At 38.5% G+C, this 72089-nt stretch overlaps 2 protein-coding genes and 2 pseudogenes across 2 annotated transcripts; 3 read left to right on the top strand and 1 right to left on the bottom strand.

The window, feature by feature from the left end:
* Positions 1 to 15955: 15955 nt before the first annotated feature.
* On the top strand, positions 15956 to 19453 carry LOC119819762 (olfactory receptor 1N1-like). The gene is given in 5 exon segments (XM_038338077.1): positions 15956 to 16134; positions 16136 to 16206; positions 16209 to 16500; positions 18295 to 18308; positions 19179 to 19453. Coding segments are annotated over 5 exon segments (831 nt in total).
* Positions 19454 to 33901: 14448 nt separating this feature from the next.
* LOC119819761 lies at positions 33902 to 37911 on the bottom strand (annotated as a pseudogene).
* Positions 37912 to 42579: 4668 nt separating this feature from the next.
* LOC119819760 (olfactory receptor 1N1-like) lies at positions 42580 to 43515 on the top strand. Its single transcript, XM_038338076.1, is given in 1 exon segment — positions 42580 to 43515. A coding segment is annotated over 1 exon segment (936 nt).
* Positions 43516 to 49192: 5677 nt separating this feature from the next.
* Positions 49193 to 52579, top strand: LOC119819759 (annotated as a pseudogene).
* Positions 52580 to 72089: the final 19510 nt, after the last annotated feature.

The following is a 72089-nucleotide window of genomic DNA, read 5'->3' as shown; positions in this document are numbered from 1 at the left end:
TTTTAATGCAGAGGAAAGATATTATTTTATAGTTGATCATTTTACTACAAAAATCAAGTAAAAAATTAAAAACTTATATAGAAAAGGTTTCTGAATTAATTATAAAAGGTAAACTGAGACTTTGTCAACTAGCAGGTATAGATCTAGCAGAAATTATAGGGCCTTTCACTACTGATGAAATAAAAAAGTAATGGGATGACAATGAACCATGGCAAAGGGCTTGTGCTAATTTTTTGGGAGAAATTATTAGCAACTATCTCAAAAGTGGTAGACTTAACCTTATAAAGAAAACTTCTTGGATTCTTCCTCGAATTATACATGATGCTCCAATAACCAGAGCCCGTACATTTTATACTGATGCTAATAAATCAGGGAAGGCAGGTTACAAATCAGAAGACTTGAGTAAGGTGGAACAAAGTCCTTATGATACTGTCCAGAAGGAAGAATTATATGCCATTCTTATGGTGCTAAGGGATTTTAAAGAATCTCTTAATGTAGTTACTGACTCGCAATATGCAGAAAGAGTTATCTTACATATTGAAACTGCTGAATTTATATCTGATGATACAGAACTGACCTCATTGTTTCTCCAGGTACAAGACATAATCAGGAATAGGCTTTGTCTTATGTACATAACACACATCCAATCCCAAATGGGTCTGCCGGGTCCTCTAGCACAAGGTAATGCAAAAATTGAACAATTATTGATTGGAAGCATATTGCAGGCCCCAGAATTCATTAAAAAACATCATGTCAATAGCAAAGGGTTAAAGAAAAAGTTTTCCATTACATGGCAACAAGCTAAGGAGATTATAAAAAGATGCCCTACTTGCTCTTTATATAACACTGCTACCTGCAGGGACTAACCCGAAGGGTACTCAAAGAAATCAAATCTGGAAGATGGATGTGTTCCACTTTGCAGAATTTGGCAAATTAAAATATGTACACCACACCATTGACACTTATTCAGGCTTCAATGGGCAACTTCTTTAAGCTCAGAAAAAGCTGATTCAGTAATCATACATTAGAATTTATGTCCATCATGGGTATACCTGCACAAATAAAAACAGATAATGGTCCAGCTTATGTCTCTAGGAAAATGAAACTTTTTTGCTTATTATAATATTAAGCATGTTACAGGTATACCATACAATTCTACGGGTCAAGCAGTCATAGAAAGATCAAATTGAACTATAAAGGATATGTTAAATAAGCAGGAAAGGGTGGAAAATGCCCCCCAAAATAGATTACATAATGCTTTATTAACCATGAATTTTCTTAATGCTAATGAGAAAGGAACAACAGCAGCAGAAAGACATTGGATAATGGAAAAGTTTGCTGAACTAAATCAACCAGTTTATTTCAAGGATGTGCTGACCTCTCAGTGGAAGCCAGGAGGTGTGCTGCATTGGGGAAGGGGTTTTTCTCTTGTTTCCACAGGAGAAGAAATATTGTGGATACTGTCAAAATTAATAAAGGTTCTATTTGAAGAAGAGAAACCTTTTGGAAAGGAGAAATGACAGCTTATCCACAATGATGATAATCATACAGGTGGTAAGAAAAACATATAGAATGGGGGCAAGGTTCTGTTCTTATCCTTGCAGGACAACTCTCATCTTCAAAAAATTCAAGGGACCTGGATATTTGAATACTGACAGATGGAAAAAATCACTACCCAATATGGATCACCAAGTAAATCGAATAGGTTCTGTAAGTAATAATGTTTACAAATATTTTTTGTTTATTTATATTCATAAGTATATAAAGCGGGTTTTGGAGTTGGGCTCTGGCTCAGTCCCTCTCTAATTCTGATGGGGGACTTCAGCCAATTATGTGCTGTATAAGGTGTGTCCCCGGGGCCCCAAATAGCCTATAAAACCATTGATGTGCGCCTGTTTTTCTTCTTTGGTTCCCTGCACTCCTGGTGTTCGTGGGATCTTTGGTCGTGTAAGTTTTCCCTTTTTCCCCAATTATTAAAAACTAAATCTTTTGTATTGAGCTGGTCTGGTTATTTATCAATTGACCATGCCCCTACAGATTGGCACTCCTAACGTGGGGCTAGCTGCCTTCTCCCCATCCTCCCTTGCCGGAGGTCTCCCCTCAGGGCAACTTCTGCGCCACGGAGATTCGGAGATTCGGAGTTGAGCTTTTGTTTGTTTGTTTGTTTGTTTGTTTGCTTTTTTTGTTTTGTTTTTTTTTGTTTGTTTGTTTTGTTTTTCGAGACAGGGTTTCTCTGCAGCTTTTTTAGAGCCTGTCCTGGAACTAGCTCTTGTAGACCAGGCTGGCCTCGAACTCAGAGATTGAGAGTATCCTGGTTAGTTTACACTTGAATTCAACGGGTCGCCTTGCCTACAGCTTTCCGGGCCCAACAGAGACAAGCGGTTACTGCCTACGTATTGGCCATTAAGGCACACACTGCGCTCACTTCCTGGAACCTGTGCTGCTGCATTGAGCTTGATTTTCCTGGCGTTTGTGCTGCCACCACTACCTCTGCTGCGGACTCGACCTGGTGCTCGTGCCTTCAAAGGCTGAGCAGCCCACCCGCAACACTGTGGCTTATGAACAGTTACTGCCCACACTGCAATCATGGAAGTAAGGTGTGAGCAACCAAGCGGGAGCGAGCCAGCAAAGGGATCACAGGGCACATGACTCGACCTGAGCATGCCCCCATGGCCACTCTATACCCTCAGGAGGGGCACTCCCCGCCCACCTGTAGCTATAACCCACACAGCACATGGTCTGTGAGCTTATATTTTTCAGATTTTTTTTTCTGGTTCTGGCTTCCGGGCCACGTGGATTCAGGTGCTCCCCGCCACCTACTGGCAGGCAACAGTCATTACAGGTAAAATTTCTTCTGATTAATAAATAAATAAATAGATATATAAAAATAAATAAAAATAAATACAGATTTGATTGAAAATGTCTGACAACATCACCGTGCAAGGCTTCGACAGCTTCTTTAATTACACTATGGCTGAGATGTTGCAAGATACATATGAGGTTCCCCTTGCTTGGATATATTTTTATTTTGGTTTTTTCGAGACAGGGTTTCCCTGTAGTTTCTAGAGCCTGTCCTGGAACTACCTCTTGTAGACCAGGCTGGCCTTGAACTCAGAGATTCGCCTGCCTCTGCCTCCCGAGTGCTGGAATTAAAGGCGTGCACTACCACCGCCCGGCTCCTTGCTTGGATATTTATAGGGTTTATCATTGTTCTTGTTTTTGGTTTCTTCTTTATAATCTGGTTTGATAATAGGAAAATGATACAGTCTTTACAGACTGAATCCAGGATTCTTAGCAAAGAAGTTAAAAAATTAAGAAAGGGCACAACTGTTTTGAGTGACAACTTCTAGACGGTTGAGGTAATTTCAAAAACAATTCAGATTGACACTAACTTCCTCAAGGAAGAGATTGGATTTCTCAAGGAGGAGGCTAGATCTTTGTCTAATGTGACTTAATCAACTGAGCAGAATTTAGAAAAGGTACACTCTAATATTAAGGAGAGATTCATTGCTGTGGAGGAGGTAACAGCTGATTTGGATCGTCAACTTCAGTCCCTGTCTGTAGGTGCTGAGACATTATCTGAGAGAATTAAAACTGCTGAATGTGTCAATCGGACTTTGTCAAAAGGATATGACAGATTGGCTGGCAGATTGTCAATACAAGAAGGCACAATTCATGCCATGAAATTTCTATCCAAGGATGAGATTTTATCTCTATTGGACAAACTTCATACCTTAGAATCCTCCATGAAGGCCTTGGAGCATAATTCTGGACAGGAGATAATGTTTAATTTTTCCGTAACGAACAACAAATTTTCCTACAGTAATCTTTGACATTTTCAGGATAAAGATGGGGCCCGACAACATAAACTCCACCTGGTTACTATGACATCATGATATTGATAACGCTAATATTAGACCTGTTTTTTTGGTACCAACTGCACAAGACAGTTTCGAATGGTGCACATTTTTGACAACACTCTGGCCGGACCTCCTCAAAACAGAGACTATTTGCAATTTTCTCAGACCAAATGTTAATCTGGGAATTTTACCATTATTTGCTTTCACAGAACTCCCTAAGAAGAACGTCACCCCCATGTCAGCTGGAAGCAATCTTAGAGGACGATGTCCCCTCTCCCAACAGAGTTTTCCCTCAGGTTTCAGGACATCATTTAGTGGTTGGTATAGGGTTGAGGGGATGGGGGAGGTATTTTATGGACTCAGGAGTGTTTATTGATAAAAAAGGGGATTAACTGATTTGATGGGATTATTGGTATTTGTGAGTTATTGTTTTTAGAAAATTGTGTTGGTGTTGATTCTTGTATATTGATATATTGAATATTGTATGTGAGTATGCTTCTACCTCTATTTATTGTATGACAGTATGCTTCTACCTCTGTTTAAAACAATTGTATATATATATATATATATATATAATTGATATATTTACCATATTGCAATGTACATTTCTACCTCTGCTATTATTTATGTAATGACATTGTTTACATTTGGAGATCATTGTCCTCATTTATTGCACAGTTGTTTATTCTCTTTGTCTTCAAGTTAGATAGGTATTGATATATGTTTGTCGTATTTATATTTAGGATAATCAGTTTCTTTAGATACATAGAGATTATATTTAGTATAGATAGTATAATCTTCAACCTCTTCGAAGACCTGTAGAAAATGGCCTTTAATCTAACCTAGAGTTTCATACTAATGAGACACAATCACTCCTGGCAACACACTCTACTCCTGAGAGAACATTGAGCTCCAAAGACACTCCACTAGGAGCTTGTCTTCTTCTTGGCAGAACTGGCCTTTGGGCAAAGAAAAGCCCATACCTCTGACAGAGATACAGAGTATCTGTAAATGGATAACAACAGGATAATCTTATCTTGCCAAGACAGGGTAGGATTGTTCTAAAAAAAGTTCTTTGCCTTTGAAAATGGTATGTCAGTTATGTTAGGCCTTGGCCAAAGTTGGTTGCCTCAATATTGCAAACAAGACTTTGGGTGATTGCCCAGGTAGTCAGTTGTTTCTGTCATTTGTTGCACATTTTAGAAGTTTCTCATTTGTACTTCATGGTTGCTTACATAATATTACTTCCCTTCTCAGATCTCTGATGGAGTTGAAGATTAGATAATTGTAGTTACCCTCTACATTATTTAGACTCCTTGAAATAGAATGCTTAGCAAAACTTTTGTTATATGTTTGTTGCTTAATATTGTTTGTTGTTTGTAATTTTATATTTGTTATCTGTTCCTACTGTATGTAGTTGTATTGGGTTTAGTTTGACCTTGTTTAGAGAAAGGGGGAGATGATGGGGGACTCAACCAATCGCATGCTGTATAAGGTGTGTCCCCCCCCTCCGGGGCCCCAAATAGCCTATAAAACCATCCATGTGCACTTGTTTATCCTCTTTGGTTCCCTGTGCTCCTGGTGTTTGCAGGATCTTTGGTCATGTAAGTTTTCCCTGTTTCCTCAATTATTAAAAACTAAATCTTTTGTATTGAACTGGTCTGGTTATTTATCAATCGACCACGCCCCTACATAATTTTAAGCCTGTTGTTAAGAGAAAACCCCACAGTTTCTGTCTCATGTCAAGAGCCATGATATGGGACAGAAGGAAAAAAGGAATTTAGAAAACATCTTTGCTTTTCTTCATATCTATCATATTTTTCATTGAATATATCTATCATATCTTTCATTGAATGTATGCATGTCTGTATATGTTTATATAAATAATGTTTAAGTCTTCCACAATAAACAATGAATTTTCCTGCAGTAATCTTTGTAGTTTCCAGGAAGAAGATGGGGCCCCATAACAAAAACTCCACCTGGTTGATATGACAACATGATACTGATAGTGCTAATACAAGGCCTGTTTTGAGTGCCAGCTGCACAAGACAGTTCCAACTTGGTTAGCTGAAATGGTGCACATCTTTTACAACATTCTGGCCAGACCTGCACAAAATACTCAGAAACTATTTGCAATCTTACCAGACATTAATTTTGAAATTTAACCATCATTTTACTTTCATAAGATTCCCCCAGAAAGAACATTGCCCCCATGACAGCTGGAAGTAATTCTAGAGGACAATGTCCCCTCTCCCAGTAAAGTTTGTCCTTGGGTTTATGGACATCATTTAGGGGTTGATTATAATTATTATACTGTTGAGGGTTGGGGAAGGAATTTTATAAGATCAGGGATCTTATTGAAAAAAAAGGAAAATTGGATGATGGGATAATAGATTTGTATTTGTGAGTTATTGTTTATAGATAATTACATTGACATAGATTTTTGTATAAGGATACAAAATTAAATTATATTGAATATTGTATGCAAGCATGCTTCTACCTCTGTTTAAAACATTTTTATGTATTGATATATATACATATATATCATATATATACATATATATATATATATATTTACCATATTGCAGTGTACATTCTACCTCTGATTAGGATACTTATATATTTTTTATGTATTGATATATATATATTTACCATATTGCAATGTATACTTGTACATTGTTTTCATTTGGAGGTCATTGTCTTTATTTATTGAGTATTGTTTATTCTCTTAGTCTTTATGTTGGATAGATATTAAGAATTGTAGATCAATAGTCATCTATGTTTGTTATATTTATACTTAGACTAATCAGATTTTTTAGATACATAGAGATTATATTCTGTATAAAAAATCTTCAGCCTCTTCAAAGAGCTGTAGATAATGGCATTTAATTTAATCTTAGAGTTCCGTGGTAATGAGACACAATCGCTCCTGACAACACCAATCTATTCCCGAGAGATTGTTGAGCACCAAAGACACTCCACTTGGAGCTTGTCTTCTTGGCAAAACTGGCCTCTGGGCAAGAAATTGCCCATACCTCAACTACTGACAAAATACATAGTATCTGGAAATGGATAAACAGAACTGTCAACTCTTGCCAAGACAGGGTAAGACGGTTTTGAAATATTTCTTGCCTGTTAAAAATAATCTGTTAGTTATTCTAGGCCTTAGCCAAAGTTGGTTGTTTCAACACTGCAAATATGATTTTGGATGATTGCCCAGGTAGCCAGTTGTCTCTGTGATTTGTTGCATGTTTTGGAAGTTGTTTGATTGTACTTCATAATTACTCAGGTAGCATTATTTCCCTTCTCAGATCTTCGATGAGGTTGAAGACTATATAAATGTAGTTACTTTCCTCTCATGACTTGGCCAAGTTATTTATTATACAAGACTTAAGCTAGTTAGAATAGAATATTTGTTCTTATTGTATATAATTTCATAGTAGGTTTAGAACTCTCTTACTTAAACAAAAGGGGGAGGTGCTGTGGGAGCTCTTTCTGCTCCTTCAGCCAATAACCACTGATATACCAGCCCACTGGGGTATGCTCTCTCTCTCTCCCTTAAAAAAACAGGGGCAGCCCTCTGCTCACCCTCTTGTTCCAGGGACTAGACTCCTTTCCTGGCTGTCATGTAGGACAGTGTTCTATATGTTTTTCCCCGCAAATAAATAACCCTTTGAATCAAAACTCATGTGGGATTGCTTCACACATTAAATTAGTATGTCAGTTTTTCAGAAAAGTGGGAATCAATTTAAGTCAAGACCCAGCAATACCAGTTCTGGACATATACCCAAACAATGCACAATAATACCACAAGGTCATCTGCTCAACTGTGTTTATAACAGTTTTACTTGTAATAGTCAGAAACTGAAAACAACCTAGATGTCCCTCCACTAAAGAATAGATAAAGAGCCGGGCGGTGGTGGCGCACGCCTTTAATCCCAGCACTCGGGAGGCAGAGGCAGGTGGATCTCTGAGTTCGAGGCCAGCCTGGTCTACAAGAGCTAGTTCCAGGACAGGCTCTAGAAACTACAGGGAAACCCTGTCTCGAAAAACAAAAACAACAACAACAAAAAATTAAGAAGAATAGATAAAGAAAATATGCACATTGGGTTATTATTTGGTGGTAAAAAATCAATTACATCTTCATATTTGAAGGCTAAGGCATGGAACTAGAAAAGACATCCTGAGTGATACTACATTAGCATATTCATGAATACATCATTTTGCATCAATGGAAATATATGAGCTCTAAACTTCGGCTATGGTTTGTTAATGCTAGTGTAAGCATGCCTTTAAGGTCATAGCTGTGCATGAAATTTCTAATGTAGAGAGAGGGCATATGAGAGACATCAAAAGGACATGAACATGAAAGATATGGGGTCATGTTGCAAGTAAAGAGAATGAACATAAATACAGATGTAAATATTGGAAATATCAGAAGCCAGTGCCTACAGCATAATTATCCCTACTTTTTGACTATTTTTTTCTTTTTTTTCCTTTTTTTTCTTTTTTTTTGTTTGTTTTTGTTTTTGTTTTTTTTCTTTTTTTCTTTTTTTTTCCAGTTTATTTATTTTTTATTAAAAATTGCCATCTCCTCTCCTCCTCCTCCCCCTTCCCTCCCCTCCCCTCCACCCCCACCCCCACTCCCTCCCTCTTGAGGCCAAACAGCCATCAGGGTTCTCTACACTATGTTGAGTCCAAGGTCCTCCCAACTTCCCCCAGGTCCAGGAAGGTGAGCAACCAAACTGACAAGGCTCACACAGAGCCCATCCATGTCGTAGAGACCAAGCCGATCGAAATTGTCCTTGGCTCCTCGGTCAGCCTCCACCATCAGCCACCCTCAGACAGTCCGATTTGGTCGCATGTTCCATCAGTCCCATTCCAAGTGGACTTAGTGGTCTTCCATTAGTTCTGTCCTGCCGTCTCAGTGGGTGAACGCATCCCTCATGGTTCTGACTTTCTTTCTCATGATTTCTCTCCATCCGCTCCTCATCTGGAGAGATGGCTCAGTGGTTAAGAGCATTGCCTGCTCCTCCAAAGGTCCTGAGTTCAATTCCCAGCAACCACATGGTGGCTCACACCATCTGTAATGAGGTCTGGTGCCCTCTTCTGGCCTGCAGACACACAGAACTTTGGGAGCTCAGTCCGGTGCTCCTATGTGGGGCTCTGTCATTTTCTCCATCCAATGCCCGGTGCAGGTTCTATGGTGATATGCAAGATATTCATGAGTATGGCAATAGGATCTGGACATTTCTGGCACCTTCTCCTCAGCTGCCCAAGGACCTAGCTGGGGGCGTCTTCCTGGACACCTGGGAACCCCTCTAGAGTCAAGCCTCTGCCAACCCTAGAATGGCTCCCTTAATTAAGATATATAATTCCTTGTTCCCATATCCACCCTTCCTATATCCCAACCATCCTATTCCCCCAAGCTCTTCCCATCCTCCACTTCACACTTTTTTCGCCCCATCCCCCCTTCCCCCATCCAACCCCACCCCTATGTTCCCATTTTTTGTCCGGCAATCTTGTCTACTTCCAGTATCCAGGAGGATAACTATATGTTTTTCTTTGGGTTCACCTTCTTATATATCTTCTCTAGGATTTTTATGAATTATAGGCTCGATGTCCTTTATTTATGGCTAGAACCCAATTATGAGTGAGTACATCCCATGTTCATCTTTTGGGGCCTGGGTTACCTCACTCAGGATGGTGTTTTCTATTTCCCTCCATTTGCATGCAAAATTCAAGATGTCATTGTTTTTTACCGCTGAGTAGTATTCTAGCATGTATATATTCCACACTTTCTTCAGCCATTCTTCCACTGAAGGGCATCTAGGTTGTTTCCAGGTTCTGGCTATTACAAATAATGCTGCTATAAACATAGTTGAACAGATGCTTTTGTAATATGATTGGGCATCTCTTGGGTAAATTCCCAAGAGTGGGATTGCTGGGTCCTGGGGTAGGTGGATCCCAAATTTCCTGAGAAACCTCCACACTGCTTTCCAAAGTGGTTGCACATGTTTGCATTCCCACCAGCAATGGATGAGTGTTCCCCTTACTCCACATCCTCTCCAGCAAAGGCTATCATTGGTGTTTTTGATTTTGGCCATTCTGACAGGTGTAAGATGGTATCTTAACGATGTTTTGATTTGCATTTCCCTGATTGCTAAGGAGGTTGAGCATGCCCTTAAGTGTCTTTTGGCCATTCGAACTTCTTCTGTTGAGAATTCTCTGTTCAGTTCAGTGCCCCATTTTTTAATTGGGTTCATTAGCATTTTAAAGTCTAGTCCCTTGAGTTCCTTATATATTTTGGAGATCAGACCTTTGTCTGTTGTGGGGTTGGTGAAGATCTTTTCCCAGTCAGTAGGCTGCCTTTTTGTCTTAGTGACAGTGTCCTTTGCTTTACAGAAGCTGCTCAGCTTCAGGAGGTCCCATTTATTCAATGTTGCCCTTAATGTCTGTGCTGCTGGGGCTATACGTAGGAAGCGGTCTCCTGTGCCCAAATGTTGTAGAGTACTTCCCACTTTCTCCTCTAACAGGTTCAGTGTGTTCAGATTGATATTGAGGTCTTTAATCCATTTGGACTTGAGTTTTGTGCATGGTGATAGACACGGATCTACTTTCATTCTTCTACAGGTTGACATCCAGTTATTCCAGCACCATTTGTTGAAGATGCTTTCTTTCTTCCATTGTGTGCTTTTAGCTCCTTTATCAAAAATCAGGTGTTCATAGGTTTGTGGGTTAAGATCTGGGTCTTCTATTCGATTCCATTGGTCGACTTCTCTATTTTTATGCCAATACCAAGCTGTTTTCAATACTGTAGCTCTGTAATAGAGTTTGAAGTCAGGGATGGTAATGCCTCCAGAAGTTTCTTTATTGTATAAGATTGTTTTGGCTATCCTGGGTTTCTTGTTCTTCCATATAAAGTTGATTATTGTCCTCTCAAGATCTGTGAAGAATTTTGATGGGATCTTTAAGGGGATTGCATTAAATCTATAGATTGCCTTTGGTAGTATTGCCATTTTTACTATGTTGATCCTCCCAATCCAAGAGCAAGGGAGATCCTTCCATTTTCTGGTATCCTCTTCAATTTCTTTCTTCAAAGACTTAAAGTTCTTGTCAAATAGGTCTTTCACTTCCTTGGTTAGAGTTACCCCAAGATATTTTATGCTATTTGTGGCTATCGTGAAAGGTGAAGCTTCTCTGATTTCTTTCTCTGCTTTCTTATCCTTTGTATATAGGAGGGCGACTGATTTTTTGGAGTTGATCTTGTAACCTGCCACGATACTAAAGGAGTTTATCAGCTGTAGGAGTTCTTTGGTGGAGTTTTTCGGGTCGCTTATGTACACTATCATATCATCTGCAAATAATGAAAGTTTAACTTCTTCCTTTCCAATTCGAATCCCCTTGATCCCCTTGTTTTGTCTTATTGCTATTGCTAGAACTTCAAGTACTATATTGAAGAGATAAGGAGAGAGTGGACAGCCTTGTTGCGTTCCTGAATTTAGTGGGATGGCCTTGAGTTTCTCTCCATTTAATTTGATGTTAGCTGTCAGCTTGCTGTAAATAGCCTTTATTATATTTAGGAATGACCCCTGTATCCGTAATCTCTCCAAGACCTTTATCATAAAGGGGTGCTGAATTTTGTCAAATGCTTTTTCTGCATCTAATGAGATGATCATATGGTTTTTATCCTTCAGTTTATTTATATGATGGATTACATTGATAGATTTTCATATGTTGAACCAGCCCTGCATCTCTGGGATGAAGCCTACTTGATCATAGTGGATAATTTTTCTAATGTGTTCTTGGATTCTGTTTGCCAGTATTTTATTGAGAATTTTTGCATCGATGTTCATGAGTGAGATTGGCCTGTAATTCTCTTTCTTGGTTAAGTCTTTGTGTGGTTTAGGTATCAGGGTAATTGTAGCTCCATAAAAGGAATTTGGCAATGACTGTTCTGTTTCTATATTATGAAATACCTTAAGGAGTATAGGTATTAGGTCTTCTTGGAAGTTCTGGTAGAATTCTGCATTGAACCCATCAGGTCCTGGGCTCTTTTTGGTAGGGAGGTTTCTGATAACAGTTTCCAATTCTTCACGACTAACAGGACTATTTAGAGCATTTACCTGGTCCTGGTTTAACTTTGGCACATGGTATTTATCTTAAAAAGTGTCCATTTCTTTTACATTTTCCAATTTTGTGGCATACAGGCTGTTGTAGTAAGATCTAATGATTCTTTGGATTTCCTCTGTGTCTGTGGTTATGTCCCCCTTTTCATTTCTGATCTTATTAATTTGTGTGTTCTCTCTCTGCCGTTTGATTAGTTTGGCTAGGGGTTTGTCAATCTTGTTGATTTTCTCCAAGAACCAACTTTTTGTTTCATTGATTCTTTGGATTGTTTTCTGTGTTTCTATTTTGTTGATTTCTGCCCTCAGTTTCATAATTTCCAGTCTTCTACTCCTCCTAGGTGAGTCTGCTTCTTTCTTTTCTAAAGCTTTCAGGTGTGCTGTTAAGTCTCCAATGTGATCTTTCTCCGTTTTTTTTAAGTGGGCACTTAGTGCTATGAATTTTCCTCTTAGCACTGCTTTCATAGTGTCCCATAAGTTTGAGTATGTTGTGTCTTTATTTTCATTAAATTCAAGAAAGACTTTAATTTCTTTCTTTATTTCTTCCTTGACCCAGCTGTGGATCAGTAGTTGACTGTTCAGTTTCCATGAATTTGTAGGCTTTCTGGGGGTAGCACTGTTGTTGAATTCTAATTTTAATCCATGGTGATCCGATAAGATGCAGGTGGTTACTAATATGTTTATGTAACTGTGGAAGCTTGCTTTGTTACCGAGTATGTGGTCAGTTTTCAAAAAGGTTCCATGAGCCGCAGAGAAGAAGGTATATTCTTTCCTGTTTGGGTGGAATGTTCTATAGATGTCTGTTAAGTCCATTTGGTTCATTACCTCTATTAAGTCTCTTAATTCTCTGTTAGGTTTCTGTCGAATTGACCTGTCCATTGGTGAAAGAGGAGTGTTGAAGTCTCCCACTATCAGAGTGTTTGGTTTGATGGCTGTCTTGAGTTCTAGTAATGTTTCTTTTTTATAAGTGGGTGCTTTTGTATTAGGGGCATAGATATTCAGGATTGAGACTTCATTCTGAAGGATTTTTCCTGTTATGAGTATAAAGTGTCCCTTTCCATCTCTTCTGATTGATTTTAGTTTGAAGTCAACTTTGTTAGAAATTAGTATGGCCACACCAGCTCGTTTCTTAGGTCCATTTGCTTGATAAACCTTTTCCCAACCCTTTACTCTGAGTAGATGTCTGTCTTTGTGGTTGAGGTGTGTTTCTTGTAAACAGCAGAATGTTGGATCCTGTTTTCGTATCCAATCTCTTAGCCTGTGCCTTTTTATAGGTGAATTGAGTCCATTGATATTAAGTGATATTAATGACCAGTGGATGTTAACTCCGGTTGTCATTTTTTATTTGGTAGTAGAGATTGTGTGTTTCCTTTCTTTGCGATGTGCTGGTGAAGGGTCGCTAGATGTCTGAGTTATTTTGGGCAATGCTGGACTCCTTTGTTTGTGAATTTCCTTCTATTACTTTCTGTAAGGCTGGATTTGTGGCTATGTATTGTTTAAATTTGTTTTTATCCTGGAATATTTTGTTTTCTCCATTTATAGTGAATGAAAGCTTGGCTGGGTATAGTAATCTTGGCTTGCATCCATGGTCTCTTAGTTTCTGCAAAACATCTATCCAGGACCTTCTGGCTTTCATAGTTTCCATAGAGAAGTCAGGTGTTAGTCTGATAGGTTTACCTTTATATGTTACTTGACCTTTTTGCTTTGCAGCTCTTAATATTCTTTCTTTATTCTGTATGTTTTTTTTTTTGGTTTTTTCGAGACAGGGTTTCCCTGTAGTTTTTAGAGCCTGTCCTGGAACTAGCTCTTGTAGACCAGGCTGGCCTCGAACTCAGAGATCCGCCTGCCTCTGCCTCCCGAGTGCTGGGATTAAAGGCATGCGCCACCACCGCCCGGCTATTCTGTATGTTTTGTGTTTTGATTATAATATGGCGAGGGGATGTTTTTTTTTTGATCCAGTCTATTTGGTGTTCTGTAAGCTTCTTGAACCTTAATAGGAATATCTTTCTTTAGCTTTGGGAAGTTTTCTTCTATAATTTTATTAAATATATTTTCTGAACCATTGAGCTGTATTTCTTCTCCTTCTTCTACGCCTATTATTCTTAGGTTTGGTCTTTTTATTGTGTCCCAGATTTCCTGAATGTTTTGTGATGAGGATTTGTTGGATTTGCTGTTTTCTTTGGTCAGTGCATTTATTTTCTCTATGGTATCTTCAGAATCTGAGATTCTTTCTTCTATCTCTTGTATTCTGTTGGTTATGCTTGTTTCTGTAGTCTCTGTTCATTTACATAGATTTTCCATATCCAGCTGGCCCTCAGGTTGTGTTTTCTTCCTTGCCTCCATTTCAGTTTTCAAGTCTTGCACTGTTTCCATTATCTGTTTGATTGTTTTTTCTTGGTTTCCTAGGATATCGTTTACGGATTTACTCAATTCTTCAAACTTTTTGTTATTCTTCTTGTCCATTTCCTTAAGGGAGTTTTTCACCTCCTGTTTAAGGGACTCTATTACTTTCATAAAGTCAATTTTTTCTACTTCTTCTTGATTAGTGTGTTCAAGTCCTCCTGTTATAAGTTCGCTGGGTTCTGGTGCTTTCATGTTGTTTTTCAAATTGTTGGAGGAATTCTTGCATTGGCGCCTGCCCATTTCTTCCTCTGAATAATCCCCTTTGTGTCTTCTTTTAGAAGTTCAATTCACCCCAGTGAATTCAATTCACTCACCCCAATGAATGATGGATCCTCTGGCAGACTGTCAGGTCCTCTTGCAGGCCAAACAGCACACTGACAAAGGGCCTACCTTGCTGCAGGCAGTCTAATGAAGGAGGGGACCTCCCACCGGCCTGGGTGCACTCAATTCCAGGTCCCCAGCGCCCAAACAGGCTGAGCTGTGGGATTTTGTGGCCCCAAAGACGGGAGGATGAGGCAGGGGGAGGGGGGAAGGATTCTGGGTGCAAGCTGGGAAGGGACAGGAAGAGAGAGGCAGTATCGGGGGAGAATAACCCCTGCAGGAAGAGCAGGAAGTGTGCGGGTGCAGGGGGAGTTGTGGAATGTCGGTGGTCCCTCTCCGGGCAGCTGCCGTGGTTCGGGCACTCACTCCTCACTCACCCCAAAGAATGATGGATCCTCTGGCAGACTGTCAGGTACCCTTGCAGGCCAAGCAGCTCTCAGACAAAGGCCTACCTTGCCCCAGGCAGTCAAATGAAGGAGGGGACCTCCCACCGGCCTGGGTGCACTCAATTCCAGGTCCCCAGAGCCCAAGCAGGGTGAGCTGTGGGATTTTGTGGCTCCAAAGACGGGAGGATGAGGGGGGGGGGAAAGGGGGAGGATTCTGGGTGCAAGCTGGGAAGGGACAGGAAGAGAGAGGCAGTATCCGGGGAGAATAACCCCTGCAGGAAGAGCAGGAAGTGTGCGGGTGGCAGGGGGATTTGTGGAATGTCGGTGGTCCCTCTCCGGGCAGCTGCCGCAGTTCGGGCACTCACTCCTCACTCACCCCAAAGAATGATGGATCCTCTGGCAGACTGTCAGGTCCCCTTGCAGGCCAAGCAGCTCTCAGACAAAGGCTTACCTTGCCCCAGGCAGGCCAATGTAGGAGGGGACCTCCCACGGTCCTGGGTGCACTCAATTCCAGGTCCCCAGAGCCCAAACAGGCTGAGCTGTGGGATTTTGTGGCCCCAAAGATGGGAGGATGAGGCGGGGCGGGCTTGACTATTTTTTTCTGACCTCCAGGTTCTGTAGGTTCACGGACAACCAATCCATGGAAAATATAGAATTTTTTATAGAGATGGAAAATATAGAATTCCTCAGAAAGAAAGAATAAAAGGAAGTAAGACCTGGTGGCAGGAACCATCAGGACTGGGGAGTAGCTTATTTAAATATAGACATGGGTATGTGAAGGTTGAGAGCCAGTGCCTGAAGCTTAAGTATCAACCCTACATTCTGACTATCTTTTCTGACCTCCAGGTTCTGTAGGCTCATGGACAACCAATCCAGCATCTCAGAGTTTTATCTACAAGGAATATCAAGGTTTCCAGAACAACTGTGGCTACTCTATGGGATTTTCCTGTGTATGTATCTTGTCACCTTGACTGGAAATGTGCTCACCATCCTGGCCATTGGCTCTGACCCACACCTCCACACTCCTATGTACTTTTTTGGCCAACCTGTCCTTTCCTGACATTGGTTTAGTACAATCTGCAGTGACCAAGCTGCTGTTTAATGTTCAGACTCAATGCCATATGACTGCTATATGGCTATCTACTGCCCTCTCCATAATTCCAAAATCATGAATACTAGATTATGTGCCCTGATGCTTGCCCTGTGCTGTGTCCTCACCAACACAATTGCTCTGACTCACACTCTCCTCATGGCTCGACTGTCCTTCTGTGTTGTTGGGGAAATAGCTCATTTTTTCTGTCACATTAATTCTGTTCTGAAGCTATCATGCTCTGACACACATGTCAATGAGTTAGTGTATTTTGGCTTTGGAGATACAGTAGTCTCCATAGTCTTCCTTTGTAAGTATTGTTGTAGTGAAGAGGTACGGGCCGGCTTCCCGCCGCCCAACTCCCAGCCACCGGCTAGCTTATACCCCGAAATAACAACACACAAATTGTATTCTTTTAAATACTGCCTGGCCCATTATTTTCAGCCTCTTACTCACATCTTGTCTAACCCATATCTAATAAACTGTGTAGCACCACAAAGTGGTGCCTTACCAGGTAGATTCTAGCGTACGTCCATCTTGGGCTGGAGCTTCATCGCGTCTGGCTTCTCTCTGAGGAGAGGCACAGCGGTCTGCTTAACTTAAGAGAGGTATGGCATCTGACTGATCCTTCTACCTCACTTCCTCTTCCTGTTCTGTCTACTCCACCCACCTAAGGGGCGGTCTATCAAATGGGCCAGGCAGTTTCTTTATTAGCCAATGAAATCAACTCAAACAGAAGACTCTCCCACATCATTTCCCCTTTTTCTGTTTAAACAATAAAAGAAAGGCTTTAACTTTAACATAGTAAAATTACATATAACAAAATAGTTATCAAGTAAGAATTAGTTACAATACTTATATCCATTTTATCTTTTATCATAACAAAGGAAAACTTTAACTATCTATCCATTCTTCAACTCCATCAAAGACTCCAGAAGGATATAATATTACCTAAGTAAATAAGAAGTAAGCAACTTACAAAATTCTAGAAATGAAGAGACATCTCGCTGCCTGGACAGTCACCCAAAGTTCCTCTGTACCGTTGGGGCTTCCATCTTCGGCCTTCAGGCCCATAGTTTCCAGCAGACATTTCCATGAAGCAGGAAATTTCAAAGTCAGTTCAGTCAGTATCTGCTGTGTCCTGCAGAGTGTCTCGCAGACTCTTTCATGAATCAGGAATCCCAAAGAATCATCTCACCTTTAGGCAAGTTCAGCAGTCCTCTCTCTGCTGGTTCTTTGTGTTCAGTTTATGCAACAGTCCAGGCAAGAGCAGTTTCTTGCCCAAATGGCTGTCAAACTCCATAAGGATCCTCTTTGATGCCCATCTTCCTCTTGAAGTAGATTGGTGCTGCCAGGAGCTGATGTGTCTCATTGTCATGAAAAGCCTTAAGTTATTAAAACATTTAAGTGGAATATTCTATAGTCTTTGAAAAAATATTAGGAATGCCTATCTAACTGAAATATATCTCTATATCTAGAAAATCTAACTAACATGACTACAAGCTTTACTATTATTGATGACTATCCATTAACAACCTATATACATTACATTTTTAAAATGAACTACAGAATCACAGTACCTTAATCAGTATCAGAAATATACATATACATATAACAAAATTGACCTTAAATTTATATCAATAGAGTAAAATTTATACCAATGTAAATTATTCATATCTATATCATTTCCCCCTTTAAATGTAAAAGAACATTTATAAACAATATCTGGGAATATGGACGTAGTTATTTCTCTCCAAACTGCTTCCTGCTGAATGGGGACGCTGTTAATCAGATCTTTCATGGTGTAACCTGTGTGCCAGGTTCATCTCAGTCATCAGTTGGGTGAAGTAATTTTCTGAAGTTGCTCACAGCAACCTTTCAGGAGGGCGTGGTCTATCATACCACATTGGGATAGAAGCAATCCGCAGGGTTTCATTTTCTGTAAAAACAAAAGAAACTCCTTTCCAAAGCATTATGTCCTTAGATCCAAATTTTAAAGTCAAAGCATTTTCAAGATATCTTTCTTGGATTAGATCAGCAGCATTTATAAACAAATATCTTTTAGCATCTGTTGCTCCTTCCTCAGCATTCAAACAATCCAAAGAGAGCATAATAGCATACAGTATCAAGGTTCTCCATATATTTTCCATCTTTGTGCAGCTTTGTTTTAGCCTCTATTTCGTTTATTTTTACTTTTACTTTTTGAGACAGGTTCTCTGTATATCTTTGACCTGGAATAACTCAGTAGACCAGGCTGTCCTTGAACTCTGAGAACCTTCTGCTTCTGCCTCCCCAGTGCTGGGATTAAAGGTGTATGCTACCACACCTTGAACTCACAGAGATCTGTCTGTCTCTGCCTCCCAGGCATTGGGATTAAAGGTGTCTTATGCCACACCTTGAAGTCACAGAGGTCAATGTACCTCTGCCTCCCACGTGTTGGGATTAAAGGTGTGTACCATCACACCCAAATTACTCTTTCTCTCTTTTTCTTTTTTACTTTTAAGAACTTTAACCTTTAGCCTACATATATTTTCAACACATTGTAAACCATTTTGATGTTTTCTTCGACTTTGAATCTTTCTTTTACTGTATATCTCTCTTTTTGTGACCACATAAGTCTTTAATTTACCCACCAAAATCGGTAGAACTAAAGCTGTAACTTTGGCGGCTGGATCCAGCCCATGCCTTAGCTTTCTAGCCTCATGGTGGAGGTACCGGCGGTAGCCATGTTTATCGCCACAACTCTACAGCATTTCAAGGTCCCTGCCAGCAAGCAAGCTGCGACAGTGTCAAACAACAGTCAGGACCGCCTGCTTGAAAGAGTCAGAGTTTGTCCTGGCAGTACAGACCAGAACGCCAGCATTTTAAAACAGCACAACTTTTTTCCTGCTATGGCTGAAAACAAACAAGCATGCAGTCAGCTTTTATCAATGCCATTTAAGTGTTTCGTAGCAGGACCTCTTAAAAGAGCTGCATATTGTCATCTCTTAAGTCAACATTTTAATTGCTGACCTTAGGGCTAAGACTTCTGGTGGGAGTTCAAATGTCATTTCTACCTGTAGCTCCCACCTGTGTGGTCTATTTTTTTATGGAATGCTCTACCTGTTTCCCTCCTCTGTAGAGTCCAAAGAAAAGAATGTTGTATCTGCCGCAATGTATACATTGATGATTTCTATGTTGAACCCCTTAATATATAACCTAAATATCAAGGGCAGGAAGGAAAAACTTCAGAGGCTTCTCTGTCATAGGAGAATGTTCTTCTTTTAGATATAGCAAGAGCAATGCTTATGAAAGACAGGGCTGAAATTTGTGAAGTGGCTTTTAGTTTGGGAATAATCACTTGCTAGCCAAGAAGGTTATTGTCCAATTTATCAAGCTTCACTGAACTTTAATCTTCTTTTTTTCATTTTTTATTAAAATTTTTATCTCCTCCCCTCCTCCCACTTCCCTCCCCTCTCCTCCACCCATACCCCCACTCCCTCCCTCTCCAGGCCAAAAAGCCCTCAGGGTTCCCTACACTATGGGAAGTCCAAGGTCCTCCCAACTCCCCCAGGAACAGGAAGGTGAGCATCCAAACTGACAAGGCTCACACAGAGCTTTAGAATCAAAGCCCATTGCCATTGTCCTTGGCTTCTCAGTCAACCTCCACTGTCAGCCACATTCAAAGAGTCTGGTTTGATCGCAAGTGCCATCAGTCCCATTCCAACTGGTCTTGGTGATCTCCCGTTAGATCTGTCCCACCATCTCAGTGGGTGAACACATCCCTCACGGTCCTGACTTTCTTGCTCATGTTCTCCCTTCTTCTGCTCCTCATCAGGACCTTTTAATCTTCTTATACATTATATTAAGACTATGAATAATGTAAAATTCATTCAGAATTTCTTCAGTTTTTATTCATTCGTTTCCTTTGTTTATGTGAGATAGTCTTTCCTATAAATCCTAGGAGGTTCTGTACACTATGTACTTCACAGTTTAATACCCTGAAACTCACAATCTCCTGCCTTACTCTTCTGAGTTTTAGATTACAAGTGTGTACCTCTCCAGCAAGATTTTCTCTTTTTTTTTGCATATGAAGGAAGGAGAACTTTTTTCTATTGATTTTTATTGTGCTCTACATTTTTCTCTGCTCCTCTCCCTGCCTCTCCCCTCCCACTTCAATCCTCCCCCAAGGTCCCCATGCTCCCAATTTACTTAGGAGATCTTGTGTTTTTCTACTTGCCATGTAGATTAGATCTAAGTAAATCTCTCTTAGTGTCCTCATTGTTGTCTATGTTCTCTGGGATTGAGGTTTGTAGGTGTGTTTTCTTTGCTTTATGTTTAAAACCCACTTATGAGTGAATAAATATGATAATTGTCTTTCTGGCTAAGGGTTACCTCACACAAAATTATATTTTCTAACTCCATCCATTTGCCTGCAAAATTCAAGATACATTATTTTTTCTGCTGTGTAGTACTCCATTGTGTAAATGTACCACATTTTCCTTATCTATTCTTTGGTTGAGAGGCATTTGGGTTGTTTCCAGGTTCTAGCTATGACAAGCAATGCTGCTATGAACATAGCTGAGCACATGTCCTTGTGGCACAATTGAGCATCCTTTGGATATATACCCAAAAATTGGTATTACTGGGTCTTGAGGAAGGTTGTTTCCTAATTTTTGGAGAAATTGCCACACTGATCCAAAGGGGTTTTACCGGCTTGCATTCCCACCAACAATGCAGAAGTGTTCCCTTTTCCCCACAGCCTCTCCAGCATAAGCTTTCATCAGTGTTTTGGATCTTGGCCATTCTTATAGGTGCGAGATGGAATCTCAGAGTTGTTTTGATTTGCATTTCTCTGATGAGTAAGGATGTTGAACATTTCCTTCACTGTCTTTCAGCCATTTTAGATTCCTCTGTTGAGAGTTCTCTGTTTGAATCTGCACTCTAATTTTTTATTGGATTATGTGATCTTTTGGTATCCAATTTCTTGAGTTCTTTGTATATTTTGGAGATCAGACCTCTGTCTGATGTGGGGTTAGTGAAGATCTTTATCCGTTCTGTATGGTCTTGTTGACCATGTCATTTGCTTTACAGAAGTATTTCAGTTTCAGGAGGTCCCATTTATTAATTGGTTCTATTTAATGAGTTGGAAGATTAAATAAAACACAACATAAAATGTATTTATTAGTAATACAGTCACAATTAGTAAATAGTAGGTATTCAAAAAAGATGGCTGCTGCTATTTTCCCTTCTCATGACTCTCTCTGTCAGGGACCATTGTCCTAAAAAAAGATAGCAGGGGTCATTGCCCTAAGGATGTTTGCAGAGAACCTGCCCCACATCCCAACTATCTTGAGAACTATTTGTTTACAGAACCCGCCCCATATTCCAACTATCTTGAAAAATGTTAATGGAATCACATGTTTTGACTTACACCATGGGTGCTGACTGATGACTTTCGCTACCCTGGCAAAGTTCCTTTCTACCCCCACCCCATTCAAGGGCTATATAAGCTGTAACCTTCACCCTAATAGACAGAGACCTTGACAATAGAACCTTGCTTGGTCTCGTTTCTTTCTCCAGCCCATGTTCTTTCAGGTAGTGCCCCTTCAGAGGACCCTGAATAGCTGACCCACCCGTGGGGTATATCTCTCAACTCAGAAGTAACACCTTTGTATTAAATTCATTTATTCAGCAGGAATTCAGACTATTACTATATTCGTGGGTCAAGATCTAGCTTTTACATAGCACTGAATAGGTAAAAATCTTTGCTTTCCTGACATTTTATTCTACATCAGTTGTTTTCAACCTTCCTAATGCTCTGACCCTTTAATACAGTTGCTCAAGTTGTGGTAACCCACAACTATAATTTTTTTTCCTATTTTATAACTGTAATTTGCAACTGTTATGAACCATAATATAAAAATCTGATATGTCATCACCAAAGGGGTTGCAAACCATGACTTGCAAACCATTGTTCTAGGCTATAGGTTCATAGATGAGTCAAAAATAAGAAGTATGTATTGTATTTTTAGGAGTAAGTACAGGTTAGGAGCGAAGAAGTAAATAATATTAGTTACAATTTAGGAGACACAGACTAGAGGACAGAACGCTCAACAAAAGAAATTCAATGTTTAGGTTTCTATGATGATTGCTCTGCTTCCCATCATCTACCAAGTGCTCATGGAAATCTGTGTTGGGACTTCTCCACTGCTGGTGAAAACTGCAACTTCCTGGGATCATCAGGTGAAAATCACGGAAGAAATTCCTGTATTTGTTTGTAAATTTGTCTTTGTATCTAAAATATATTCCCGAAGTGTAAAATAATTTGAGAAATAGAAAAAAAATTTAATGATATAAAATGCAGATATTTCTGTCTCCTGGGATCTTAGCAATATTAATTTATAAATATAAATCATAAAATTTTGACTATTAAGTTTGGTGTGGCCACTGTCCACTAATTATATGTCTCTTCTTATTGCTATCTCCTTTTTCAAACTGTTCTTTCTAAATAAAGAGGATTGAGTCAGCAAATGTGAAATTGTTTTAGTTATTTGTTTATTCTCCATGGGGTGTCCAAAATCTTTGCAGTTTTACATAGCTTAGTTTTCCAAATTTAATGCATGTTAGAAGAATCATCATTCTTCTGGGATTTAACATAACTCAGAATAGAAAAATTTAACTATGTTATTTAGCAAGTGTTTTTCTTTGAAGACTTAGGTACATTTTCTTTCATCTTTAAGAGTTCACTGCACACAAGGAATACAAAACACTTGCTACTTTAATAAGTGGATTTATTTATTTATTTATTTATTTAACTCTCTGGCCAGGGTTTTAAATGTTAGAGCAACTCTGAAGATTTAGGTGTCCTGTGGTAGTTCAAAGCACCCCAGCAATTTTCCAGCACATACAATTGATTTTGGTTTAATTTCCTATTGCTTCCTTTAACAAAGAAGATATCAGGATACCCTTTTTGAAATATTACCAAGTCATAATGAAAATTCTCTGAAAGTATCATTAATTTGCTCAACACTGAACAACCTGCATTTATATACTGGCTTCCTAAATGAGAAATGAAAAACACCCCAAACCTTGGTGTATATAGCATTCTTAGAGATCTTGTTTATACTGAGTCCAGTCCTGAGATCTACAGGCACAAATTCTGAATCAGTGTTTCTGGTATGGAGTCCCAATACTCTGTGTTTCCCAAAGTGGCTCAGGGCCATGAAGAATGTTGACACTGTAAAACAGTGTTCTCTTTCTTGAGGCTGATTGCTAGCCCTCCAATAATGTAGTATATGTCTTAAGCCATTGGTGATTGATCTTACTTCCCATAAACCCAAAACCAGCTAAGAGAGTTAAGAGTGTGTTGACTTCATTCTCCCCAGTATTACTGTGGCAGTAAGGAGTTTTGTCAGTTCAGGGCATGCAGATGACCACCAACAGATATTGATGGCTATCACTATTCATTTTTCTAATATTTTGGATTCTACTCAGTTAAAATAATTATCACTGGGTTAGAACTTCTAATTTTCTCCCTTGATATTGTAGAAATAGCCATTCTACCAATAAATAATCTACAGATTCAATGCAGTGTTATAAAGGTTAAAGGGGAATAGTGGAAAAGGAAAGCTTAAATGAGGCCTGGATAGGGTGGCAGTGTAGAAGGAGCAGCGGGCTGTGTCCTCCCACCTGGCTAGCTTTACCCAAAATAATTACAAGGAAACTGTATTCATTTAAATACTGCCTGGCCTGTTATTTGTAGCTTCTTATTGGTTGTTTCTCATATCTTGCTTTAACCATATCTAATAATCTGTGTAGCACCATGAAATGGTGCCTTACCAGGAGAGATCTTAACCTGCATCCACCTGGGAGAGGAAAGGCATGGCGACTCACTATGGCAACTGCCTGAAGTGTTTGTCCCACTGTCTTTTACCTAGCATTCTGTTCTGTTTACTCCACCTACCTAATTTTCTGTCTCTTAAAGGGCCAAGGCAGTTTCTTTATTAATTAACCAATGAAAGTAACATAGACAGATAACTCTCCTCCATCATTTCCCCTTTTTCATTTAAACAAAAAAGAAAGGCTTTCATTTTAACATAGTAAAATTACATATAGCATAACAGTTATCAAGCAAGAATTATAGTTACAATATTTATATCTACTTTATCTTTTATAATAACTAAGGAAAAGTATAACTATCTATTTATTCTTCAACTCCATCAAAGACTCCAGAAGGATATAATACTACCTAAGTAAACAAGAAATAAGTAACTTTTAAACTCTCTAAGTGACAGAGACAACTCACTGCCTGGACAGTCACCCAAAGTTCCTCTGTACTGTTGGGGCGTCCATCTTTGGCCTTCAGGCCCATAGTGTCCAGCAGACATTTTCATGAAGCAGGAAATTCAAAAGACAGTTTAGTCACTTTCTGCTGTGTCCTGCAGAATGTCTAGCAGACTCTTTTATGAATCAGGAACTCCGAAAGATCATCTCACCTTTAGGCAAGTTTAGCAGTCCTCTCTCTGCGGGTTCTCTGTGTCTAGTTTGTGCAACAGTCCAGGCAAGAGCAGTTTCTTGCCCAAATGGCTAATAAACTCCATAAGTAGCCTCTTCGATGCCCATCTTCCTCTTGAAGTAGATGGTGCTGCCAGGAGCAGATGTGTCTCATCATGAAAACCTTAAGTTATTAAAACATTAAATGCTATATTCTGCAGTCTTTGAAAGATATGAAGAATGTCTATCTAACTGAAATATATCTCTATATATCTAGAAAGTCTAACTAACATGACTACAAGCTTGACTATTATCAATGATTATCCAGTAACAGCCTATATTTCCTAATTATACATTACAGTTTTTAAAATGAACTATACAATCAAAATAGCTTAATCAAGATCAGAAACACATATACTTAAAACAAAATTGACCTAAAATCCATACCAATGCAAATTATTCATATCTATATCATATCCCCCTTTAAATGTAAAAGAACATTTATAAACAATATTTGGAAAAATGGGCACAGTTTTTTCTCTCCAAACTGTTTTCTGTTGAATGGGGGCACTGTTAATCAGATCTTTTATGGTGTAACCTGTGTGTCATGTTAATCTCAGTTGGCAGTTGAGTAAAGTAATTTTTTGAGGGTGTTTACAGCAACCTTTTAGGAGGGCGTGGTCTATCATACCATATTGGGATAGAAGCAATCCACAGAGTCTCGTCCTCTGTGAAAACAAAAGAAGAAACTCTTTTCCAAAGCATCATGTTCTTAGATCCAAATTCTGAAGTCATACCATTAAGATGTCCATTCTGGTCTAGCCTGTCAGCCCATATAATGAAATGTCTCTCTGTATTTAGCTCCTTTACAGTCAAAAATTTTAAAGAAAACACAATAAAATACATAATCCAGACTCTCTGTGAATTTTTTATTTTTACATGGCTTATTTTTATTCTATCAGTTTATTTTGTCTCTTTAAAGACTTTATCCTTTTTTAAAGGTATTAACTTTATTTTTATATATTTTTTCTCTCTCTCAAGTCTACGTACATTTATCTAATATTGTAAGCCATTTAAAGGCCTTTTATGTCTGAATCTTTTTTATTGTGAATTTGTAAATTTTTAATGTTGAGAAACATGTTTGATTTGTGCCTTTACATTGCTAAGCATTTAAGACTCTAAGCTGTGACATTTCTAGGTCAAAAACAGGTACTGTGTGTTTGTCCTGCCCAGCCCAACATGGCGGAGCCATTTGTGACTCTAATTCGGTTGTACCTCTGAGCTGTAGAGCCACCGGGCTGTTCTGATGTTGGCTCCATCTCTCTCCAATTTCAAAATGGAGGATGTACCATTTTCTACTAGCTCTGGAGCCGCACTCAGCAGTTTAACTCTGAGACTGAGCATGCAGCACAGAAACTCTTTTCATCCTAGTTACAATAAAATCTGACATGCAGAGCACTGTGCAGTCTGAAAACATCTCTCTGTATGGCAGCAGGAATCCACCATGCTCCCTGCCTAAGCCTGATTCTGTCATCTGACCAGGTGCAGGCGGGGAGCTCTGAGCCATTGGCCTGGTCTCAGCACACTCTCCTTCCGATCCCAAGCAGGAACACAAATATCCAGTCCCATAAAAGCCATTGAAATGCTTTATAGCCAGAGTTCCATGCTGGCAGCACAGCAAAGGAAGCTGTGTTTTAAAACCGCACAGGTTTTTTCCTGTCACGGTGGCTGAGTCAGGGAAATTTCTCTGTGGCACACCAGCAAACAGCAAAAAGCTGTGTTAAAGTCTGTCTCTCCTTTATTTAAAGCCCTCTCAGGTTTTTAAGTGGATTTAGTCCATCATGTTGGAGCGCCAATCTGTTGAGTGGGTGCCAATCTGTAGAAGGAGTGGCGGGCTGTGTCCTCCCACCTGGTTAGCTTTACCCAAAATAATTACAAGGAAACTGTATTCATTTAAATACTGCCTGGCCTGTTATCTGTAGCTTCTTATTGGTTGTTTCTCATATCTTGCTTTAACCCATATCTAATAATCTGTGTAGCACCATGAAATGGTGCCTTACCAGGAGAGATCTTAACCTGCATCCATCTGGGAGAGGAGAGGCATGGCGACTCACTGTTGCAACTGCCTGAAGTGTCTGTCCCACTGCCTTTTACCCAGCATTCTGTTCTGTTTACTCCACCTACCTAATTTTCTGTCTCTTAAAGGGCCAAGGCAGTTTCTTTATTAATTAACCAATAAAAATAACATAGACAGGTAACTCTCCTCCATCATGGCAGGGTAGAGAAGATGATACACTGAGGCATAACTAGTATTAAAATCCTTTTGAAAAAGTCGGGTCAAACTTATTATTTTTTTAATATTTATTCATTTATTTATTATGTATACAATATTCTATCTGTGTGTGTGCTTGCAGGCCAGAAGAGGGCACCAGAACTCAGGACCTTTGGAAGAGCAGGCAATGCTCCTAACCTCTGAGCCATCTCTCCAGCCCCCCAAACTTATTATTATAGAAACTTCTGAAAATACATGCATATAAACATATAAAAATAATTTAAATGGATTTACCATACAACCAGGCAATAATGCCCTCCTAGACACCACAAGGCTACAAATAAAAAGGCTAGTGCCAAGCATGGGTTACATCCTTTGGGGTTATTAATTACTCTTCCAAGGACATCCAAACATTGAAGGCTTTTACAATGCTCTTTCTACCTTCCAGGACTTGACAATAAGATATTATTGCTAAAGACACCACATACTTGACATTAGGAAAATCCTAGCTGATGTCTACATGGAAGCTTCTTCCCTACTCTACTATTAGAAAGGGTGCTTCCTAGGGAAAGCTACATCAAGAAACCTAGTGGGTAGCCAGATGTCTATGATAATGAAGGGATTGCAGTTCAGAGAGTTTGAATCACTAGTTGTGTACTAGTAAGAAATACACACAGGCTAAAAATATTTTCCTTTGTTAATGATCAGGGAAATTTAAAGCAAAATCATAATGAATTACAACTGTGGCTCACTACTTTTGTAAAAATTTAAGATTACTTTATTACTAAATGTTGCCCAAGAGGTAAAGTAATGTAACTGAATATACATTGAGAAGCTTAGAGTCTGGGTATCTCATCAAAAGTCATAAACTGTATTTGGAACAGTTTTAGACTTACTGAAAATATAGAGTTAAAAGTGTTCACATATGCATTTCTTCCCATGCATGAACAGGAGTATAAGTTTTGTTAGCTTCTGATTACTTAAGTCGAGATCTTGTTAAATGAATATATGACTCAGTGATGTTATTTAAAGTGTGGCCACCAGTTCCAAATACAAGCAGAATATAGTTATGCAATTTAACACCACCCATATGGATGATGTTATATTGCCCATATATATATATATATATATATATATATATATATATATAGCTATATATATATATATAACAATGTGTGGTATTTGTCTCTAGGTTGCATTAATATTTCTATAAAGATTAAAGTAAAAGTTTGGGTTAAAAGGAATAACTGGTGAGATTTTGAAAGACTTATAACTCAGGATTTGATTTCATACACACAGTGGTTTGACTTTTACTCCTACCATATGTTGCTAACTTAATAGAATGGGACTAGTTAGAAACGTCTCAATTCTATCTGGACCTATATTTTGTGCATGGGGATAGGTATGGATCCATTTTCATTCTTTTACATGTTCATATCTAGTTATGTCAGAACCATTTTTGAAGATAATTTCTTTATTCCATTTTATAATTTTAGCTTCTTTGTCAAAAATCAGGTGTTCATAAGTGTGTGGATTAATATCAGGGTTTTTGATTTGATTTCATTGCTCCATCTGTCCGTTTTTATGCCAATACCAAGCTGTTTTCATTAGTGTAGCTCTGTAATAGAGCTTGATGTCAGGGATGGTAATGCTTCTGAAAGTTTCTTTATTGTAGAGGATTGTTTTGTCAATTCTGGGTTTTTGTTTTTCTATATGAAGTTGGGTATTGTTCTTTTAAGGTCTGTGAAGAATTTTCCTGGGACTTTGATAGGGATTGCATTAAATCTGTAGATTGCTTTTGGTAAAACTGCCATTTTAAATATGTTGATCTTACCTATCCAAGAGCATGGAAGATTTTTTTTCCATTTTCTGATATTTCCCACAATTTTGTTCTACAAAGACTTAAAGTTCTTATTGTACAGGTCTTTCACTTCCTTGGTTAGTGTTACCCCAAGATATTCTATGTTATTTGTGGCTATTGTAAATGGTGATGTTTCTCAGATTTCTTTCTCTGCACCTTTATCATTTGTATATAGAAGGGCTAATGATTTTTTTGAGTTGATCTTGTATCCTGCAACGTTACTGAAACTGCTTATCAGCTCTAGGAGTTCTCACATCAAATATTTGGGATCATTTATGTACATTATCCGATCATCTGCAAATAGCAAAAGTTCAACTTCTTCCTTTCCAATTTATACCTCTTTGATCTTCTTTTGTTGTCTTATTGCTCTAGCTAGAAATTTGAGTACTATGTTGAATAGGTATGGAACGAGTGGACAGTCTTGTATTGTTCTTGATTTTAGTGGAATAACATTGAGTTTCTCTCCATTTAATCTGATGTTGGCTGTCAGCTTGTTTTATATTGCTTTTTATTTTGTTTAGGTGTGCTCCCTCTATCCCTTATCTCTCTAAGACCTTTATTAAAAAGGGGTGTTGGATTTTGTTAAATGCTTTTTCTGTGTCTAATGAGGTGATCATATGTTTTTCTTTCAGTTTATTTATAGGATGGGTGGCTTGAATGCATGGGCACAGGAGACCACTTCTTAAATATAATACTGGTAGCACAGACATTGAGAGCAACAATTAATAAATGGGACCTCCTGAAATTGAAAACCTTCTGTAAGGCAAAGAACACAGTTACTAAAACAAAATGACAGCCTACTGCATGGGAAAAGATCTTCACTCAACCCACATCAGACAGAGGTCTGATCTCCAAAATATATAAAGAACTCAAGAAACTAGACATCAAATTATCAAATAACCCAATAAAAATGGGGTACAGATCTAAATAGAGAATTCTCAAAACAGTAATTGCAAAAGGCCAAAAAACACTTAAGGAATTGCTCAACATCCTCAGCCATCAGAAAATTGGAAATTAAAATGACTCTAAGATACCATCTTACTCCTGTCAGAATGGCTAAGATCATCACTGGACAGGATGTGGAGTAAGGGGAACACTCTTCCATTTCTGGTGGGATTACAAACTTGTACAGCCACTTTGGAAATGCATGTAACAGTTTCTCAGAAAATTGGGAATCAATCTACCTTGCAACACAGCAATACCACTCTTGGGCATATACCAAAGGATCCACACTCATATAGCAAGGACATTTGCTCAACTGTGTTCATAGCAGCATTATTTATAATAATCAGAACCTAGAAATAACCTAGATTTCCCTCAACTGAAGAATAGATAAAGAAAATGCAGTGTATTTACACAATGGAATACTACTCAGCAGTAAAAAGCAACAACATCTTGAAATTTGCCTGCAAATGGATGGAACTAGAAAAAAACATGCTTAGGTAGGTAACTTAAATCCAGATTGACAAACATGGTATGTACTTACTCATAAGTGGATATGAGATGTAAAGCAAAAATTACCAGCCTATAGTTCATGATCTCAGAGATGCTAGGTAACAAGGAGAACCTTAAGAGAGACATATATAAATCCACCTGGGATAGGAAACAGATAAGACCTCCTGCAAAAATTAGGAGGGGAGAGAAGGTAGGGTAGCATGGGAGAGGGAGGGGAAAACGGGAGGGAGGAGGAGAACATGAATGAATGGGATGCTAAAGAAGGGGGAAGGACAGTGAGGGGGAGAAAGGAAAGAAATATCTTGATTGAAGGAGCAATTAAAGGGCTATCAAGAATCATAACACTTGGAAAAAATCCCCAAATCCCCAAGGATGACCCCAGCTAAGAATCTAATCAACACTGGAGAGAATGCCTAAATTGGCCTTCCCCTGTAATCAGACTGATGACCACCTTAATTGTCATCATAGAATCTTCAACTAGCAACTGATGAAAGCAGATACAGAGATCTATAGCAAAGCACCGGACAGAGCTACCTGAGACCAGCCCGAGAGGGAGGAGAGATAATAAGAGCAAGGGAATTCAGACCTTGATGGTGACACCCACAAAAATAGCTGATTGAGCTAGTGAAAGTTCACTGACTCTAGACATATATCAGGCAAACCTTCATAGGACCAAATTAGGCCCACTGAATGTGGGGAAGAGTTGTGAGGCTTGGACAGTCTGTGAGGCCACTGACTATAAAGGATTCTGAATACCTATATAGCTTAAAGGTTTCATATTAAGAAATTAAACAATCCTTAAACAAATGTGCAGCAAAATGAGGACAATGACCTGCAAATATAAACAATATATAGGTATCTTAATTAGGGGTAGAAATATATAGTGCAATATGATAAATATATTCTAAAATTGCATCAATTTACAAAATATTTTAAGCAGAGTTATAAATATGCATGTATACAATATAAAAAAGTAACTTTGCATAGGTTCACAAATATTGGAAACAGAAATAGGTACATATTTAATATAACAATTATTCGAATTTGTGTCAATATACAAGAATCTATACTAATGTAAATTGTCTATAAATAATATCTGACAAATAATCTCACTATTACTATTATTAGTGTGAGCAAACTCACACTAATTCACATATTACCCCATCCCATCCATTTCCCCCTTTTTATCTTAAGAAACACCTTAACTGTGACCATTAACTATATATAATCAACCCTTTTAAAATGAAAACAAACATTTATAAACAGTCATTTTGGGAATTTGGGAATAGTTTTCTCCAAAGTGCTCCCTACAGTTTGTTGAGTAAAGTATTTTTAGGGGTTCATGGAGATATTTCAGGAGTCTTGTTCCATCAAACCACATTAATCTGGAAAGAATCCACAAGTTCTCATCTTCTGTGGAAACAAACGCAGAACCTCCTTCCCAAATTAACATGTAAAGGATTTCACTAAAGTAGCCCACAATAGCCCAGAATGGAGTATAATAAAGAGTTCTTTATTTGGGGGTGGACTCACAGATCAACAGTCCTATGCATGAGCAGAAACCAAGAACCGAATTCAGCAGCTGAGAGAGGGTGCACATTTCTACATCTGTTTTTTACGTTTCTACATCTGTTTTTATAGTACCCAAAACCATGCCAAAGAGGTCCATAATCTCAAAGGCCATTGGCTGAAGGAGTTTTCAAAGCAACTGATAGTAGGACAAGGATTTATCCCTAGTGTTCAAACTGATATCTAGGAACACATTCTTTTGGAGGGATACCTTGCTCAGCTTCGATATAGGTGGGGAGGGCCTTGGTCTTGTCTCAAAGTGGAGTGTCAGACTTTGTTGTCTCCCCATGGGAAGCATTACCCTTTCTGAGAAATGAATGGAGAGCTGGGGTAGGGAGAAGGTGGAGGAAGTGGGATGAGGGGAGGGAGTGGGAATGGAGATAGCTTTGCAAAATGAGAACAGATCTATTAAAAATTTCTTAATTAAAAAAGAAACCTCTGAGTTCTAATATTTTGTATTATATAAGCTTCTAGAACTAGATAAAGTGATAGATATATAAAAGTCTGTCACAGACTCTTCTGACAGCAGTGACTTTGGGCCTTTGTCTTGCATAGAGGTGTTTTCTGAAAACTAAAAAGTTTTGTCACTTCTGATAGAAAGAGGCAACTACATTATTATGATTGAGCAAAGAAACATATTTTCCTTATTGGATAATAAAATACAGATGAACTAAACCACACTCAGGTCCTGCTTGAACTCTGCTCATCCTGGCTCCTGCATCCTGCCCAGCTAGGTTCAGCATACACACTTGGTGACTGAATCTGGCCTCTGCACAACCTTTGATATATCTGTATGCTCACTGCTCTCGTGTCTGCCATACCTTACTGACATTCACACATTCTAGTCAAGTTTTTCTTCACACTTGAAGCTTAAACAAATTGTCTGGAACTTTGCCTTGGCCTTCTTATCAACTAGTTTGTGAAAATCCTAATTAATTTTGAGGAAGATCAGGTTGTCCCTTTCCCTAATCCTTAGACTATAGTCTAAGACTTAAATCTTAGACTATAATCCTTAGACTAATCCTTAGACTATAGTCTTAAATATAGACTAAGACTTAAATCTTAGACTATAGTCTAAGGATTTAACAGACATTACCAGTATGTATGTAATAACTTTTTTAATAAAAAGGAAATCATAGCTTGGGAGAACAGACAGTAGAGAAATAGGAAAATGTTGGTTAACAGATACTAGCTACAGAGGAAATAAAGTCCTATGTTCTATTGATAAATCATGTTAAATGGCAATGATAATATATGATCTATTTAAACAGAAGCGATTTTGAGTATTTTTGCCTCAAGGAAATTATAAGTGTATGAGAAGACACATTTTCTCTAATTTGAACAGCCCAAATAGTATTTACTTATATAAACATTACTTGGAAACCTGCAAATGGATACTGCTTCGTGTTAATTGAAATGAAGAAAAAATTTGATAAATAATAGAAGATGTAAAAACAAAAAATCATGGTAGAAAAATGACTCAGCAGTTAAGAGCACTGGCTGCAGTCCCAGAGACCTGAGATGCATTTCAAAACCCCACATGGCAGCTGACAACCACCAGTAACTCCAGTACCAGGGAACCCAAAATCTCTTCCAACCAGGCATGTGTGTCATGCACTTATATACCGTCAGGCAAAGCTCATACATACACAACACAATAAAAATCTGAAAAGAAGGAAACCAAAACTATACTTTCATTTCTAAGTCTATTATAAAACTAAATATGAAAGTAAAACAAAAAGTATCTCAGAGGACACTTTTAGCAACCATGAGAAAGAAAATACCTTTGTTATAAGAGTTTTCAAGTTATCCTAGAGAAAGGAGCAAAAGTCTAGATAATGTGAGATTTTTAATGTCTTTAAACATTAATGCTAGGCAAAGGGAACATATATATGTGTATTTAGAGAAACTTCCCCCAACACTTTAAAGACTGATAGCAATTATAGAGGAAAAAAACTACACAGGTTGAAAAAATACAGACTCCAAAAAGAAATCTTATCTAGACATACTAACTGCAGCAAGTCAGAAAGGGAAGACATATGGGTGGGAGTGAGAGACCTATGTCAACCAATAGGAAAGGTCTCTACCATGACTGTAAACACACCCCTGCTGAAAGGAGGAGAAAACTCATGGCTCCTTTCATATCCCAATTCTTCAGACTGCAGATACAGGGGTTCAGCATGGGTGAAACCACAGTGTACATCACAGACAATATGACATCCTTGCTATTATTGTTATTAGATGAAGGGAAAGAGTATAGCACAATGAAGGCTCCATACTACAGAGAAACCACAGAGGTGAGAACCACACATGGACAGGGCTGTATCGAATCTCTTGACAGAGGGAGTTCTTAAGATGGTGGCTCCAATGTAGCCATGAGAGACCAGAATGCATATCAATGACACAGTTATGGTAACCACTCCCACAGTGAAGGTCGTTGATTGTGGAGTCTCAGCTAGAGAGCTTAAGCAGCACAGAAAGGTCACAGAAGAAGTGGGGAAGAGTTTTGACCCCCACAGAAAAAGAGGTGGGCAAGCAGGAGAGTGTGCACAAGGGAACTGACAAAGGACAAGACCCAGGGCACAACTACTAGTAGGACAAAGAGGCCCTGACTCATGATGGAGGTGTAGTGCAGAGGGTTACAGATGGCCACATACCTGTCATAGGCCATTGAGGTGAGGAGGAAGCTGTCAAGATCTCCAAAATATAGGAAAAAGTACACCTGGGAATTGCACCCAGAATAGGAGATGGACTAGCTGTGTGTCAGCATATTCATGAGCATCTTTGAAGCTGTGACTGACGAGAAAGAGATGTCTGTGAAGGCCAAGTGGCTGAGGAAGAAGTACATGTGGATGTGGACGTGAGAGTCCAGCCTGATGAGCAGGTTCCCCAGCACCGTGGTCAGGTACATGGCCAGGAACAGGGCAGAGAACATGTCTTGGTCCTCTGGCCAGAAGGGGAGTCCCAGGGGGATAAACTTAGGTGTGATGCTGATTACTTCTTCTGATTCATCTCATTTTTTCCATTTCTGGAAATGAAAATTCTATAGAAATATGAAAAGGAAGAGTCTATGGCTATTATATAGCAAAACCCCATCATTTTTGAGCCAGCTGGTTTGTTCATTTTACCCTAAACCAGTAGCTTTTGAAAATATTAACACAAAAAAGTGATGGTCAGCTCAAGGAACATCAATCCAACATCTTTGGAAAATCTGGGAGTTATTCAGAGCTCATGCTGGAAATCTAAAATTAGGCAATTAAGATGTAAGGCCAAGTAAGTAACTAGTTAATTTATAAAAACTGTAGATGATCTGCAACCATCTGTCTACCTTACAGGTGCCTCAGAAACACACGTTTGCCAGTGCTCTATTTCCAAGAGTTGAATCAAAATGAGTAGACCCACACAGGGTACTTTTGATACATTACCATATAAGGAATTGGAGATCTAGTGTTGAGTACATGCATAAGTAGATAAAAGGATTGGAGAATGAAGCTAAAATACTGACTGACATCCCACATAATGTGATTGCAGTTCTTTATGAATATTTTTTCACACTCAGTAGTTTCACAATTCTTTTGCCCTTCATGGAAAATAGAGGAAAAAATGGCTTCCATTTCAAGCTCCTTTGTGGTGTTCTTCCTTAACTCAATCATGACATAGAATAGAATAAAATAGAATCTACATATATTAAGTTCATTCAAAATGAGTGTCTTCTTGAGAAAAAAGAAAATATCCCTTTTTCACATCTCTCACTTTATCTAGTTCTAGAAGGTTCTGTATTACAGGATATTAGAACTGGGAGGCTTCTTTTTCTTTTCTTAATTAAGAATTTTTAAATACATTTTTCCACTTTACAAAGATATCACTCTTCCCACCCCTTCCCTTCATCTTACTTTCTTCACCTTCTGCCTACCCTACCTCCTCATCCACTCCTCAGAAAGGGTAATGCTTCCCATGGGGAGTCAACAAAGCCTGACATTTCCTTTTTCAAATCCTAGAAATTTTGACTATTCTAGTCAAGTACAGTATCTGGGTAAAGGGAGTTCTCAATGTATACATAGCGCAGAAAAGCATTGCTTCTTTTCGTTTTTTCTAATTCAACTGTTTACAATGGTGTTTTTAACTTGCATTTTGGTAACCCACATTCTAGCCTTTTTAAATAAAAGATAACTTCTTTGTTTATCTTCCATGCCCTTTGTTCTGTGAAAATGGTCCCAATATAATAACAAAAGCAAAAAATAAATAACTGTCAATTTTAAAATAGAATTAAGAACTGTGATATTGCTCACTGGATAAGGGTATCTGCTTCCTGTTAACATACATGGGTCAGCATCTCATGTTAGAAGTGAGAAATGACTCTCACAGATTGTCCTTTGACCTCCACATACATGTAATACACACACATACATTGAGTAAATGTAATAAAAATTATTGTAAGAATAAACAAATGAACCCATATTCACTTTATCTGTAAAGATTTATTCAATCTGAATGCTTTGTTTGAGATCTAAGATGGCTTTTATTATGGCTTGTCATTCATTTTTGGAGTCAAAATTTATATTGTTCTTCAAATTTTCCTACCTTGAATAAATAAATTCACCTTTAGAATTTCTACTGTTTCAACCTAATATGTTAAATATTAAACCTTACCTGGGTTGTACAAAGAGTTATGCTACTCATTACCATATTTTTTTTTCTCTCATGGTTTATTTTTTTTATATTTAAAAATTTCCATCTCCTTCCCTCCTCCTCCCTCCTCCCTCCTCTCCTCCTCCCCCTTCCCTCCCCTCCTCCTCCCCCTTCCCTCCCCTCCCCTCCACCCATACCTCCCCTCCCTCCCTCTCAAGGCCAAGGAGCCATCAGGGTTCCCCACTCTATGCTAAGACCAAGGTCCTCCCAACTCCCCCCAGGTCCAGGAAGGTGATCGAGCAAGCTGAGAAGGCTCCCACAGAGCCCGTCCATGCAGAAGAATCAGAGCCCAGAGCCATTGTCCTTTGCTTCTCAGTCAGCCCCCGCTGTTGGCCACATTCAGAGAGTCGGGTTTGGTCGCATGATCCATCAGTCCCATTCCAACTGGAGTTGGTGATCTCCCATTAGTTCTGTCCCACCGTCTCCATGAGTGAACGCACCCCTCTCGTTCCTGACTTTCTCCCTCATGTTCTCGCTCCTTCTGCTCCTCATCAGGACCTTGGGAGCTCAGTTCAGTGCTCCAATGTGGGGCTCAGTCACCTTCCCCATCTGTCGCCAGCTGGAGGTTCCCTCATCTCATTAGATGCTGAAAAAGCATTTGACAAAATTCAGCACCCTTTTATGATAAAGGTCTTGGAGAGATTAGGGATACAAGGGTCATTCCTAAATATAATAAAAGCTATTTACAGCAAGCCGACAGCTAACATCAAATTAAACGGAGAGAAACTCAAGGCTATCCCACTAAATTCAGGAACACGACAAGGCTGTCCATCTCTTCAATATAGTGTTTGAAGTTCTAGCAATAGCAATAAGACAACATAAGGGAATCAAGGGGATTCAATTTGGAAAGGAAGAAGTTAAACTTTCATTATTTGCAGATGATATGATAGTATACATAAGCGACCCCAAAAACTCCACCAAAGAACTCCTACAGCTGATAAACTCCTTCAGTAACGTGGCAGGTTACAAGATCTACTCATTACCATATTAACAATAAACAGTTTATTATAATGAATATGCTAATTAGTTCTCTTTCGAACATTTATGTATGTTTTATAGATCCCTAGAAATTGATACAGAATGAATATAGAATCATGACTGATAGATGGTCAGTTACAGAGGCTTAAGTGTCAAGGACATTGGACTCTATATGTTCTTTAGAAAGGAGTCCTAACACACAAGCCTGCCTTTTGAACAATATGCATCTGGATTCTCTAGCAGTGTCTGATGGCAGTAAGGCACATGGAGAACAGACAATTTTCTCTTAAGTTCAGCCTGCGTGCAACTGCACAGGAGTTCCTTTGGTTCACTGAGCTTGCATATAGCAACCCCACCCTTTTGTCTGTGAGGTCCCTGGCCAGCAAGGGGACCTGATCCTGTACCATAAGATCCACTGGAGAGCATTTGAAGGAAGAGATGGGCAGGTGCCAATGCAAGAATTCCTCCAACAATCTGAAAAAAACATAACACCAGAATCCAGCAAACATACAAGAGGAGACTTGAACACCCTAATCCAAAAAAGTAGAAGAAATAGACTTTAAATGTAACATTATGAAAGTGATAGAGTTCCTTAAACAGAATGTGAAAAACTCCCTTAAAGAAATGGATGAGAAGAATAACAAAAAGTTAGATGAAATGAATAAATCCCTCAAAGATACCCTAGGAAACCAAGAAAAAAAAAACAATCAAACAGATAATGGAAACAGTTCAAGACTTGAAAACTGAAATGGAGGCAATGAAGAAAATACAAACAGAGGGACAGCTGGATGTGGAAAAGCTGGGGAAACAAACAGGGACTACAGAATACAAGAGATAGAAGAAAGAATCTCAGATACTGAAGACATTATAGAGAAAATAAATGCACTGATCAAAGAAAAGAGCAAATCCAACAAATTCTCATCACAAAACATCCAGGAAATCTGGGACACAATAAAAAAGACCAAACCTAAGAATAATAGGGGTAGAAGGAGAAGAATTACAGCTCAATGGCCCAGAAAAGATATTTAATAAAATTATAGAAGAAAACTTTCCCAAACTAAAGAAGGATATTCCTATGAAGGTACAAGAAGCATATAGAACACCAAATAGACTGTTCCAAAAAAAAATCCCCTTACCATATGATAATCAAAACACAAAATATACGGAATAAAGAAAGAATATTAAGAGCTGCAAAGGCAAAAGGTCAAGTAAATATAAAGGGAAACCTATCAGAATTACACCCAACTTCTCTATGGAAACCATGAAAGCCAGAAAGTCTTGGATAGATGTGCTGCAGAAACTAAGAGACCATGGATGAAGGCTCAGATTACTATACCCAGTCAAGCTTTTGTTCACCATAAATGGAGAAAACAAGATATTCCAGTATGAAAACAAATTTAAACAATATGTTGCCATAAACCCAGCCTTACAGAAAGTAATAGAAGGAAAATCACAACCTAAGGAACCCAACAATGCCCACAATAACTCAGACATCTAACAACCCTTCACCAGCACAACTCAAAGATGGGGAACACACAAACTCTACCACCAAAAAATAAAATAAAATAAAATAACCGGTGTCCTCAATTTTTTTTAAAACTCATCACGCCTCATTGGTGCTGTCTGTAACCTCTTAGGTATGTGACCTTCCATTGCAGCGTTGAACCTATTAGGGCCACACCGCTAAGGAAAACCAAATCTTCTTCTGGAAGATATCAATTTCTAAGAGCTCCAAGACTTCATGTCCACACCCACCCCAATGCTGGAATTTTGTCTGGCTTCAACTTTTTAAGTCTTGTGCATGATATTTCAAACACTGTCAATTTTTATGTAATTGCCCTATTGTGTCCATAAGAACCAGAGACTGTGGGTGACCACAAGCAAGCTAATTTTGTGTGATATATGCCTATCTGCATGTATGTTCACAGTGTATGTGCAAGAATACACAGAGGTCAGAAGAGCTCAGTGGATCCCCCAGATCCAGAGTTACAGAATGTTGTGAGACACCATATGGCTCTGGAAACTGAGTCTGGGTCCCCTGTAAGAGAAGCAAGTGCTCTTCATTACTGACTCCTTCCTCTAGCCCCATATTAAATTTCTGATGTTTAACGTTTTTCCAGTTAAAGTAAACAGAGAGGAGTTCAGAGGTCTGCAGCTGGGGAAAGTATCTAAAATTTAGTTCCAATGATGGGGATATTCAGGATCACTAATCCATTTGGTTCCCAACTTCCAAATTTTTGTTATTATTACTCTTCTCTTTGTGGGTTTTGTCTCTTAAAATCATGAATAGAATATAACCAGGTGAGTGAAATTGGACCAGTGCTTTTTATTCTTAATCAGAATCATGAGAAACTTTTAAGAAAGCATTAGACACTTTTACACTTCTTTAGTGAAGGAGCTTTGAGCAGAGGGACCTTGTTACATGGAGGCAGATGCATCTCCCTAGAAAGCATATTTTACTGCAGACCCATGGCTCCAATCCTTTTCAATGCTTTGATCCTCAACACAGCTCCTCATGTTGTGGTGGCCTCCAACCAAAAGTTATTTTGTTGCTAGTTCATAAATGCATGTTTGCTATTATTGTGTATCACAATGTAAATATCTGACATACAAGCTATATGATATGCAATCCCAAAAGCATTCTAACCCACAGGTTGAAAACTGCTGCCAGAGGTTGTCATTATTGATTAGTTAAAAGAGTGTTTAAGGTATAAAGAAAACAATAAAAACGTCCTAGATTTTATGGAGCCCAGTGCTGCACTAATTTTGTCTGTTCTAATAAGGACAGAAGGGAATTGGGTATTGTATGTGTTCACTAACAAGGCTCTGGGGAACTCTGTTTCCTGACTTCTTGGATCTTTAGACATTTAAAGTGAATTTGTTCACCCTCTTCTAGGAATTAACCTGATGAAGAAAGGCCTCTGTCTCTATCAAGTCAGGCTTCAAAATGAAAATATAAAATACCCTAGAATTCCTCAAAATTTTGTCCAGGCAGAATCAGAAATTTGTCTCCTATCATTATAAGTTTTCAACAAAGAAGCTCATTTTTCCATATTTTTATCTTCAAGCAGATGAAGGTAGTTATGAGTGATCCTGCCTTCCATTCAGATATTACCTAGACTTGTCCTTGAATCTTTTGTTTACTTCTTGGACTTCTCATCTAGAACTTTGATAAACTTTTCTCAAAGCTTTTATTTCTTCTATAGTTTTTAATCTCCATTGAATAATTTGACTTTTGTCTTGGTCTATTTGCTGTTTATATTTTAAATTTTTTATTCAGAACCCCAATTCCAGACAATCCCATTAAATCTTTATTTTCAGGAAGGTTATGATTATTCCTTTTTTATAAATACTTTTACATGGCTTTCTTCTCAGTGAATAAGATGGCAGTGAGCACAGGAATTTGGCTAAAACTGTTGTGACTGCCAGGTCTTTCTTGTGGTACTCTTACCATAAGGCTCACACCATCTCACACTTGTTGACTGACATATTAGACCAAGAGGCAGTGGTGGTAAGTAAAGGGACTTGCTTGATTTGGATGAGAAGAAGTGAACAAATTATGGAAATTACTCATTGATGTTTCAAAGGTATGTTGAGATTTCTGAGGCCAAGTTTCCAAGAACAATAATAAAACTTTGTAAGAAAATGTAAAACCAAGAAACAGAGCATACGGTGCTAATACAAAGTACAGAGGAGACTAACAAAGACAGAATGTAAAAACGTGGTCCTGCAAGGCCAAAGATTTCTCAGTGGGCAAGGACAACCACAAGCTTGTTGATCTGAGTTCATTACTTAGAATCTACATGGCTGAAGGAGAGAACTGACTTTTCTAAGTTGTTCTTGTGCTTCTACACAGGTACATACACAAGCACACATGTGCATGCCTGAATATACACATACAGACACACAAGATGCGTACATGTACACACACAATAAATATTTTTAAATGACTTTAAGGAAGATATTTGGGTTTATTTAAAGGAGTGTGAGAGTTTACTCAACTGAACTTTTTGTTGCCATAGCAATTGACTGATTGATGTATTTTATACTGGCACTTGTAGTAAAAGACTTGTTTTTCTCTCATGTAACTTACAGGTGCTTGGAATGGTTCATTGGAAATAAAGACAGGACCCGGAAGTTAGGGAATCATGGAACTATCTGCCAATTTGCATCCCTCTTTGTCTTGAGGAAATTATAATCCATTGGATCTTAGTAGAGTCTTTCCCTTTCAGAACATGTTATTTGAATGTGCACAGTAACTGGAGTCTAATCTTTGTAAAGATCCACATTCCCCATCATGATATTATGTCATAGACAAAATTGTTTTTGACTCCTTATAATTTCTCATAAAATTTTTGATATCCTGAGATGGGTGAGTTAATTTAGTTAGTGTACTTCAGAGGTTGATATATATAATCATTCTCAGATTCTCCTTTTGGAAAAGTTTGAAATTTTCACTTTGAAATCTAATGACTATTTTAGGAAATATCCTTTGGTCTGCAGATTGGTATCTGTTTAGGTGTGAATTCTGATTAAGGAAAATCGTCTACAGAAAGATGGTTGTGCTGTTGACAGACAACCCAAGAATTGATATGTTCCATCTGGAGAAGTGGTCAAAAGTAGAAAGAATGAATCACTCCACAGCCCTTTCCTATGAAGTGGGTAATCATGAATGTTTGATAAAGGCAACATTTTTGCACATTTTTGAATAATACTCCAAAATAATGTACAATTTGGCTCATGTTCATATAGACATAAAAATATCCTAGTGTAATAATAGAGCTGATAGGACTTTATAAACCTAGTCTAAGCTGGGTAGTAACAGAATTGACTGTGCCAAGACCATTACTGGGAGAGATCTCCTGGTATCACAGACTGACTGGGGGGAAAAGAGAGAAGAAATGGAAAATATAGAATTCCTCAGAAAGAAAAAAATAAAAGGAAGTAAGACCTGGTGGCAGGAACCATCAGGACTGGGGAATAGCTTATTTAAATATAGACATGAGTATGTGAAGGTTGAGAGCCAGTGCCTGAAGCTTAAGTATCACCCCTACATACTGACTATCTTTTCTGACCTCCAGGTTCTGTAGGCTCATGGACAACCAATCCAGCATCTCAGAGTTTTACCTGTGAGGAATATCAGGGTTTCCAGAACAACTGTGGCTACTCTATGGGATTTTCCTGTGTATGTATCTTGTCACCTTGACTGGGAATATGCTCATCATCCTGGCCATTGGCTCTGACCCACACCTCCACACTCCTATGTACTTCTTTTTGGCCAATCTGTCCTTTGCTGACATGGGTTTAATATCATCTACAGTGACCAAGATGTTGTTTAATGCTCAGACTCAGCATCATACCATCTCTTATACAGGTTGTCTCATCCAGATGTATTTCTTCCTGATGTTTGGTGATCTGGACAGCTTCTTCCTGGCTGTGATGGCCTATGACCGCTATGTGGCCATCTGCCGCCCTCTCTATTATTCCACAACCATGGATACCCGATTCTGTGCCCTGATGCTTGCCCTATGCTGGGTCCTCACCAACACAGTTGCTCTGACTCACACTCTCCTCATGGCTCGACTGTCCTTCTGTGTTGTTGGGGAAATAGCTCACTTTTTCTGTGACCTCATTCCCGTGCTGAAGCTATCATGCTCTGACACATATGTCAATAAGCTAATGATTTCTGTCTTAGGAGGCACAGTACTCATGGTCCCCTTTCTATGCATTGTCATCTCCTATGTCCACATTGTATTTGCCATCCTGAGGGTTAGAACCCCTGGTGGTGGTACAAAGGCCTTTTCTACCTGTAGTTCCCACCTCTGTGTGGTCTGTTTTTTCTATGGGACACCGTTCAGTGCCTACTTGTGCCCACCTTCTATAGTCTCAGTAGAAAAGGACATTGTAGCTGCTGCAATGTATACAGTAGTGACTCCCATGTTGAACCCCTTCATCTACAGCCTAAGGAACAAGGACATGAAAGGGGCTCTAAGAAAGCTCCTCTGTCAGGGGCAAATTTTCTCTTTCTAAATGTAATGAAAGTAATGTTTAATGAAGGGACATGTCTATGTTAAACAAGTTTATTTTAATTTGGTGTTGTGTACATACTTGCCACCAGATTGATTTCTAATTACTTAACCTCACTAGACTTTAGCCTTCCCTTCTATAAAGATTATAGAAAATAAGTTGTTTGTTTACTTTTTTGCTTATTTATTTATTCTTTTCTCCATTCTGACTTCTTATTTGACATTGTGCTTTTTTGAGACAGGGTTTTTCAGTGTAGCCTTTCCTGTCCTGGAACCCACTCAGTAGACCAGGCTGGCTGTGAACTCAGAGAGATTCTCTTGCCTCTGCTCCTGAGTACTGGAATTTAAGGTATGTGCCACCACCACCTGGCTGAGATAGAGCACTGATGTACAGTTTAGGCTAACTTTACATTCACTCTGTTGCCTGAGTTGGCCTTTAGCTCACAATTTCCCTGTATTAATCTCCTGTGCTAGGATTGTAGTCATGAATATAAACACCCAGTTCAGTAGTTTCTATTTAATAAGATGAGTTGGACGATTGAGTAGGATAAGCAAGGAAGTGCATCGGATGCAACAACAAATGTAGTAGACACCAACAACTGTGACTGAAGAGTGTCTATGTGTTACTTTCATTGGTTAATAAAGAAACTGCCTTGGCCCCTTTAATAGGACAGAAAATTAGGTAGGCAGAATAAACAGAACAGAATGCTGGGTAGAAGGCAGTGAGGCATACGCTTCAGGCAGTTGCCATAGTCAGTCGCCATGCCTCTCCTCTCCGAGATGGACGCAGGTTAAGATCTCTCCTGGTAAGCGACCACCTCGTGGTGCTACCCGGATTACTAAATATGGGTTAATTAGCCAATAGAGGCTGAAACTAATGGGCCAGACAATGTTTAAAAGAATACAGTTTCCGTGTAATTATTTCGTGTGTAAAGCTAGCCGGATGGTGGGACACCGCCCCGATGCTCCATCTACACAACTGAGAGCTTTGGGTACTATGAATATCATTCTTCATATGTACTGCCATCCAGAAGTAAAAAACTATTTTCTGAGATCCATTTGCTCAACAAGCATTCACAGAATATTTTTTCTGGGCCTAAAGCTAAGTAAAATTTCCTACACTAATATTTCACTCTAAATTATTAGCTTATCACTTGATGCATTTGTCCTGTTCATAGGAATATGTAGAATTTAAGAAAAAATAAAGGATGGATGTTACATTCCAGGAAATCCAGAATAAGTAAAGAATTTCCCATCACTATAAACTCAGCATTTAGATTTCTCTGCTAGCTAAATGTCGTTCTACAGCTTGGAATGATTTTTTTCCAGAAATGTTGTTAGACTCTGTTACAATGCTTCTGCTCATTGTTGTTCAGAAATGTTCATTTCAGAGGCTGAAGAGATGGTTCATTAGACAAAGCACTAGATGGGAATATTAAGACCTCTTTTTGTATTTGGTTGTGAATTTGTCTTCGGGTCTAAACTGGTCATCAGAATCTCCCCCTCCCCCAATTCCCTCTTCCCCTCCCTTTCCAGTCCAAAGAGCAGTCAGGGTTTGCTGCCCTGTGGGAAGATCAAGGTCCTTCCCCCTCCATACAGGTCTAGGAAGGTAAGCATCCAAACAGACTAGGTTCCCACAAAGACAGTACACGGAGTAGAATCAAAACCCAGTGCCATTGCCCTTGGCTTCTCAGTCAGCCTTCGATGTAAGCCACGTTCAGAGAGTCCAGTTTGATCACATGCTCCATCAGACCAAGTCCAGCTGGCCTTGGTGAGTTCCCATTAGATGGACCCCACCATCACAGTGGGTGGACGCACCCCTCGCCGTCCTGACTTCCTTGCTCATGTTCTCTCCTTTTGCTCCTCCTTTGGACCTTGGGAGCTCAGTCCAGTGCTCCAATGTGGGTCTCTGTCTCTATCTCCATCCATTGCCAGATGAAGGTTCTATGGTGATATGCAAGATATTCATCAGTGTGGCTATAGGATAGGGACAGTTCAGGAACCCTCTCCTCAGCTGCTCAAGGAACAAGCTAGGAACATCTCCTTGGACACCTGGGAACCCCTCTAGAGTCCAGTCTCTTGCCAACCCTCAAAATGCTCCCTTAATTAAGATATATACTTCTCTGCTCCCATATCCACTCTTCCTCCATCCCAACTGTCCCATTCCCCCAAGTTCTCCCCATCATCCCCTTCTCACTTCTCTCTCCCCATCTCCCCTTACCCTCACCACACCCCCAATCCCAAGCTCTCCATTTTTTGCCTGGAAATCTTATCTACTTCCAATATCCAGGAGGATAAATACATGTTTTTTGGGGGGTTTCACCTTCCTATTTAGCTTCTCTAGGATCATGAATTATAGGATCAATGTCCTTCATTTATGACTAGAATCCACTAATGAGTGAGTACATACCATGCTCATCTTTTTGAGTATGGGTTACCTCATTCAGGATGGTGTTCTCTATTTCCATCCATTTGCATGCAAAATTCAAGATGTCAATGTATTTTACCGCTTAGTAGTACTCTAATGCATATATATTCCACACTTTCTTTATCCATTCTTCCATTGAGGGGCATCTAGGTTGTTTCCAGGTTCTAGCTATTACAAATAATGCTGCTTTAAACATAGTTGAACAAATGCTTTTGTAGTATGATAGGGCATCTCTTGGGTATATTCCCAGGAGTGGTATTGCTAGGTCCTGGGGTAGGTTGATAATGAATTTCCTGAGAAACCGCCACACTGATTTCCAAAGTGGTTGCACAAGTTTGCATTCCCACCAGCAATGGATGAGTGTTCCCCTTACTCCACATCCTCTCCAGCAAAGGCTATCATTGGTGTTTGTGATTTTAACCATTCTGACAGGTGTAAAATGGTATTTCAAAGTTGTTTTGATTTGCATTTCCCTGATCGCTAATGAGGTTGAGCATGGCCTTAAGTGTCTTTTGAACATTTGAACTTCTTCAGTCGAGAATTCTCTGTTCAGATCAGTACCTCATTTTTAATTGAGTTAATTAGGATTTTGAAGTCTAGTTTCTTGAGTTCTTTATATATAAAGGAGATCAGACCTTTGTCTGTTGCGGGGTTGGTGAAGATCTTCTCCCAATCAGTAGGTTGCCTTTTTGTCTTAATGACAGTGTCCTTTGCTTTACAGAAGCTTCTCAGTTTTAGGAGGTCCCATTTATTCAATGTTGCTCTTATTTTCTGTGCTACTGGGGTTCTATGTAGGAAGTGGTCTCCTGTGCCCATATGTTGTAGAGTACTTCCCACTTTCTCCTCTATCAGGTTAAGTGTGTTCAGATTGATATTGAGATCTTTAATCCACTTGGACTTGAGTTTTGTGCATGGTGATAGATATGGATCTATTTTCATTCTTTTACAGGTTGACATCCAGTTATGCCAGCACCATTTGTTGAAGATGCTTTCTTTATTCCATTGTATACTTTCAGCTCCTTTGTCAAAAATCAGGTGTTCATAAGTTTGTGGGTTAAGATCTGTGTCTTCTATTCAATTCCATTGGTCGACTTCTTTGTTTTTATGCCAGTACCAAGCTGTTTTCATTACTACAGCTCTGTAATAGAGTTTGAAGTCAGGGATGGTAATGCGTCCAGAAGTTCCTTTATTGTATAAGATTGTTTTGGCTATCCTGATTTATTTTCCTAATAAAGTTGATTATTGTTCTCTCAAGGTCTGTGAAGAATTTTGTTGGGATTTTAATGGGGATTAGTTGAACTTATAGATTGCCTTTGGAAGAATTGCCATTATTACTATGTTGATCCTACCCATCCAAGAGCATGGGAGGTCTTTCCATTTTCTGGTGTCCTCTTCAATTTCTTAAATAGATCTTTCACTTCCTTGGTTAGAGTTACCCCAAGATACTTTATGCTATTTGTGGCTATCAGGGAAAAGCAAATCAAAACAACTTTGAGATACCACCTTACCCCTGTCAGAATGGCTAAAATCACAAACACCAATGATAGCCTTTGCTGAAAAGAATGTGGAGTAAGGGGAACACTCATCCATTGCTGGTTGGAATGCAAACTTGTGCAACCACTTTGGAAATCAGTGTGGTGGTTTCTCAGGAAATTCAGTATCAACCTACCCCAGGACCTAGCAATACTACTCTTGGGATTATACCCAGGAGATGCCCTATCATACTACAAAAGCATTTGTTCAACTATGTTTAAAGCAGCATTATTTGTAATAGCTAGAACCTGGAAACAACCTAGATGCCCCTCAATGGAAGAATGGATAAAGAAAGTGTGGAATATATATACATTAGAATACTACTCAGAGGTAAAAAACAATGACATCTTGAATTTTGCATGAAAATGGATGGAAATAGAGAACACTATCCTGAGTGAGGTAACCCAGACCCAAAAAGATGAATATGGTATGTACTCACTCATAAGTGGATTCTAGCCATAAATAAAGGACATTGAGCCTATAATTTGTGATCCTAGAGAAGCTAAATAAGAAGGTAACCCAAAGAAAAACATATAGTTATTCTCCTGGATATTAGAAGTAGACAAGATTGCCAGGCAACAATTGGGATATTGGGGGTGGGGGTAGGGTGGGGGTAAGAGGAGATGGGGAGAGAGAAATGAGAAGGGGATGATGGGGAGAACTTGGGGGAATGGAACAGTTGGGATGGAGGAAGGGTGGATACGGGATCAGGGAAGTATATATTTTAATTAAGGGAGCCATTTTAATGTTGGCAAGAGTTTTGACTCTAGAGGTGTTCCCAGGTGTCCATGGAGATGTCCCCAGCTAGTTCCTTGGGCAGCTGAGGAGAGGGAGCCTGAAATGGCCCTATCCTATAGCCATACTGATGAATATCTTGCATATCACCATAGAACCTTCATCTGGCAATGGATGGAGATAGAGACAGAGACCTACATTGGAGTACTGGACTGAGCTCCCAAGGTCCAAAGGAAGAGCAGAAAGAGGGAGATCATGAGCAAGGAAGTCAGGACCATGAGGGTTTGCCCACCCACTGAGACGGTGGGGCCGATCTAATGGGAACTCACCAAGGCCAGCTGGACTGGGACTGGTGGAGCATGTGATCAAACTGGACTCTCTGAATGTGGCTGACAGTGGTGGCTGACTAAGAACCCAAGGACAATGGCACTGTGTTTTGTTCTTACTGCACATATTGGCTTTGTGAGAGCCTATTCTGTTTGGATGTTCACCTTCCTAGACCTGTATGGAGGGGGGGAGGACCTTGGTCTTTCCACAGGGCAGGGAACCCTGACAACTCTTTGGACTGGAGAGAGGGGGAGGGGGAAGGGGAGTAGGTGGAATTAGAGGAGGGGAGGAGGTAGAAATTTTTAATAAAAAAATAAAGAAAAATAAAAGAAGTTACTTCAGCATAAGTGCCTAGAACTGTTGAGACCTAGACAGATGGAGAGGCACACACACACACACACACACACACACACACACACACACACAACCCCTCTACTACAGCCCTACTCTGAAATTCATTCTCAGGCTATCTGACTCTTAGAAACTTCTATGCTCATCTCTAAGAAAAAGTAGAAAATATCCCTTTTTTGGTAATTTTTATCTCTCAGTAGATTGTGGTGGTTTTCTTCCAAATTTACTTCATAGCCCTACAATTTCATTCATTCTTGCTCCCACAATCCAAGTATAAGCAGGTGTTACATCTAAATTATTGAAGCAGATGCAGAATCCTGTGAGCAACAATGCTTTGTAATTTGTTCGCCACATCAGCAGACAGCAAGTTATTTAGAAACATGGTTACTTCTTTTGTTAAGTACTTTCTTGGGTGCAAAGTTAGTTGCTACTACTCTGAGACTAGAACTAGAATGTTCTACTGGACTGGAAAAGACTTCAAAAATAAAGCTAAAAAGGACTTTAGTTTCTTGATAATCCTTCAACCTGATACATATCCAGGCCAAACTTAAGAGAAAATTGTCTGTTCTCCATGTGCCTTACAGCCACCAGACACTGTTCTAGAGAATCCAGATGCATATTGTTCAAAAGCTAGGCTTGTGTGTTAGGACTCCTTTCTAAAGAACATATAGAGTTCAGTGTCCTTGACACTTAAGCCTCTGTAACTGACCATCTATCAGTCATGATTCTATATTCATTCTGTATCAATTTCTAGGGATTCATAAAACATACATAAATGTTCAAAAGAGAACTAATTAGAATTTTCATTATGATAATAAACTGTTTATTGTTATTATGGTAATGAGTAGCAATAATTGCTTGTACAACCCAGGTAAGGGTATTACATTACAAAATATTTAACATATTAGGTTGAAAGAGTAGAAATTCTAAAGGTGAATTTATTTATTCAAGGTAGGAAAATTTGAGCAACAATATAAATTTTAACTCCAAAAATGAATGGCAAGCCATAATAAAAAACCATCTTAGATCTCAAACAAAGCATTCAGATAGACTAAGTCTTTAAAGATAAAATGAATATGGGTTTATTTGTTTATTCTTATAATAATTTTTATTACATTTACTCGATGTATGTGTGTGTGTTACATGTATGTGGAGGTTAAAGGACAATCTGTGAGAGTCAGTTCTCACTTCTAACATGTAATTCCAACCCATATATGTTGACAGGAAACAGATACCCTTATCCAGGGGCAATATCACAGCTCTTAATTCTATTTTAAAATTGACAGTTATCAATTTTTGCTTTCTTTATTATATTGGGACCATTTTCACAGGTAGTTCTAAGAACAAAGAGCACGGAGGATAAATAAAGAATTATCTTTTATTTAAAAATGATAGAATGTGAATAAAGGAATGCAAGTTTAAAAACACCATTGTAACTAGTTGGATTAGAAATAATGAAAAGAAGCAATGCTTCTGCTGGGCTATGTATACACTTAGAACTCCATTTACCCAGATACTGTATTTGACTAGAACAATCAAGAATTTCTAGGATTTGAAAATGGAGGTATCAGGCCAGGCGGTGGTGGCACACACCTTTAATCCCAGCACTCGGGAGAGAGGCAGGTGGATCTCTGAGTTCAAGGCCAGCCTGGTCTACAAGAGCTAGTTCCAGGACAGGCTCTAGAAAGTACAGGGAAACCCTGTCTCAAAAAACCAAAAAAAGAAAGAAAAAGGAAGTATCAGGCTTCATTGCTCCCCATGGGAAGCATTATCCTTTCTGAGGAGAAAGTGAGATGAAGGGAGGGAGTGGGAAGAGTGATATCTTTGTAAAGTGGAAAAATGTATTTAAAAATTCTTAATTAAGAAAAGAAAAAAAGCCTCCCAGTTCTAATATCCTGTATTACAGAACCTTCTAGAACTAGATAAAGTGAGAGATGTGAAAAAGGGATATTTTCTTTTTTCTCAAGAAGACACTCATTTTGAAAGAACTTAATATATGTAGATTCTATTTTATTCTATTCTATGTCATGATTGAGTTAAGGAAAAACACCACAAAGGAGCTTGAAATGGAAGCCATTTTTTCCTCTATTTTCCATGAAGGGCAAAAGAATTGTGAAACTACTGAGTGTGAAAAAAATATTCATAAAGAACTGCAATCACATTATGTGGGATGTCAGTCAGTATTTTAGCTTCATTCTCCAATCCTTTTATCTACTTATGCATGTACTCAACACTAGATCTCCAATTCCTTATATGGTAATGTATCAAAAGTACCCTGTGTGGGTCTACTCATTTTGATTCAACTCTTGGAAATAGAGCACTGGCAAATGTGTTTTTCTGAGGCACCTGTAAGGTAGACAGATGGTTGCAGATCATCTACAGTTTTTATAAATTAACTAGTTACTTACTTGGCCTTACATCTTAATTACCTAATTTTAGATTTCCAGCATGAGCTCTGAATAACTCCCAGATTTTCCAAAGATGTTGGATTGATGTTCCTTGAGCTGACCATCACTTTTTTTGTATTAGTATTTTCAATAGCTACTGGTTTAGGGTAAAACGAACAAACCAGCTGGCTCAAAAAATGAAGGGGTTTAGCTATATAATAACCATAGACTCTTCCTTTTCATATTTTTATATAATTTTCATTTCCAGAAAAGATAAAAAATAATATGCATCAGAAGAAATAATCAGAGCATCACACCTAAGTTCATCCTCCTGAGACTCCCCTCCCAGCCAGAAGACAAAGGCATGTACATATACCTGATCACAGTGCTGGGGAACATGCTCATAATCCTGCTCATCAGGCTTACTCTCACCTCCACACCCCATGTTGTTCTTATTCAGCCACTTGGCATTTATGGACATCTCCTTCTCATCAGTAACAGTTCCAAAGACATTAATAAATATGCTGACACACAGCCAGTCCATCTCATACTGGGTGCATTTCCCAGATGTACTTTTTACTATATTTTGGAGACCTTGACAGCTTCCTCCTCATTTCAATGGCCTTTGACAAATATGTGGCCATCTGTCATCCTCTGCACTATACCTCCATCATGAGTCAGGGCCTCTTTGTCCTACTAGTAGTTGTGCCCTGGGTCTTGTCCTTTGTCAGTGCCCTTGTGCACACTCTCCTGCTTTCCTGCCTCTCTCTCTGTGGGTACAAATCTCTGTCCCACTTCTTCTGTGACCTCTCTGCCCTGCTTAATCTCTCTAGCTGAGACACCACAATCAATGACCTGGTTATCTTCACTGTGGGATTGGTGACCATAACTGTCATTGATATGCATTCTGGTCTCTCATGGCAATATTGGAGCCACCATCTTAAAACATCCCTCCAAGAGATTCGGTACAGCCCTGTCCATGTGTGGTTCTCACCTCTCTGTGGTTTCTCTGTTATGGAGTCTTCATTGGGCTATACTCTTTCCCTTCATTTAATAATAATAATAATAGTAGTAGTAGTAGTAGTAGTAGTAGTAGTAGTAGCAAAGATGTCATATTGTCTGTGATGTACACTGTGGTTTCATCCATGCTGAATCCCTTTATCTGCAGTCTGAAGAATCACGGTATGAAAGGAGCCATGAGCTTTCTCCTCCTTTTAGAAGGAGAGTGTGTTCACAGTCATGGTGGAGACCTTTTCTATTGGTTGACAAGGCCTCTCCCACCCATGTGTCCTCCCTTTCTGACTTGATGCAGTTGGTGTGTCTTGATGAGGTTTCTTTTTGTAGTCTGTATTTTTCAACCTGTATAGATTTCTTCCTCTATAATTGCTAAAAAAGTCTTCAAAGTGTTGGGGGAAGTTTCTCTAAACATATATATAGATGTTTCCTTTGCCTAGCATTCATGTTTAAAAACTTTAAAATCCTCACATTATCCATTTTTTTGCTCCATTCTCTTAGATAATTTGTAAACTCTTATAACAAAGGTATTTTAGGTTGCTAAAAGTGTCCTCTGAGAGACTTTTTGTTTTACTTTCGTATTTAGTTTTATAATAGACTTAGAAATGGAAGTATAGTTTTGGTTTCCTTCTTTTCAGATTTTTATTGTGTTTTATATGCACAAGCTTTGCCTGACTGTATATAAGTGCATGACACACATGCCTGGTCAGAAGAAATTTTGGGTTCCCTGAAACTGGAGTTACTATGATTGTCAGCTGCCATATGGGGTTTTGAAATACAACTCAGGTCTCTGGAACTGCAGCCAGTGCTCTTAACTTCTGAGTCATTTCTCTACCCTGATTTTTTTGTTTTTCAATTCCTCTATTATTTATCAATTTTTTGTTTATTTTAATTAACACAAAGCAGTATCCATTTGCAGGTTTCCAAGTAATGTTTATATAAGTAAATGCTAGTTGGTTTGTTCAAATCAGAGAAAGTGTGTCTTCTCATACGCTTATCATTTTCTTGAGGCAAAAATATTCAAAATCACTTCTCTTAAAATACATTGTATATTATCACTGCCTTTAAAACATGATTTAGCAATAGAACATAGGTCTTTATATCCTCTGTAACTAGTATCTGCTCACCAACATTTTCCTATTCCTCTGTTTTCTGTTCTCTCAAGCTATGATTTCCTTTTTATTACAAAAATTATTACATACATATTGGTAGTGTCTGTACTAATTTTTTTCACTATAGTCTAAGGATTATAACCATGTGGTCATAACCTCTAGCAAATATGTGATTACCAAATTAACCTTTTTCAAATTCAAAGCAGTTACCCATTGAAAACCTGAATAGGTATCAATGGTGTGGTGTACATATTAAGTTTTAAGATTTTACAAAATAGAGCACATTTATCTGCCAAGTTTTATTCCTGTGAATACTCTTTGGATTACTTCCTTCAGGTAGTTGTTTTGGGTTGTATAAATTAGCAGAACAACTCCTTATAACACCATTGGCATGATTCCATGTAAGTCTTTTAAGTCTTTGTTATTGACATGATATTTTTATGAAATTCTGAGGCCTTTAGGACATTTGCAATCAAAAATTGGTCGATTTATGCATTGCTTTGTGCTATAAGACCTGACAGATGTTTACAGGATCAGATGTGTGCTATGTATATGGGATGATGCCTATTCCTGATTTTATCTTGTCCCTGAATAAATAATGAAGTCAATTCTTTATTGTCTGGAATAAATTCATTCAGCAGTTTCAAAATGAAAACAACTCTTTTTGCATTCTGTGAATCAGGAATTACATTGAGAGGTTCTCAAAAAACCTTAGTAGCATGAGAATAGCATATAATTCTGACTTTTGAACAGAATCATAAGGGCTTTGGTACACTTTAATTCATTTTCTGATTTATTTGCATCAGTATAGAATGTAAGGGGTTCCAGTTATTGGTATGTCCCATACATTTTGAAGATGGATCCAATTAACACTTTTTTTAAGTTGGATTCTCTCACTTTTGGGATACTTGTAGTCTATCTCTAACAAAAAATTACTTCATGATCTTTGCCATGGTTCACTTTCTTATCATAATTTGTCAATTTCATCATTACTGAAAGGTAGTATAATTTCTGCTGAGTCTATTCTTACTAATTGATGAAGTTTCAATTTTCCTTTTATACTTAATTCAGAGATCTTTTTCACATAAGCTTTTATATTTTAATTGGTTTATGTGGTAAAAAGATTCATCTATGATAATTTCTTCAATCTGCATCAAAATTCCTATGTAGGGTAACATGACCAGAACGCACTTAAGATTTGGATCTGTATGATCCACATGTGTCTTCTGTAATTTCTCTTCAAAGTCAATTCTCTCTCAGCTTCAGCCAATAATTCCCTGGGACTATTTAAGGCCTTGTCACCATCTAAGCTTTTGTTAAAATTAGTCACTTCATCAGGTTTTATTTCAATAGTGGGCCATAGCTGGCAAATGTCTCCTTGTAATCTTTGGAAATCATTAAGAGTCTGCAACTGATCTCTCCTAATTTGCACCTTTTGTGGTCTAATTTCTGTAACCCTATTTTATAACCTAAATAATTAATAGAATCTCCTCTTTGTATTTTTTCAGGAGCAATTTGTAATCACCAAATAATAAAAGTTTTCTTTACTTCTTAAATTTTTTTGTTAAGTTTCTACATTTGAATCATGTAGCAAAATGACATCCATGTAATGATAAACAAAAGGTTCAGTAAATTGCTTAAGTATCAATGGCTGACTTATAAAATATTGGCACACATTCCCTGTAAGAGAACCTCCCATTGATAACTTACAGCAGGCTGAGAATTATTATAATGAGTCACTGTGAAGGCAAAAATTTTCTTTGTCTTTTTCTTGTAAAGCTATAGTGAAGAAACAACCTTTCCAACCAATAATTGTAAGAGGTCATCCTTTAGGTAATAGAGAAGTCAAAGTAATGCAAAACTGTAGACAACCCATTGGCTAAATTGCCTTATTAACAACGATTTCTCAGAAAATTAGAAAACAACCTTCCTCAAGACCCAGTAATACCACTTTTGGGTATATATCAAAAAAACGCTCAATCATTCCACAAAACATGTGCTCAACTATGTTCATAGCAGCATTGTTTGTTTTAGCCAGAACTTAGAAACAACCTAAATGCCCCTCGACCAAAGAATGGTAAGGAAAATGTGGTAATTTACATAGTAGAGTACTAAACAGCAGAAAAAATAACATCTTGAATTTTTTCAGGAAAATGGATGAAGCTAGAAAACAGCATTTTGAGTAAGGTAACCCAGACAGAGAAAGATAATTATTACACATACTCATAAGTGGTTTTTAAACATAAAGCAAAGAAAACAAACATAAATCACAATCCTAGAGAACTTACGCAACAATGAGGACACTAAGAAAGACATACATAGATCTAATCTACATGGAAAGTAGAAAAAGACAAGATCTCCTGAGTAAATGGGGACCTTGGGGGAGGGTTGAAGGGGAGGGAAGAGGCAGGGAGGATAGTCGAGAAAAATGTAGAGCTCAATAAAAATCAATAAAATAAAGAATTTAAAAAACAGCTCCTAAATCTGTTACAATTTTTCATTTTCCAGATTTCTTTTCAACAACATATACAGAAAAATTCCAAGGGCTGGTTGATTCTTCAATATACTGAGCATTGTTATTCCTGTACAACTCTTCTAAAGTCTGCAGTTTCTCTGTTGTTAAAGACCATTTCTTAACCTATATAGGTTTGTCTGTCAACTATTTCAAAGGTAGGGCTGTTGGTGTCTTTGACATATCAGCAGTTGTTGTGCCCTGTTCTTGTAAAATGAGAATGGTGGATGACTGTTCTTTAAAAACCTTTTGATACTTTCCCCTTAAACATATGTTTACCTATGGTATGTGTTTAAGATTGGGGGAATGCTAGTCTGAGTACTCTATTGCTGTAATGAATCATATCCTCACAAATTTATTGCTATGTTTGCTACATATGGCATTAATATTCCTCTCTCTCATTCTGGCCCTATGCATTCAACCCATCGTGCACTCTACTTTATCTGAGATAAAGTTTTGATCCCTAAAAACTGAACATTTACATTCTAAAGAGGCCAATTTGAATGCCAAGATTCTGATGAAGTTTTTGTTACATCTGCACCTGTATCTACAAGACCTTCAATGACAGTGTCATTTATTTGTATTTTTAATTTTCGTCTTTGTTCATTTATTAAAGCTTGCCAAAATACTTGTTTTATTATTTCTCTTGATGTTTTTGTTCTGTCTTCTATAGTTATTCTATTATCTAGAGCAGTATAGTTTCTTACAATAGACATTAGGTAATTTCATTGCTCTGGGAAAGAGTTTTTTTCTACAATGATGGGAAATGACTGAACTGGATTCTGCTTAGGGGCAGAATTTGGCATAGGTCCTGCATGGGGTCCCTCATGACATTACTCAATGCCAAAAGGATTACAATTTGTAATCCTCATTGACCTATATTTATTTGTTCAATCCCTGCCTTTGCCACACTTTACCCAAAATCCAGAACTGATAGGCATTCTGAATGGATGATTATTACTAGAAAAACTATTTCTCGGAATGCCCCATCTACAATCCCCTTTGAATGACCTTGCTTTCAACAATTATAACAATTAACATATTGAATTTTCCTCAAGCTTCTGGAAATCACCCCTCCTAGCCATGTGTTATCATGTTCATGAGATTTTATATTAATTGTATCTCAGATCCATTCCTCCAAACTTTCTGACCTTGCCTTTAATGGTCTAATTATCCTTTTGAATAGAGAATGGGCATTCTCAAAAGTCAGAGATTCAATTATTATTTGTCTAGCTTCTGAATTTGGTATCATTCTATTTACTGAGAAGTCAATCTTTATAAGAAATCTGTAAAGGCTTCATTTGGGCCCTGCATAACTTTAGTAAATGATTCAATTTTCTTTCCTATTTCTCCAATTCTGTCTCAAGCATTAAAAGCTGCTGTGTGGCAAAAATCCAGGGTGTGGTCATCATATACAGCATGCCTTTCTATATTTATCATAATATCCCTCCCTAGGAATTTGATCTTGGGAGATTTCCCTACTTTACTAGTTTTAGTCCATTGTTCAATACTCTTAGCCTTTTCTCTGAATCAGGTACTCCATTGTAACTGTGTACCAGTTTCTAAAACTTCATTAACCAAACCTTCCAGTCATTAGAGATAATTGTATTACAAAATAACCATGAGTTTTGCTTCACAAAAGGTGAATGCCTGCCTTATGAGACTATTGCTTCCTCAAACCTCCTTAAATCTAACATTAGCATAGGAGTCCACTTAGCTGTAACAGAGTCTCTGCCATTTGCAAATTCCTGTGTGGTTGCTCAATATATTAAGATTGGTTATCTGAAAACATTAGATAGTTCCTCTTTATTCTTATAATGCAATGTTGAAATGGACTGTCCACCAAATTCTTCTGTATGGGTTAGAATTTCTCTGTGATCCATTTTATTAGATTTTTCTAAGGGTTTGTATTTTAGCACTCAGATTAATCACCTTTTTTAGTGATAAGACAAAAATTATAATGCTAATGTTTACAACTGACATTTCATAAACCCCATCTAAATTAGTTATATTCTCATTTAATCATTGTTCTTCTCTATACATAATTTTACCATGTTAAAGTTAAAACTTTTTTATTTAGACAAAAAAGGGACAATGATGTGGGATTCTCCTCTGTATGTTATGAATATGCTATTTTATTATTGGTTAAATAGAAGCTATTTTGGACATTGGCTTAGGAGAATAAGACCAGGCAGGAAATCTGAACAGAGATATACAGAGAGAATAAGCAGAGAAAAAAGACATCATGTGGCTGCCAAACAAGAAAGATGCCAGAACGTTACCAGTAAGCTAAAGCCTAATAGAAATACACAGATAAATAGAAATTAGTTAATTTAAGAAATAAGAGCTAGCTACGATTACACCTGAACTGATAGCCAAACAGTATCATAATTAATATAGTTTTGTGTGATTATTTGGGTCTGGGTGACTGGGAAACAAAACACAGTCTCTGTTTACAAGACCAGGCTACAAAACTGTCTCCCTCATCCAGAGGGCCTTGTTCAGTCCCATGTAGGATCCCAATCTATTGGTCTAGAATATATGAGCTCCTGAAAGCTTGAGTCAACTGTCTCTGTGGGTTGCTACATCATAATCTTGATATCCCTTCCTCATATAATCTCTTCTTCCTTTCTTTTACTAGACTCCCATAGCCTGGCTTGGTGCTTGGATGTGGACCTCTGCACCCGATTCCCTCAATTACTGGATGATGGTTCTATGATGACAGGGTAGTCACAGTTTGATTACACATGAAGACCCATGTAGGCACCATTTCCACTATTGCTAGGGGTCTTATCTGGGGTCATCCATATGGATTCCTGGAAACTTTTCTATTTCTTAATCTGTTTACATCCCTGAGCACAGGATTAAATACCATTCTACTTCTTGGTGCTCCTTTACTCCTCAAATTGTTATACATCTTGTATTTCCCCTTGCTCAAATTATTCATTTTCATTATAAATCTTTACTAGAGTTACCATTAATAGCCACATGGCAGAGTCTACACTAGGCTGTTTTGAGATTTCCTTTGCCAACATAATTAATCAAAATATCTTCACTTTAGCCTTAGGCAGATTTTTTTAGACAAGAACAAAAAGCAGTCATATTCTTCACCAAAATATCACCAGAATGATATCTACTTAACTACTATCCCCCAAATGCTCACTCCCACATGAAAAATGCTGTATTCTTGGAGTAGCCTGATAAAACTGTATATAGTTTCACCAAAAGACTCCAACTCCCAGCAACTGTTTACTGAATATTAACATGGTGAGGAGCCTTATGAACCTTGTAACCTCTGGACTCCCTAATCCTTGTACATTTTCTAAGATTCTTAGACATATGCAATGATTAATAGTAATAGTAATAGTAATAGTAATAGTAATAATAATAATAATAAGTCTTAATTTGAAGAATGTTTAAATGAATATAATTCTAACAGTACTCTCCTTTAAATTTCCATAATCAATCTGGACTGGACTCTTACCACATCCTACACAGTCTCGTATTGTTGTCTTTATTTTCCTTCCCCATCCATTCCATTTTCTCTGCACATTATACACACATTTAAGTATTCATTGGCTTTTTAAATGACTTTTTAAATCTTTTTTTTGAAGTTTTTTTTCATTTTTTATTAAATTATATAATCTTACAAATTTTCACCTCCTCCCCTACTCCCATTCCCTCCATCCCCCCATCCCCCTATCCCCATCCCTCTCCAGTCCAAGGAGCAGTCAGGGTTCCCTGCCCTGTGGGAAGTCCAAGTTCCTCCCCCATCCGTCCAGGTCTAGGAAGGTAAGGATCCAAACAGACTAGGTTCCCACAAAGCCAGTACATACAGAAGAATCAAAACCCAGTGCCATTGTCCTTGGCTTCTCAGTCAGCCCTCCTTGTCAGCCACATTCAGAGAGTCCTGTTTGATCACATGCTTCATCAGTCCCAGTCCAGTTGGCCTTGGTGAGCTCCCATTAGATGAGTCCCATTGTCTCGGTGAATGGGCGCACCTCTCACAGTCCTGACTTTCTTTTTTTCCCTTTTTTCTCATTTTTTTATTAAAAGTTTTCATCTCCTCCCCTCCTCCTCCGCCTTCCCTCCTCGCCCTTCCACCCATACCCCCACTCCACCCCTCTCCAAGACAAAGAGCCATCAGGGTTCCCTTCACTATGTTAAGTCCAAGGTCCTCCCAGCTCCCCCTAAGTCCAGGAAGGTGAGTTACCAAAATGAGAAGGCTCACAGTGAGCCCATCCATGTTGTAGAGTTCATGCTCATCGCCGTTGTCCTTGGTTTCTCAGTCCTCCTCCACCGTCAGCCACATTCAGAGAGTCCGGTTTGGTCCCCTGTTCCATCAGTCCCATTCCAACTGGACTTGGTAGCCTCCCATTAGAACTGTCCCACCGTCTCAATGGGTAAACACACTCCTCACGGTCCTGACTTCCTTGCTCATGATCTCCCTCCTTTTGCTCCTCATCAGGACCTTAGGAGCTCAGTCCGGTGCTCCTATGTGGGGCTCTGTCATTTTCTCCATCCAATGCCAGGTGAAGGTTCTATGGTGATATGCAAGATATTCATGAGTATGGCAATAGGATCTGGACATTTCTGGCACCCTATCCTCAGCTGCCCAAGGAACTAGCTGGGGGAGTCTTCCTGGACACTTGGGAACCCCTCTAGAGTCAAGTCTCTGCCAACCCTAGAATAGCTCCCTTAATTAAAATATATAATTCCTTGTTCCCATATCCAACCTTCCTATATCCCAACCATCCTATTCCCCCAAGCTCTTCCCATCCTCCATTTCACACTTTTCTCTCGCCATCCCCCCTTCCCCCATCCCACCCCATCCCCATGTTCCCAGTTTTTGTCTGGCAATCTTGTCTACTTCCGATACCCAGGAAGATAACTATATGTTTTTCTTTGGTTTACCTTCTTATATATCTTCTCTAGGATTTTTTACAAATTATAGGCTTGATGTCCTTTAATTATGGCTAGAAACCGATTATGAGTGAGTACATCCTATGTTCAACTTTTTGGGCCTGGGTTACCTCACTCAGGATGGTGTTTTCTATTTCAATCCATTTGCATGCAAAATTCAAGATGTCATTGTTTTTTACCTCTGAGTAATACTCTAATGTGTATATATTCCACACTTTCTTCATCCATTCTTCCACTGAAGGGCATCTAGGTTGTTTCCAGCTTCTAGCTATTACAAATAATGCTGCTATAAACATAGTTGAACAAATGCTTTTGTAATATGATTGGGCATCTCTTGGGTAAATTCCCAATAGTGAGATTGCTGGGTCCTGGGGTAGGTTGATCCCAAATTTCCTGAGAAACCACCACACTGCTTTCCAAAGTGGTTGCACAAGTTTGCATTCCCACCAGCAATGGATGAGTATTCCCCTTACTCCACATCCTCTCCAGCAAAGGCTATCATTGGTGTTTTTGATTTTAGCCAATCTGACAGGTGTAAGATGGTATCTCAACGTTGTTTTGATTTGCATTTCCTTGATTGCTAAGGAGGTTGAGCATGCCCTTAAGTGTCTCTTGGCCATTCGAACTTCTTCTGTTGAGAATTCTCTGTTCAGTTCAGTGCCCCATTTTTTAATTGGGTTAATTAGCATTTTAAAGTCTAGTCTCTTGAGTTCCTTATATATTTTGGAGATCAGACCTTTGTCTGTTGCGGGGTTGGTGAAGATCTTTTCCCAATCAGTAGGCTGCCTTTTTGTCTTAGTGACAGTGTCCTTTGCTTTACAGAAGCTGCTCAGCTTCAGGAGGTCCCATTTATTCAATGTTGCCCTTAATGTCTGTGCAGCTGGGGTTATACGTAGGAAACGGTCTCCTGTGCCCATTTATTGAACAGTACTTCCCACTTTCTCCTCTAACAGGTTCAGTGTGTTCAGATTGATATTGAGGTCTTTAATCCATTTGGACTTGAGTTTTGTGCATGGTGATAGACACAGATCTACTTTCATTCTTCTACAGGTTGACATCTAGTTATGCCAGCACCATTTGTTGAAGATGCTTTCTTTCTTCCATTGTGTGCTTTTAGCTCCTTTATCAAAAATCAGGTGTTCGTAGGTTTGTGGGTTAAGATCTGGGTCTTCTATTCGATTCCATTGGTCGACTTCTCTATTTTTATGTCAGTACCAAGCTGTTTTCAATACTGTAGCTCTGTAATAGAGTTTGAAGTCAGGGATGGTAATGCTTCCAGAAGTTCCTTTATTGTATAAGGTTGTTTTGGCTATCCTGGGTTTCTTGTTCTTCCATATAAAGTTGATTATTGTCCTCTTAAGATCTGTGAAGAATTTTGATGGGATCTTTAAGGGGATTGCATTAAATCTATAGATTGCCTTTGGTAGTATTGCCATTTTTACTACGTTGATCCTCCCAATCCAAGAGCGAGGGAGATCCTTCCATTTTCTGGTATCCTCTTCAATTTCTTTCTTCAAAGACTTAACGTTCTAGTCAAATAGGTCTTTCACTTCCTTGGTTAGAGTTACCCCAAGAAATTTTATGCTATTTGTGGCTATTGTGAAAGGTGACGCTTCTCTGATTTCTTTCTCTGCCTTCTTATCCTTTGTATATAGGAGGGCGACTGATTTTTTGGAGTTGATCTTGTATCCTGCCATGAGACTAAAGGAGTTTATCAGCTGTAGGAGTTCTTTGGTGGAGTTTTTCGGGTCGCTTATGTACACTATCATATCATCTGCAAATAACAAAAGTTTAACTTCTTCCTTTCCAATTCGAATCCGCTTGATCCCCTTATTTTGTCTTATTCCTATTGTTAGAACTTCAAGCACTATATTGAAGAGATAAGGAGAGAGTGAACAGCCTTGTCGCGTTCCTGAATTTAGTGGGATGGCCTTGAGTTTCTCTCCATTTAATTTGATGTTAGCTGTCGGATTGCTGTAAATAGCCTTTATTATATATAGGAATGACCCCTGTATCCCTAATATCTCCAAGACCTTTATCATAAAGGGGTGCTAAATTTTGTCAAATGCTTTTCTGCATCTAATGAGATGATCATATGGTTTTTATCCTTTAGTTTATTTATATGATGGATTGCATTGTTAGATTTTCGTATGTTGAACCAGCCCTGCATCTCTGGGATGAAGCCTACTTGATCATAGTGGATAATTTTTCTAATGTGTTCTTGGATTCTGTTTGCCAGTATTTTAGTGAGAATTTTTGCATCGATGTTCATGAGTGAGATTGGCCTGTAATTCTCTTTCTTGGTTGAGTCTTTGTGTGATTTAGGTATCAGGGTAATTGTAGCTTCATAAAAGGAATTTGGCAATGACTGTTCTGATCTATATTATGAAATACCTTAAGGAGTATAGGTATTAGGTCTTCTTGGAAGTTTTGGTAGAATTCTGCATTGAACCCATCTGGTCCTGGGCTTTTTTTGGTAGGGAGGTTTCTGATAACAGTTTCTAATTCTTCGCGACTAACAGGACTATTTAGAGCATTTACCTGGTCCTGGTTTAACTTTGGTATATGGTACTTATCTAAAAAAGTGTCCATTTCTTTTACATTTTCCAATTTTGTGGCATACAGGCTTTTGTAGTAAAATCTAATGATTCTCTGAATTTCCTCTGTGTCTGTGGTTATGTCCCCCTTTTCATTTCTGATCTTAATAATTTGCGTGTTCTCCCTCTGCCGTTTGATTAGTTTGGCTAAGGGTTTGTCAATCTTGTTGATTTTCTCCAAGAACCAGCTTCTTGTTTCATTGATTCTTTGGATTGTTTTCTGTGTTTCTATTTTGTTGATTTCTGCCCTCAGTTTGATTATTTCCAGTCTTCTACTCCTCCTAGGTGAGTCTGCTTCTTTCTTTTCTAGAGCTTTCAGGTGTGCTGTTAAGTCTCCAATGTGTGCTTTCTCCGTTTTTATTAAGTGGGCACTTAGTGCTATGAATTTTCCTCTTAGCACTGCTTTTATAGTGTCCCATAAGTTTGAGTATGTTGTGTCTTCATTTTCATTAAATTCAAGGAAGACTTTAATTTTTTTCTTCATTTCTTCCTTGACCCAGGTGTGGTTCAGTAGTTGACTGTTCAGTTTCCATGAGTTTGTGGGCTTTCTGGGGGTAGCATTGTTGTTGAATTCTAATTTTAATCCATGTTGATCCAATAAGAAGCAGGTGGTTACTAATATTTTTTTTAACTGTGGAAGTTTGCTTTGTTACCGAGTATGTGGTCAATTTCTGAAAACGTTCCATGAGCCGCAGAGAAGAAGGTATATTCTTTCCTGTTTGGGTGGAATGTTCTATAGATGTCTGTTAAGTCCATTTGGTTCATTACCTCTATTAAGTCTCTTAATTCTCTGTTAGGTTTCTGTCGGATTGACCTGTCCCTTGGTGAAAGAGGAATGTTGAAGTCTCCCATTATCAGTGTGTTTGGTTTGATGGCTGCCTTGAGTTCTAGTAATGTTTCTTTTACATAAGTGGGTGCTTTTGTATTAGGGGCATAGATATTCAGGATTGAGACTTCATTCTGATAGATTTTTCCTGTAATGAGTATAAAGTGTCCCTTTCCATCTCTTCTGATTGATTTATTTTGAAGTCAACTTTGTTAGAAATTAGTATGGCCACACCCGCTTGTGTCTCAGGTCCATTTGCTTGATAAACCTTTTCCCAACCCTTTACTCTGAGTAGATATCTGTCTTTGTGGTTGAGGTGTGTTTCTTGTAAACAGCAGAATTTTGGATCCTGTTTTCGTATCCAATCTCTTAGCCTGTGCCTTTTTATAGGTTAATTGAGTCCATCGATATTAAGTGATATTAATGACCAGTGGATGTTAACTCCGGTTGTCATTTTTTATTTGGTAGTAGAGATTGTGTGTTTCCTTTCTTTGCGATGTGCTGGTGAAGGGTCACTAGATGTCTGAGTTATTTTGGGCAATGCTGGACTCCTTTGTTTGTGAATTTCCTTCTATTATTTTCTGTAAGGCTGAATTTGTGGCTATGTATGGTTTAAATTTGTTTTTTTCCTGGAATATTTTGTTTTCTCCTTTTATAGTGAATGAAAGCTTGGCTGGGTATAGTAATCTTGGCTTGCATCCATGGTCTCTTAGTTTCTGCAAAACATCTATGCAGGACCTTCTGGCTTTCATGGTTTCCATAGAGAAGTCAGGTGTTAGTCTGATAGGTTTACCTTTACATGTTACTTGACCTTTTTCCTTTGCAGCTCTTAATATTCTTTCTTTATTCTGTATGCTTTGTGTTTTGATTATAATATGGCAAGGGGATGTTTTTTTTTTTTTTTGATCCAGTCTATTTGGTGTTCTGTAAGCTTCTTGAACCTTCATAGGAATATCTTTCTTTAGGTTTGGGAAGTTTTCTTCTATAATTTTATTAAATATATTTTCTGGACCATTGAGCTGTAATTCTTCTCCTTCTTCTATGCCTATTATTCTTAGGTTTGGTCTTTTTATTGTGTCCCAGATTTCCTGAATGTTTTGTGATAAGAATTTGTTGGATTTGCTGTTTTCTTTGATCAGTGCGTTTATTTTCCCTATGGTATCTTCAGAATCTGAGATTCTTTCTTCTATCACTTGTATTCTGTTGGTTATGCTTGTTTCTGTAGTCTCTGTTCATTTACATAGATTTTCCATATCCAGCTGGCCCTCGGATTGTGTTTTCTTCCTTGCCTCCATTTCTGTTTTCAAGTCTTGCACTGTTTCCATTATCTGTTTGATTGTTTTTTCTTGGTTTCCTAGGATATCATTTACGGATTTACTCAGTTCTTCAAACTTTTTGTTATTGTTCTAATCCATTTCCTTAAGGGAGTTTTTCACCTCCTGTTTAAGGGACTCTATTACTTTCATAAAGTCAATTTGTTTCTATTTCATCTTGATTAGTGTGTTCAATCTTCCTGTTATAAGTTCGCTGGGTTCTGGTGCTTTAATGTTGTTTTTCAAATTGTTGGAGGAATTCTTGCATTGGCGCCTGCCCATTTCTTCCTCTGAATAATCCCCTTTGGGTCTTCTTTTAGAAGTTCAATTCACCCCAATGAATTCAATTCACTCACCCCAATGAATGATGGATCTTCTGGTAGACAGTCAGGTCTCCTTGCTGGCCAAGCGGCTCCCTGACAATGGGCCTACCTTGCTGCAGGCAGGCTATTGACGGACCTCCCACTAGCCTGGGGGCACTCAATTCCAGGTCCCCGGAGCCCAAACAGGCTGAGCTGTGGGATTTTGTGGCCCCAAAGATGGGAGGATGAAGGGGGGGGTTCTGGGTGCAAGCTGGGAAGGGACAGGAAGAGAGAGGCAGTATCCGGGGAGAATAACCCCTGCAGGAAGAGCAGGAAGTTTGTGTGTGTGTGTGTGGGGGGGGGTTGGGGAATGTGGGTGGTCCCTCTCCGGGCAGCTGCCGAGGTTCAGGCACTCACTCACCCCAATGAATGATGGATCTTCTGGGAGACAGTCAGGTTTCCTTGCTGGCCAAGAAGCTCAGTGACAAAGGGCCTACCTTGCTGCAGGCAGGCTATTGGAGCAGGGGACCTCCCACTGACCTATGTACACTCAATTCCTTGTCCAGGAGCCCAAACAGGCTGAGCTGTGGGATTTTGTGGCCCCAAAGACGGGAGGATGAAGCGGGGGAGGGTTCTTGGTGCAAGCTGGGAAGGGACAGGAAGACAGAGGCTGACTTTTTAAATCTTGTGATCAAATATTTTCATAGGTCTTCACTTTCTTTTGATCAAAGTGTCAATGACTCAGTACGGACTCCATAGTTCTACATGAGTCTTACCAATACCTCAAATTTTTGTTTGAACTTATTTCCTAGACCATAGACATCTTTTTGATCTCTTAAACATTCTTATAATTGTTTTTTAAGTGTGTCACCGATTTCTTCTAAATGTTTTCCGTTTGACTCTGCTGCTCTAATAAATAGCTATTCTATATCTATGTTGGATGTGTCACACTCTGTTTCCATTCTCACAAGTGTCTGCTTACTTACAACCTTGCAAACCTATGTCGCTTAAACTGCTCACTTTACTTCACAACAGTTGTCATACAGTAGCTACACAGACATTTTACTGGTGAGTAATTGAATGAATGAGTGAAAGAATAAATTAATACTATCGATTTATTTATTTTATTCATTTTGGTAGCCTGTAGGTAATTGGTTTTAAAGATTTTTTTTCACATTGAGTTTTATGATCTCTGCATAGATACTAACTATAATATGGGTCAACAATGCCAGGTGATATGCTGATACCATGACTACAGAAACTCTTATAACAGAATTCATTTAATTGGTGCTTGCCTAAGTTCAGCGGTTACTCCACTGTCATTATGGCAGGAAGTGTGGTAGCACACAGGTAGGCATGTTTCTGGAAAAGTACTGAAAGTTCTACATCCAAATTTACCTGAAGCAGGAAGAGTGAGACACTGGATCTGTCTTGAGTATTTAAAACTCTAAAACCCAGCCCCAGTGATGCATTTTCTCCAACAAGGCAACACCTACTCCAACAAGATCACATCTTCCAATCCCTGCCAAGCAGTGTCACTCCCTAATGACAAAGCTTTCAAATATATGATGCTACAGAGACCATTCTTATTAAAACTACCACATATGCCAATATGGTAGGAAAACTTCTGAGGCCATACCCCTAGATAAAGAGCTGCATACAGTTAATCACTGCTGAGAAAAGGAGACTCAGTCTTCAAATCCCAAGTTATCATCATGGCCACAAACTAACTCTGTCAGTTTTATAGGTATTTATGATATACAATATAACAATAATTTTTTAAAAAGTCATGAATTTGAGAAGAAATCAGTAATGACCATAGCAGGAATTGGAGGAGAATGAAGGGGAGTGGAAATAATATAAAAGCAATACTCAAATATAAAATTTTCAAAATTTAAAGAATTTTTAGTTTTTTAAAAATTAAGCACATAGCTTTCAAAATGCACATTTATGTATCATTTTCTAAAATATAGTATTATATACAATATTAAAATGTGTTAAAGATAAAAGGTTAAAAAGGGGGGAATCGTTACATATATTCAAGTGTTCCTGTAGTAAGAAAAAGTTCCATTCCTTGGCAAGTGTTTGTGTCCACATGGATTGGTAGCAGCTTTCCTCTCAGTTTCAAACTGAAAGTGGGAATAAAGTATCCCCTAAGCAAGAGAGCTTATAAAGGAGATATTGTGACATAAAGGCACATAAACTTTCAGTTTGAAATTGATTCATCTGGATTTGAAAATCCACTTGAGAATTTTTTCAGCCATTCTTAAGCTCAGTAAAGATGGACAATATTATCCCCCTCAAGACTAGATGGGTAAATAAGCACATGGTTATAAAAATTTTAATAAGTGAATTAATATGAAAATGATTAAATACTTATTAGTGTTCCCAAAGAGGATTGTTGTCTTTGTATGTGGCAAATGTCCATGTCCACAGGGAATATTAAGAATCATGCAGAGAAGGTTCCCTAATTGTCTGTAAACAGAAACTGTGCCAGTAGTCTCCTGGGTTTACAACCTGACTGATAAAGAGGAGTCCTGCTGTTGCTGTCTTGGAGCTGGTGAAACAGAAAGTGTGGCGTTTCCTCACATTAGGTGTGGTATTATGACTTCTCTCTCCATCTGGCTCTCAGTCTTTTGAGAAACATGAATAACAAAGCCATGGAACTGGCAACGTTCGAGTTGCCAAGCTTACCCTGAGATTGGTAAGGGCATTATTTGTAGGGCTATACCCAAAACATAAACACCTCTCTCTGTCTCTCTCTCTATCTCTGTTTCTGTTTCTCTGTCTCTGTCTCTGTATCTGTTTCTCTGTCTATGTCTCTCTCTCTGACTCTCTCTTTCTGACTCTCTCTCTCTCTCTCTCTCTCTGTGTGTGTGTGTGTGTGTGTGTGCGTGTGCGTGTGCGTGTGTGTGATCTCTATATCTGGTCCTAAAGGCCTGGTAAAAAAATAAAAAAAGTTGAGGGTAAAGAGTTAGATTAGTGGTTCAGATCATAACATCTTTAACTCCAATTACATTTAAATATTAATTTAAAATGCATGTGGACATGTTAATAATCAGTTATAAAATCTTTTAGATGATCAATATAATTATATAAGGAAAATGTTGTGAATCTCAAGTAACCCCAGGAAACATAATAATAATAATTTGGAGCTTGTATCTTTCTGATTAATAAAATGTTATACCTTTTCAACTTGTTATTAAATATTTGGTCTACATCCCTTCTGTATGAACATCAAAAATTAATAATCCACTTTTGTGAGTAGTTAAAACATACCTAATACAATATTCTACAACACACTTTTGCTACAACTTTTCAAATATTTATCTTACTGGATACATATTATTTTCGGTGGATTTACATTGGCTTTAAACTTTCCCTTCTTGGTGGAAACTAGAAAGCCCATTAAGAAAATTAGCCACAAGGCTGGAGATGTTGTTCAGCACTTAAGAGCATTTGATGATTTTCCAAAGGACTAGAGTTTGGATTCAAGTAACTCGAGCTCCAGATGATCCACCACCTTTTTCTGACTCCCATAGGCACTGTACTTATATGACATATATACAAACAGATGCATATACACAAATAAAAATAAAAGACCTCTTTTATTAATTGACCAGGAAATTTCAGTTCTTAGTCAGCTATCATTATAGGTTAGGTAGTGGATGTCTTAAACTCTCTGTTTATCTCAGAGGGCTTATTGAAGATTTGGGAAAGGCATCAATCCAATGGCCTTAATAATGAGGAGTGTCTATTCCATCCCTGCATACTCTTCTAGAAGGGATCAAGCATACTGGTTAGTAGCATGGATTTGTTTTTAGATTAGTCTTGGATTAAATGTCCTCTCATCATTCTAATGATACATGAGCTTAGGCAAATTATTTAAACACTTTCAGCTTTAGTTTTCAATTGGTTAAGCTGGAATAATGTGTTTAAACTTTTAAATTTATTTTATCTTTATGGGTCTTTTGCTTTCATGTATGTCCATGCACTACTTTCATGCCTGGTGCCCAAGAAGGCTAAAAAGTGGTGTTGTATTCCATGAAACCAGAGTTACAGACAATTGTGAGGATCCATGTAGATTCTGGGACCCAACTCAGTTTCTCCAGAAGAGCAATCAGTGCTCTTACCCTCATGTCTTTTTCTGTAATCATGTTAAGCTATGATGGAAACTATATGTCATAGAAGCTAGTTTATATTATACAACAGAGTATATGGCTAATAAATGGTTGCTAACCTAATTTATTTGTATTATTAATATCATCACCAAGGTGCAAATCTTGGGTTCAAAGATTTTACTGAACCTTAAATTCTTGGAACACTTCTTCGAAGCCTTGAGTGTTATCAGGCAGCAATTGTGATTTTACTTGATTATGCAGTTGCTGAAGGCTTTTGTTGGGAAGATAGATTGTTCTGAAATTGAACCATAGGTTCAAAACAAGCTAGTGGTGTAATATTGTGCAAGAAAAAAAGTCCCAGTGTTCTTTCTAAAATGAGACTCATAGTGCCTATTGAGAGATAGGTGTAAAATAAGTTTTTGTTGTATTTTATCACGAGTGCAGCAGTTTCTACTATTCAGTTCTGTAAAACTCACTTGAACTAAACCAATAAAATAGTAAAATTTCCCTCACTATCTGCGACCTCTGCTTTCTAAGCTCTACATCTCTCTTTATCCTTCTTTAAGGAAAGCATTTCCATTGTTCTTCCATCTAAATCTCATTCCATAAATGCTCCATTCTCATCTATTCCAATTCAGGAGCAATGTGGGTCATAGTCCTGTCTCTTTCCAAGGGATATTTCCTTTAAACTTAACATTTACTTGGAGCTTAAATATCTCTTTTCTTTTGTTGAAAGAATTTTGCATTATAGCATCCTACTGAAGATGGTATTTGGGGCAGGGATGTGGAAAACTCAAGGCTACAATGAAAATTACACTACACAGGTGAGATTTTTTACTTGTTTACTTGAGGGAGAAAATGACTTCAAAAATATGAATGATTAAAAGAAGCATAAAAATGTTCCATTATAGATTTCCTATACTCACTTAAAATTCTGGAGTCAGATTTGGATTATACACGTGACAATCTATATATAAAGTTCTCACCCTTTAGGACAAAGCAACAGAGTATACCATTCCCAAATATCCAGGAGACTAAATGGGAGTGTTCACACATATTCTGACTCTGCCTTTTTTAGTCCCATAGTTCCACCCTTCCTTTCATAGAGTCATGTCCCAGGGACCTATGCTGCTTTTGAGTCCCATTGACAAAGTAGTGGCAGGGCCTCTGATGCTTCTAAAATTTTGCTTTTCTCTTTAATGTTTAATGTAATATCAATTGGTTGATGAAACAGTTGTCACACCCAGTTAAAACCACTATGGTAGGCTCAGAAAAACACTACATCATGCATAGCTCAGTAGCAAGACTTGACCTTGATAACACTGGACCCCCCAAATTGCAAAGAACTACAATCAAGAAATCCAAAGAGAAAAAAAAATTCTAGGATTTTTTTGTGTGGTGTGAGGTAAAAAATACACTGTATGCTGTGTAGATCAACAACTGCCTCAGAATTACTCATCAAGGAATCCATTCTTTACACACTGACCTATACCACTACTTTTATCCATTGTAGATTATTTATTGTAAGCCTGTCTGTACTTATGCTCTGTCTTTCCTTCCACTGTTTTACAGGTTTACCTTTGTAACTACCTCTCTTTGTTTCTTTTTTTTTTTTTTGTTCATGGTTTATTTTTTTTTTATATTTAAAAATTTCCATCTCCTTCCCTCCTCATCCCCCCTCCCTCCCCTCCTCCTCCCCCTTCCCTCCCCTCCTTCTCCCCATTCCCTCCCCTCCCCTCCACCCATACCTCCCCTCCCTCCCTCTCAAGGCCAAGGAGCCATCAGGGTTCCCCATTCTATGCTAAGACCAGGGTCCTCCCAACTTCCCCCTGGTCCAGGAAGGTGATCGACCAAGCTGAGAAGGCTCCCACAGAGCCCGTCCATGCAGAAGAATCAGAGCCCAGAGCCATTGTCCTTTGCTTCTCAGTCAGCCCCCGCTGCTGGCCACATTCAGAGAGACGGGTTTGGTCGCATGATCCATCAGTCCCATTCCAACTGGAGTTGGTGATCTCCCATTAGTTCTGTCCCACCGTCTCCATGAGTGAACGCACCCCTCTCGTTCCTGACTTTCTCCCTCATATTCTCGCTCCTTCTGCT

Source organism: Arvicola amphibius, chromosome 7 (assembly GCF_903992535.2).
Source record: "Arvicola amphibius chromosome 7, mArvAmp1.2, whole genome shotgun sequence".
Lineage (NCBI taxonomy): Eukaryota > Metazoa > Chordata > Mammalia > Rodentia > Cricetidae > Arvicola > Arvicola amphibius.
Note: the sequence above shows the minus strand (reverse complement) of the source record. Positions and strands in the feature narration are given on the sequence as shown.